The sequence below is a fragment of the Lotus japonicus genome, chromosome 4 (genome assembly GCF_012489685.1).
Source record: "Lotus japonicus ecotype B-129 chromosome 4, LjGifu_v1.2".
Classification (NCBI taxonomy): domain Eukaryota; kingdom Viridiplantae; phylum Streptophyta; class Magnoliopsida; order Fabales; family Fabaceae; genus Lotus; species Lotus japonicus.
This window is the reverse complement of record NC_080044.1, coordinates 83,618,311-83,687,030: the sequence shown is the minus strand read 5'-3', so window position 1 is coordinate 83,687,030 and position 68,720 is coordinate 83,618,311. Positions and strand designations below refer to the sequence as shown.

Below are 68,720 nucleotides of genomic sequence, written 5' to 3'. Positions count from 1 at the left end.
CAGTTCAGTTGGTGAAGCAAATAATGCTGGAAAATCTGCCAAGACTGCTTTTAATAACTCTGGAGTGTCTTCTGGTTGGGCCACTTCCTTTTCTAACATCTGGCATTGCAGAACATACCCCTCACCCTGTTGCTGAATGGCTTTGACCATTGCATTCAGTGAGGCACCTTTCCTCAACAGCTCAGGTTCACCCTTGAGTACCACTTTGCTGTTCCCCAGCTTGAACTTCAAGGTGAGCTCTTCAAAATTGGCCTTTATATCCCCTAGGCTTGCAAGCCATTCCAAACCCAGCACGACATCTACACCTCTCAACCCAAACAAGTAGAAGTCTTGTGTTACCATGAACCCTTGGATCTGCACACTAACATTCTTGCAAACCCCTCTACCTTGCACCTTATGTCCATCTCCAACTTCCACTGTATAAGAGGAAGTTTCAGTAATCTTTAGTTCCAAAGCTCTTGCCAAAGTAGCTGAAATAAAGTTGTGTGTTGCTCCACAATCTATGAGCACAACAATAGTAGTTTCCTGCAATTTTCCCCACACCTTAAGTGATTTCCTGGTAGAGAGTCCTTGTATGCTGTTGAGTGATAGTTGCTTATACTCCATAATTTCTCCTGAATCTTCTGGCTGAGCCTCTATAGTCTCCTCTTCTTCTTCCTCACCTTCCTCCTCCAGCAACATGACTCTGAGTTGCTTATTCTTACACACATGGTTTGGGCCAAATTTCTCATCACACCTAAAACATTCCCCTTTCCTTAGTTTCTCCTTCATTTCTTCCCCAGTAAGCCTTTTGAAAACCCCTCCCCTTGCTGGCTTGCTCCCTACTCTATCACTAACACTTCCACTAGAGGATTGTACTGTGTTTTGAACAACACTACCTACTCCACTCTTCTGTCCACTATCAATTGTCACAGTTTTCTGATAAGTTGAAGCTTTAAAAGGTGGTTTGTAAGAAGAATTGTACCTGCTAATGCTGCCAACCCCTGCTTTACTCACAGCCAGGTTCTTCTGTTCCACCATCAATGCTTTCTTGACCATGATTGCTAGAGTTCTAGGCTCATAGAGCTTGATTTCTGCTGCAATCTCTTCCTTGAGTCCATTGACAAAAATGTCCATGTAGTGTTCTTCTTCAACCCCTCGCAACATGCCTGCAAATCTCTCAAATTGAGCCACAAATTCCTCTACACTTCCTTCTTGCTTAAGAGCTAGCAACGCAGCAAAAGGACTTGAAGCAGATGAGAGTTGGAAACGTTCCAGCAACGCTTCCTTGAACTTGTCCCACGTAGTTACCTGATTACAAGTCTCCCACCATTGGTACCAACTCAACGCCCTTCCATCAAGAGCCACCATGATAGCTTGCGTCTTCTCTTCCTCTTTCGCTCCCTTCAATCGGAAGTATCTCTCCAACTTCTGAATCCAACTGTACGCATCTTCTTCTCCTTGGAACACCGGAATATCAAGCTTCCGCCACCGCTCCGCTTGCGGATTCTCGGTGCGCGGTGTTCTCTCCTCTTCGTGTTCTACTCTCTGGCCTCCCACGCTGCCACCATTCACCGTTCGCTCTTCCCCTGTTTGCCGGCGATCTCGCCCGCCGCTGCCTCCGTCATCGCGTTCGCCGTCGAACTTCCTGGACAGCGATTCTACAATCGCTTCCAAGGTGCGAAGTCGCTCCTCTACACGCTCTCTCTCCGCCGCACGCTCTCTGCGATCTTCCTCTCGATTTCGTCGTTCTTCGTCGCGGTTCCTGCGCTCTTCTTCCCTGTCGCGATTCATAGCCTCGATAAACCTCTCGATCGCATCAACTCGAGATTCCATTCTGCTAGCTACCATAGATCGATACCACAGCTCCTGGATGGAGCTCTGATACCAATTGATGAACACTGTAGAACTCTGAACTGAAACTAGATTGAATTTGAATGAAAATAGAGACTCAGATTCTCAATGAGAACCAGAGCTCAAGGTACAGAAATGGTGGAATGAACCCTAGTTCTTCCTCTGGTTGTTCGAGAGACCAGTCTCTCCACAATTACCTACTAACTCAATAACTTCTCGTTAACTACCCCCTTCCCTTTATTTATACTATCTCCCAGATGCTAACAGAATGCATCTCTAACAGAAATTGCCAGCTGGCCACTAACAGAAACAACTAACTTGCCAGCTGGATACTAACTAACTATAACAAACACATTAAGCTGTGGCTTTCCCCTTGTTCTTTCTCTCATACACCTTCTTGATTGGAGGCCTATACTCATCACTTATCCTTGTCTTCATTGATGAATTTTTCTTTTGTAGAAGATTGGGCAGCAAAAGCAACATGTGACTGCGTTTCTGAAGAAACAAAGGTAATTTCCCTCTGCTTTTCCTTTTGGAGCACCATGGAAAAGACCTGATTGATAGGAGGAAAAGGAGTCATGAGGAGAATTTGGCTCTTAACTTGGTTGAATGAATCATTTAAACCCATCAAGAATTGCATAACCTGTTCCTGATGAAAGTAACCCAACAGCACTCGACTTCCGCCACATTGGCAATTATGCTGAGGAAGATAATCTTGGATTTCATCCCAACTCCCAAGCCTGCAAATGTGGATCATCAGCAGCAGGTTTAATAATAGTATCATTAACGAACCCGATTTTGTTCTTCACATTGAACGCTGTCGACATGGCACGGTTCCGGGAATTGTTGTTATCTCCGGTGAGCAATTGAGAGACCAACACAAGACCTGGATTGTCTGAATGGTGCCGGTAAAAAGGATTTTCAAGACTCCATTAATGCAATGATGAAGAAACACGGGCTGAAGGAAGGGAAGAACTCAGATAATAGCCAAGTTCAGAACGTGGAAGAGAAGAAAACTTATGATACCACATTGGAGATCGAATAACAGAAATGAAGGAGAAAAACTCAAATTCTCATTGAACCAAATAAATGTACACGGTTATATACAATGATGCTCATGTTCAGCTATAACTACTGACTGAACTACTTAAAAAAAGTATTAACTAACTTCTTTCTTCTAACAAACAGCTGAAACTAACACACATAATTCAGCTTTTTTCTACATGCCTATATACAATGTGCTTATACTTCAATAATTATTGCCTTTTATATTCTACATTGTTCTAGGAGATTTCATTACTTCTTTTCTTTTAATTGTCCAGTCAACAAGTGCACTATTTACGTATAGCCCTTCCTCTGCTAGTATCATTAGGTAGCAGATTCGAAATAAGGTTCTCGTCGTGAATTCTGGTATCTTGAAGTCAGTAGGAAGAGTATTGCTGGTGCTAAATCAATTTCTTCATGAATGCTTTCTTCAACAGCGGTTAATTTGATGTTGCCAGTTGATAATGACAAGGAGTAGAAAACATGGAATTTCAAGCTCATTGTTTGTTTTGCCACAAAATTCATTGTGTATTCCTCTTCTCCCCGGGTATAATTTTTAGTCTGTTGACGACAGGATCTGGACATCAAAGGAAGAGTCTATTTGAGTGAACAAGGGATTAATGCGCAGGTTAGTTTTACCCCATGTACTGGTCAGTAATTCATTCCACCACAAGTGTATTTCCACATTAAAAGATATACAGATATATTTTCTTATTTAACCTGATTGGAAAAATGCCATGTGATGACCAAATCTTAGCTTTTATTTCACCATCAATCAGTTTGGAAATAGAATGAACATTTTCAAAAGGGAACATTTTCACTGACATGACCTACTTATTGCATGGAAAAACATGGGAGGGTTCTAAACTTCTAATCATTTTGTTTAATAAATATTTGTAGGTTTATTATGTTTGCACTGAGCTGCCCTAGGATTACTCATTATAACACTTAACATCTCCCTATTATTCTAAATGATGTATGAAGGAGTTCATAAAATAAAGGGGAGGTCAAGTGCAATTTGCCCTAAATACTTACTCAACATTTTACAATATTTATGCTAGTAGCTACTAGTCTTCTGCACACTGTTTCACAGTCCAAATATCTCCTTCTGTTGTGATATATTACTACAGTATAGCGGGCCATCAAAAGATGCTCTGGCATATGTCAACTGGTTAAAAGAGGACAACAGGTTTTCTGACATCATGGTTCAGATGTCTCCATCAGAAAAGGGTCATAGCTTTCCAACATTGAAGTTACGGTATAAGCCTTCATTAGTACAGGCAAGCCACGTTATTATGCCATAAAATCTTCTTTAAGATTTTCCTTGTCTGCATGGGCATAGCTGTATTGTTTTTTTTTTTCAAGCTACGATCCATTGGAAATTTCTATTATCTTTACCTTTCTTAGTTGAGTTTATTCTTTGTACTGGAGCTTTCCTACAAGTTTCTACGTTTTCTTTGTCTTAATGTCTTTATTTTGTTTATGACAATGGTTGTGGCTTTAAAATAACACTATCAATTTTTTACTTTCATTTGTCCTCAGTTTGATGGTGGCATATCACATCTTCCATTGCTTGATCCTTCAATGAGGGCAATACCTTTAGCACCTTCCGAATGGAGGGGTAGATTGGCAGCCATCAATAAAAATGATCTTACTTCAAAAGATTATCCTAACAGAAATTACGTTCTATTGGATGTGAGAAATGGTAAAGGTTCTACAGTTCATAAGTGCATCAACCTTTATGTTTGGTTGTATTCAATAAACATTACTTCTGCTCATAAATACATGTTAGGCTAAATAGCTTGTGTTAGCATGGGAGTTTCATACTAAATTTTATTTCGAACTCATTTTGAGATAAAGGTTACAACCATAAATCATTTCTTTATAAAGTTTTGAGCAAAGTCAAGTTTCCAAAATCAAGTTCATCCCAAATTAATTCGGATAACTCTAGTCTAAGCACTCACCTTTTTTGGAAAGAACTTTGCTGGGAAATGGCTGGACAAGGCAAGTGATTGGGAAGTTGCTAGAAAATTGTAGACAACCATTGGAAATTAGAGTAAGGTGCTATGTAATCCCACATAGTTAGTTTGTGGTAGTTAGTAGAGGTAGGATATGACAGTATACATAAATAACACCAGTGAAATAATAGATGAGAGTTTTAGGACTTTGATGGCTCGTTTGGTATGTCGTTTTAGGCATGATAGTATAAGTTCATATGATACATTATACAATTTTACATTGTTTGGTGCTAACATTGTATTGTATAGGTTTATCCATCATTCCACTCTTATACATTAAAATGATGGATTATATTATCCACCATATAGATGATAGATAAGGCATGATAAGAGTGTGAGGTATAAGTTACATGAAAATACTTAATCCACCACCACCCTCCGCCACCGCCACCACCACCTCTATTGCCACCACTAACGCCGCCTCCACCACTGCCGCCACCAATGTTGCCGCCATAGCTATCGCCACCGCCATCACCACCACCATCACGATCACCTTCCAACACCAACATCAAACCACCACCGCCACTGCCGCCATCACCACCCTACAACACTGCCACCATCACACTGCTCTCCATCAACCACCACCATCACTAAGACACTAACATCACTAATGAATGACTCCTTTGGCATGATGGTCTTAACAGAAACTTTCTTGCTCATTCCTGACATAGTTTCTGTTTTTGTGGAGATCTCCAATTCAATTTTTTCGACATCTGGTTGTGTATTTGTGGTTCCTTTTGTACTATTTTTAGAATATTTATCATTTTCATGGTTAGAAGTTCTTCTGATGAACTTAGTATCATTATTGTTATTCAGGTTATGAGTGGGATATTGGACATTTTTGTGGGGCTCAGAGACCTAATGTGGACTGCTTTAGGAGTACTTCGTTCGGATTGACTAAGGAACAGGTCGGGCCATAATTTTATGTGTCAGTGACCAAATGTGAACTAATATAGGAAAGAGGACTCATTTGATCTCGTGATAAAGCTGAACCATGCCATCAAGTTGTAATACTTATTTTCAAGTCAAAGTAATGCTATAAAATCTTGGTTTTCTTGCATTAACACTTTTATTCACAAAATACTGTTTTCATTTGTTATATTATCTTATGATAAGACTAGCATTCTAGCTGCCAATTCAGGTTTCATATAATGCATTTTGCTCATTTGGCTAAGGGGTGAACCCCTTTTGCCTAGATCTTAGGTTGGGATCTGTGAATCACTGGTTCAAAGTTTAGAAATTTATCTCTTCGTTTTGGCTATTAATGCACTCCTCTGTTATACTTCCTTCTTTAGATAACTGCTTCAGATCCTTTATCAAATGTGGATAAAGAAAAAGCAATCATATTGATGTATTGCACTGGAGGGATTCGTTGTGATGTGTATTCTACAATGCTAAGGTAAATAGTTATTTGTACTTTAAATATATATATTTGCATCCTTTTTGGCCTTTTCTTTTATTTTCAGAAAAGAAATCATACTACTTCCAGCTTGAACTTCAGCAGATGTTATTGGTTTCAACTTTCAACACATGGTCACATATGTGTTAAATTCTCAAATACACTGATAATATGATGCACTCTAAAATTCTTTTGTATATTATAAGACAATGATTCACTCTACAATTTCTGGTTTGTATGTTAGTTACTGGTAAGTAAAAAAAGCATCGTTTAATATTCTCCTCCAAACTAAAGAGAAATGAAGAAGAATTGTATTGAAAAGAGAAATGACTCTCAGTAAGAACAGATACACCCTGGATTTCAGGAGTCCTGCCCTCTCCCACAATTGACTATTAATTTCCTACCTTCCTTCACTCAGATATTCACTCTTATAGATCTAACAATTTTGAACTAACTGCTATGACCACAACTCCAAACAGAATTACATTCTGTTACAAACTAACAACTAACTCAGCTGGAGAGTGCAGGGTTTTTATCCCCTGTTACTCTCTTACATTTCCTGCTGTACACCTTAGTAATAAGAGGCTGACTCCTACTAGTCTGGAAAAGCTTCACGAATTCTGGACGCATATTCCCAACTATTCTCACATGAAGAAAGATGCTGCCACTGAATTAAAACCTCCACATCCCCAGGAGCCGTCTCAGGTATGTCTAAGACAAATTCAGGATAAACCAGCAACTCATGTTCTTCAGACAACATTGTTGGCAATGGCTGAGATTGGAAAGAATCCACAACCGCCTTCTTAAGAAGAGAAACATGACAAACTGGATGAATTCTACTGTGAGAAGGAAGGTCCAGTTTATAAGCTACTCCCCCAACCTTTTCCAGCACCTGAAATGGTCCATAAAACCGAGGACCAAGTTTCTCATTCAACCTCTTAACCAATGACTTTCTTCTATAAGGTTGCATCTTCAAAAAGACCCAATCTCCTACAGCATACTCAACATACCTTCTATATTTATTTGCATAAGATCTCATCAAATCCTGAGATTGAAGCAAATTGTGCCTCAAATCAGCTAATAACTCATCTCTGCTGCTGATGAGTTGATTGACCTCCTCAATCCTTGAAGGAATGGTAGATCCCTGAATAATTGGTGTTAAACCAAAATTCTGCCCTACAAAGACAAGAAACCCACTTCTTAAGCTTGGAACCATTGAGGCACCTCAAATAAACTTCTAAACATCTATTAACAACCTCAGTCTGCCTATCTGTTTGAGGATGGTATGCAGAACTGAACTTTAATTCTGCCTTAAAAAGTGTCTTCCAAAAATTGCTCAAAAATATTGAATCACTGTTGGAAGAGGGAAAACCATGAAATCTGACAATCTCTTGAAGAAAAACAGCAGCTACACCAGTGGCAATGAAAGGATGGCTTAAGGCAATAAAATGGGCATATTGTCTAAGCTCGTCTACTACTACGAAAACAGTATCCTTTCCCATATATTTAGACAAGCCTCCAACAAAATCCATAGGAATATCTGCCCAAACCTGTGTGGGAACAGGGAGAGGTTCCAGTAATCCAGCAGGGGACAAATTATCACACTTGTTTCTTTGACAAACATCACAAGCAACAACAATTTTTTTTAATATCAGCCTTCATTCGATCCCAATAAACCACATTAGCCATCCTTTTATAACTTCTCAACACCCCTGAATGTCCTCCCATGAGAGAAGAATGGAGTTCCTTAAGAATGATAGGAATTCTAGAGGAAGATTTAGAGAACACCAATCTGCCCTGAAAAAATAGCTTTTATTCCTTCAAAACATATCATGAATGGGAATCAGGATTTACAATCAAATCCTGAATAATTTTCGGAATGCATTTAGTTTTTCATCCCTCATCAGCTCCTCATATTCCATTCCTCAAAATCATGCATCTTTATGACTGAAATAGCACAAAAAGAACTCCTCCTGAACAATGCATTAGTTACTGAATTATCTTTCCCTGGTTTATACTGAATCTTAAAATCATAACCTGCAAGCTTAGAGATCCATTTAAACTGCTCTTCTCCCAACAACCTATGATCTGCCACGAATTTAAGACTTCTCTGATCAGTTGTAATAATAAAGGGATTTCCCAAGAAATAATGCCTCCACACTGCCTTCATAACAGCCATCAGTCTCTATCATAGACATATTGTCTCTGATTTCTGTCGGACAATGTAGTACACCAAAAAGCTAAGGGTCTGCCTTCCTGTAACAAGACAACCACCAACCAATGCCCAGATTCATTAGTTTCCAAAACTAAGGTCTTTAAAAATTCAGGAACAACTAATATACGAAGAGAAGTCCTGGCATGCTTCAACGGATCAAATGCCCCTTTTTGGAATCTGCTCCCTACTGAAAATTGTCTTTGTTCAACAGCTGAGTTAAAGGTCACAGAATCCTGCCATATCCTTGCACAAACCTCCTATAATAGCCACTAAGCCCCAAAAATCCCCTTAAACTCTTGACATCTATGGGAATAGATAGTAGCCACATAGCCTCCAGCTTCTTAGGGTCAACAGAAACACCACGTGCAGAAATAATTTGGCCCAAATACTCCAAATTTTCCTGGCCAAATGTACATTTTTTTCCATTGACCTTCAAGTCATGTTTCTATAAGAGATTCAAAACAGTCCCCAAATGTTGTTCATGCTCATCCATAGACAAGCTATACTCGAAAATACCATCAAAAAATACTAAACATACTTTCTTATTAAGGGTTTCAACACTTAATTCTTTAAGGATCGAAAAGAAGAAGGGGCATTAGCAAGCCCAAAAGGTAAAACCAAGAACTCATAGTGGCTCCCATGAGTCCTAAATGCAGTCTTCTCTATCTTATTGGTGATACTCTGACCTTAAATCCAATTTTCAAAATATCCTTACCCCCTATCTCATTCAACAATTCATCTATAACTGTGAATAATAAATTTATCAGGTATAGTGATTTTATTCAAAGCCCCATAATCCACACATAACATCCAACTCATATCTTTTTTTTCTAACCAATATGATAGGGCTTGAATATGGACTATTAAAAGGCCTAATTATCTCAGCTTCTAAAATTTCAGCTACCATTTTTTCAATATCAGATTTCTGATAGTGAGGTTACGCTTATGTTGGGTATGGAAGCTCCTTCCTTTAGGTGACATATAACTGATTAACCAGCAATTGCCCTAGAAAATCTCAGTTTTTTGCATCATGTTGTACCCTAGGAAATTGAGAGCGTGGTCTCTCCCACCTATAACTGACTTACCAGCAACTGCCCTCACTTGCATTCTCTCCCCCTATATCTTTCCTCCCCATGTCGGGGCGCTAACCAACTAACTCCAACAAAGACTGGCCCACCTGACTCTTTGAGCCCATCTTATTTTTCACAACATATTTCGCAAACATTGCACTACCTTTCAAATTCAATCATTACTTTCTAAAATTACTTAACTTCTAGATGGTAAAAACAAAATTATTGAAAAAAACAAAATATTTAACTTCTAGATGGTAAAAATATGATAACACATTAGCATTAATCATTTTATTATAAGTATTAGAAGTCCCACATTGGTTAGAGATATGATCAAACAAGTTTTTATAAAGGGTAGAGCAACCCTCAACTCTTAAGCTAGCTTTTGGGTTGAGTTAGATCTCCCTAATTCTAATAATAAGTGCATTGAAACTTTGATCCGATATGGCAGGCAGCAGGGATTTCAGAATTTGTATACCCTCAAGGGAGGTGTTTCTCACTATTTAAAGAGTGAAGGCCCTGCAGAATGGGTAGGAAATTTATTTGTATTTGACTCCCGTCTGTCTCTCCCTCCTCCTGTTTACTATGCCTGGGCCACAGCTGAAGCAGAGGCGACTCCAGTTTCTGGAGATGATAGATTCGCAAAATGTTACATATGTAATATGCAAGTCAGTGAGTTGAGACATAGGAACTGTGCAAATCTTGACTGTAATTTACTTTTTTTGTAAGTCGCCTTTCTCTGTTTCATGCCTGTTATTTTAAATAGACTTATCCTGTATTTTTGCATGGTGATTTACAGTTTGCTCTCAATTTGAAATATGATTCATTCATGCCATGCATGTTAATCATTGTCTTGCAGATGCTGCAGAGAATGTGCAAAGGATCTAAGCGGATGTTGTTGTGCAACTTGCACTACTGCTCCTCGGCTTAGACCTGTTTTAAATGGAGATCAGAGATACAAAAAATGGCACATCTATCGTGATATGGATTTGCAAGGCAAGATGAAAATTTGACCTTGACCTTATGAAGTATTAACCACTCAATCATAAATAATGGGGAAAGCTATCCTTCTGCTGAGGAATCCCTGCACTGCACTCAGTGCACTGCCATGCTCTCTCACTGCTTGATGAAGTTGATCACTGGTTGGAGGATATGTCAGTGTCACCACTTATACGATGTTAATTTATAGTACTTCTCTTCTCACATTTGAATGATGTTTTTGTTCGTGAAAAAAGTAATAGAAAAATTATGTTTTTACTGTTGTTCAACTATAACATGCCTAATTACAACATGATATGTAGGTTGAAAAATGTATGTTGAGGGAAGTTTTCACATTCATAAAATTTATAAAATATTAAAAAAGTGGGTGACTGAGTTTTTTATTGGATAATATTACAAAGAGTACTTATAATGTAGTAAATTTTTTCCTACTTAAAATTAGATCACAAAATTGCTTTCGAACCGCGGAAATCCTTGGCTATTATATTCATGAGAAACATCTACCATTTTTTGAACCGGTGAGAACATGAGTGAAAAATGTCAAAAAGTATAAAATGTCAAATATAATAGCCATCTTAAGGTTTCTATATTTAGTATTTACACGAGGTTTACAATCAATACTTTAAGAGAATTAAACATAAACTACTTTAATCACTCTTATAACCCAGCTAAATAATAAAATAAAAAAGAAGATTGAAAATATTCCCAGTGAACTAGGTTGGCTCTTTAAGATGGTACATTTCATATAATCATAATACAAAATTTAAAAGAATACTTGAGAAATAAAGAGGATCGTCGAAGCTAATCCAGTGGTGCGCATAAACGAGAAGCTTATAATTAGTTTGTATCATTGTATGTTAGTTGGAAGTTGGAACAATATAACAACATTCCACAAGGACAATAAAACCCTTAAAAATGCAACATCCTAAAAAAAGAGTTACTCTATGCACCTGTAGAAAATTTTCATACTATCAACCAATCACATTTTTTATACGAAAAATAAAATTCATTCATAAGGTAAAATGTCAAGGTTCAGTTCATTAGAATGCTAAAATGGAGCACGACCAACAAGGCCTTATTCCACCCAAACACAATCAGGGTGTGAAAACGCAAGCCTAGCAAGATAGTCTGCTACATTATTGCCAATGTGTCTAACAAACATAAGCTCCGACACTATACAGACTAAAGCCATAGCATGACAGTCACAAACAATACCCCCCACATAAGTATTGATGGGAGTGTCATTCCTCCAAAGGTTATAAACATGCAACAACCAGTCTAAAAAATAAGGTGTTTTGGACAAGAAAAGAAAACACGCTTAAGACACAAGTCACCCAAGTAAAACAAAAACTCTAAGAGAGGAGCTAATTGCATATCGAAGACACATTGTACAAGCTAACAATTTCCCCAACGCGTCACGAACAATAAGCTCGAAACTAGCACGACGCATCACGAACGATAAGCTCGAAACTAGCACGCCCAAAGCCCAAAGCTCAGCTTCACATTTGAATAACATGGTAGTGGTAGTTTTTACTTGGTTTAATTAAATTTTATCATCTTAAATGATGATGTGGAAAACTTCTCAAAACATGATTGGATGACAATGTAAACATTCTTTACACAATTAGTACATATTAACCATTTCTCAAAATAAAATCCTTCTTAATAACGCAAATCAGGTTAATTAGAAGGACTGAAGGAATTAAGAAAAACAAAAACCATCTAATCTAATGTTGCATGGCTTGGTTTATACCATGACTTCTCTCGCCATGGCTTAGTTTATATCATGACTTCTCTCGTCACGACAAATTGTGTGATGTAAAATATCACGGATCATTATATTCTCATGTACTATTATGTAAAACTTTCGTAACTATCTGTCTCTTTATATGTACTAATATGTGAGATCCTAAAATATTTATAAAGTGAAAGATAGACACAATAATCTACTTGACATTGTCATGTCATCTAATTCGCACAAGTTATTATCGTCATGCCGCATACCCACTCCAACGGGTCGCTCTCACGAAACTTTCTTGTTCCTCCATCGTAATTTTTTTACAGCAAAACACTGATTTCATTAATAAGAAAAGGATGGAAGCATATCCGAAGTAACATCAGTTTGAATACAATAAATAACCTCTTCAATCCAGATATGATCAGGAGAGACCAAAGCAAATTTAGCAAGAGAATGGGCTGTGCTACATTGCGTTACCTTCTAACAGAGAAATTATGAAAGTCTACTAATTTGCCTACAATCCTGAATAAGAAACAAATTCACCATACACCTCCAAACTAGTTCCTCCATCGTAATTTTAATTTGTACATACTGCAAGTGATAGTGATACATTATTAGATTAAAAGTCAAGAGAGCTAATCACTACATCTGAGACAGAGATGAATGAAACTATAGCATATTCAGAACATTGATTCCTTCAAAATATTCAGAGCTCTAAAGTGTATCCAAATTATGAAGCAGAATACAATACAATGGCCGCAAATGGTTGGTGATGCATGCTCAACTGCTCCATTGCACCACAACCTACTACAAACAAAATAAATTAAATTATCAATAGCTGAAAACCTAACAGTAAACACATGATAAAACCATCAATCAACAGCATATTAAGCTACACAAAACTCACAAGGGCAACTATGAATAGGAGTAAGTCTGATAATGGATGGTGTTATCAATGGGTGCGGCGGGTAACAAACAAATAAACTTTGAGGAAAGGCACGCCACAGATTGTTTTGTGATGAAGAAAGCGAAACCCCAAAATAAATGAAACAAAAGAAGAAGTGAGTGTGAGTGTGAGTGGGTAAATAATTGAAATAGAACAAGACTCGCTCACAATTCATTTGCAGTAACGATCAGCCTTCTTCTTGACGCGATCATCGAGGGCCTCCTCAACGGACTTGGAGTTGGTTTTGGTTTTGGTTTTGGGTTCGTAACCGAACTTCTTGGCTTCAACCGGGAAGAGTTGTTCGTATTTCATTCGCTTCGCCGCATCAATCGTGTACGCCTCTTCCTCTTCCCCTTCTGCTGCTGCTGCTGCTGCTGATTCGGATCCATCACCCTGTTTATCTATGACTATCAGGGTTTCGTCTTCGTCGTTAGGGTTCTTGTCCTTCTTCTTCTTCCCTTTCTTTCTCTTCTTAGGATTATCGGTGCGAGTGGCCAGGGTTCCTCCTTTGAATGCTAATCTTCCTCCTTTCACCCGCTCGTATGGATCCGACATCCTTGATTTGATTCCCAAACACAATCTCCCCACGCCGCTCCGCTAACCCTCTTTAAAGAAAAGCGATTAATGTCTTTTCCGATTTATCTGGATTTTTTTTTTTTTGAGATTTTGAGAAAAATATAAGCTGTTTTTTCTTTGTTTGCACCAAAAATAATTATTTTTAAGGTTTAATTGTATTTTTTAAACTCACACGAATGCATACACGGTTACCTCCTATTTTATTTACCAAAAAAAAAATTAGGCTTAAAGGGTCAAATAACCCCTAAAATTACAAAGGGAATCAGTTTCATGACCTAAATTTTTTTACATCAAATTAGGTCCCTGTAATTTTTTTTTTAATCCAATTAAGGACAAATGGTGTCAGACGGTGATGTGGCTTCAATTTTAGGCTACTCAGCTTTTCCACGTGGCATTTTTATTTTTTTTTAATTGAAAAATTTCAAAACTTAATTTTTTAATTCCAAGTCATAAATTAACCTAAATTAAAAATAAAAACTTAATAACATCTTAATACAAAATCTAAACTAATCACTAATACTCTCTAATCTTATCTATTCAGCCCCAAATCTTAATCTAATCATCTTCATTCCTTATCCTCTCTCCTTCATTTTTTGTTTGTTTGTTCTGCATGCGTTCTGCATCTCTTCATCATCTCTTATTCTTCATCATCCATCATCCATCTTTAGATTGAACCAAAACCCCATGAACTCAGATTACCCTGATCCAGAACCTCCTATTATTCTCAGGTTTTGGGGTTTTACTTGACTGGTCTGATGGAGGTTTGGGGGTGAGAGATTGGTTGAGATTTATGGGTTGGATGATGGGGGTTGCGGTAGTGGAGGTGGGTGTGGTGTTTTGGGTGGGTCTGCGGTGGGTGAGGGTTCTTGGTTCTGGGTTTCGGTAGGTGAGGGTTTCAGGGTTTTGGTTGGGTTGCGATGGGTGGGGTTGGATGTGGGTTGCAGCGGTGGGGGTGGGGGTTGTGAGCGGTGGGTGTTTTGGGTTTTGAGCATTTTGTAGAAGTCAAAAGCTTGTCTTTTTTAATTGAATGCATACACAGGCTTTGAATCAAGCTTCATGTCAAGAATGTTGAGTCTGTTATTGACTGCATCCATCTTCGTAGAAGAATCAGTCAAAAGCTTGTCTTTTTTACCTCTACCAGAGAATATTACCCCAAACAATGCCTTCTGGAGATCCTCTATCACCTTCAAGGAGGCTTCTTCAGTTTCCATCCCTTGAGATTCATAGTGGGATATCAATTCCCTCGGCGACGAAAGTCTTTTCTTTATGCTTGGGTTTGCTTTAATTCCTAGCTTAGAGGGTAAATTTGAGGCTGGAAGTTGATCCATATCCACAATTTTTCTTTTTCTGCTTCAGTTACTCATCAACATTCAACGGTGAATTCCAAGTTTGGGGGATGCTACTCGTTGCAATTACAGATGGACATCGAAAGTATTTACCCCCAATTTGGTTTCTTCTGCTTTTGTGCTTTTGTGTCTATGCACTTAATAGTTATTGGCAAGACTTATTTGGTTGTCTGGCTTTAGTTTGAGCACTGCTGGGTTCTTGCTTTTCCATTGTTTAGCTTTTGCTTCGTCTAGTTTGTATTTAAAAAAAATTAAGTTTATATTTAGATTAGGATTTTATTAAGTTTTTTATTTTTTTATTTATGCTTTAATATATGAGTTGGAAATAAAAAATAAATTTTTTGATTTAAAAAAATTTTAAAAAAGCCACGTGGAATTGCTTAGTAGGATAAAATTGATGTCTGGCAGCCTTTATCCTTAATTGAATTAAAAAAAAAGGACCCAATTTGATGTAAAATTTTTTCAAGGATTGTAACTGATTCCTTTTACAATTTCAAGGTTCATTCAACCCTTGAAGCCAAAAAAAAATATCTCAGTTTCTGTCCTCCACATTTAATGTCGTTTGCACTTAAAAAATCTAACTTGGTTCAGGTACGTGACTTGCACATGGTTACCTCCTATTTTTTACCTAATTTGAGAGAGAAGATCTGACTTGGTTCAGGTATGTGACTTGCACATGCCTCTTAGTTGTGATGAAAATGTTAGGCAATTGTTGATAGATGTCAAGCGGCATAGTCAAGTGGATGTCTTTATTGAGAACAAACTGGAGACACGTGTTGAAGTTCTGGAATATGATGCTGAGAAAGGAGCTGAGTTTGATGCATCTGTAGAATTATTTCAGAGAGATGAGGTTACTGGTAAGAGTGATGAGGGACATGGGAATAAGGTTCACAGTAACACCTAAACCTCGTAACTTGACCAATTCTCACTAAAGATAGATAAAAAAAAAATTCCCAAACAAATCCTATTTTGTTACGTAAGCAACCAATAATACCATGACCAACATCATGAAAATGGTCAAACACAAACCCTAAATCTATCTACTTCATAGCTTCAATTTTCCTTAACAACCCAACAATCACCTTCTTTTCTGTTGCATTAACCTCATCATCATACCATTTAAAGAACTTGTAGCCTCACTTACCACTCCCTTGAAAAAAATGATCAAATAACAATCTCTCTTAATTCGCAAATTAAGCAACAAACGATATTCACAATAGCTAGCTCAAAGAGACCACATCTATAAGTCCATGATGTAACAGGTCGAGTTTCAACTCTCCAAAGTCTCACATTTTCTATCATCTCCTTCTCCTTTCATAAAAGAGAAGTACTTGACGAAACTGCGCTTCCTCCAACCATATCCTTTGACCCTTTGCTTTTTGGAAGCTTCCATCTATGTTCAGCTTCACAAACTCTGACATAGGAGGTTTCCAATGGACGCTCAGAAATTGGCCATCATCTATCCTCGCAAAAAACGAACCAGATAATCATGGTCATGGTAGAGCTTATGCCACGCTACCTGAATCGGCCAAGGCTGGGGATCAAGCACAATGCTATTCTGCCACTTCCACATGCCCCAAACAATATGTATAGAAGTGCATTAAAGTTTTTACTCTTTTTAATTATAAAAGTGCATGTGTTTTGGATATAACTGTTATTGATTTCAATTTATTAGAAGCTCACTTATAATGAGAATAAGCTCAAACTCAAGCATAAAAGATGAAGAGTCACTCACAATATATGGTGACGCCTCATATTTTGTTTATCTGACGTGGTAAAAATAAATCTACATGATAAAATAAGATATGTTGTAACAATCTCTGTGAATCTCTTAAGCCAAACATATACCCAACTGAATCAACCATAGGGGTGGAAATGGGCAAGACGGCTCGTCGAGGCCTACCAAAGTTCGAGCCTATACCGGACTTATTTGCTAAAAATGTCAAACTTAAGTTTTTTAAAAAACTTGATTAGCTAAAAAAGTTAAGCCTAGGCTAACCAAAAAATCTGTTAGGCCTGATAAGCCGACCCATTCACTTAATTTTTTTTTGGTAATTTAATAAATATATTATACTAAATAATATATACCAAAAAACCCATTAGGCTTGGTGGCAGCATCATGTTTGTGTTTGTCAATATAAATTGAAAAATGAAAATAGAAATGCAATGATATGTGTAAAAGCTTATAAGCTCGTTGACCTATTAGCTTGGGCCTATTATCCCCAATGCATATTAGCCTCTTTAAGAGGATATTGTTGGGCAAGTAGGCCAGGTCAAGCCTCCTAGAAGGCAAGTCGAGCTTTACAATTTGGCAAGCCAAGGCTTGGGCCGCAAGCTCCGAATGCAGGCCAGGCCTAGGCCTCGCAAAGCCTAGCCTAACCCAGCTCATTTCCACTCCTAATGAATCATAAATAAATTGTTTTAATATGCTTAGACAATAACGAATATATATATATATATATATATATATATATATATATAATTATTTGGTGAAATATAAATAAAGTTATTGAAGTTATCAAATATATATGATTTCTGTTTTTCAAAAGAGATTTTTTTTGGTGAATTATGTGGTTTGAAGATTTTTTTTAGGTATGGTATCTCGTGTAGTATATTAAATTATAATTTTGTTAATTTTTTGAAAAAGGCTGAGGATTTATTGTTGCAATTTTTTAAAATTTAAGTTCAATGAACCAATATCATATTGTTCTTAATTTTGTTTATGTTATTCAATGCACGATTTGAAAACTAGAGTTTTAAGTTTAATTTGCAACTCTTGGAGATCATTCAAGTTCATTTCTTGTCAGAATCATCCTTGTCAGAATCATCTTTCTTCATACCTCACCGATGTTGAACAGTGGGTAGACTTCTCCCAACAAATGTTTCTCCATACGCACCACCCAGGAATCGAACCCTGAACTAGATACTTAAGGAGCTCAACTATCTACCAGTTGTGCTACACCTTGTTGGTAATGATATGTTTAAATAACAATAAAAATAACAAGATTTATTAAAAATTTAATTTCAGGTTATCTTAGATTTTTAATTGGTTATATTCATTATGTGTCTCCGACACTTACATTCAATAAGAAAAAAGTTTGCAGGAAGCTGGAGGTTGATAGTTTTATTAAACACACCTAGCAGTAGCAGTAGCATTAGGAGGGTAGAACAATGGTGTCATGACAATGAAGTTTCGTAAAAGGATTCGTGCATCAAGTATCCTAATTCGTGTTCACATGCACTCTTTGTTATTAGAGTTTTGGTTAATTGGTTATTATTCCTTTTCTTTATATTTAACAAGCTTTGGTCCAGCATATCCATAATGAATGGAATGGTATTGGTATATAAACTTATGGAAGAAGCCCCATGTTGAGATCTCACCTCAGGAATTGCTTGAAATAGAATAAAAGTGAGATGCTTACACCCGCATACACGCACTAAGTGAGTGACTGAGAGCTATAACTTTCACGTCAATCTTCCTCAGTGTCAAATATTCACATATATATATATATATATATATATCAATTTATTGCTTGATGACAGATGACAGACCTTACCCCTCACCCAACTTTGATAGTACTCTCTCAACCATTGAACGAAGGAACACAACATTTCTCCTCTCTGGTATTGTATGCGCAACAAATAGGCGTACACTACGCAATTTTGAAGCTTACATTGTTAGCAGAAAATGGCCAAGAGATCAGATTTTGCACAGAAGCTGCTCGATGATCTTCGCCTAAGGAAAGAGCGAATGACTCCATCTCAGAGGTCTAACCAATCCCACCATTTACCAACAGGTAAGTTTCAGTGCTAGATTTTTGCACTTTCTATTAACATTAACTAGTTTCGTCGGCTTCTGAAAATCTATTCCCCAGAACTGTCCTTCCAACAAAAAATAGCTATTCAATTTCAATTAGACATTTTTTATGGTTTCTTCTTGGTATGCTCTTGTAATAAAAACATTCATATTTTTTCTGGGTGCTTCACTTCGCAGTTCAATTTCATCTTTTCTGGATTTCCTTGTTCCCCCTTCTTTCCCTTCTACCATGATACATGCATGCTCCCAGTTCAAGTCCTTTAATCTAGGCTCTGTACTTAATAAGCTTGTTTATTGTGTGATCTTGGAAGCGAGAGAGTGCTGGCCTCTACAAAGCCCACACATATGTTTTCTTTCTGTAATTCTGTTCTTAACCATTTAGGATTCTAGCACCACCTTGATGTAGGATTTCCAAACTGGGATTTTATCAATAGAACTATTCTTTCTACCTATTTTTCTGGTCTAGTCTATCTATTGCTTCCCACTGTTCATGTATCCTGATTTATGGTTGAAATTAGCAAGATATTGTTTGGAAATTAAATTTTATAGCATTATAATATCTGCTCACTGTATCTACCATAGTGAAAATGAAAAATGAAAAGCAGATGTTTCTGTTCTTTAATTTTTGCAAACATGTTCAAACAGATGCACACGCTTGCACCAAGCAAACATTCAGAGGATTCAGAAATACAAAAGCTAATGAAAATGTAAGTGACGTGTTGTATTGTGTGCCTAAATGAAAGCAGATAGCCATAAAATTTGTTGGTTAAATTGTTTGATACTACGCAGCTTAGTTCCAGAACTGGGGAGATGCTGAACAGGAGGAGGCACAGATCAATAAACACTGGAGAATTGTCAAATCAGATTATTCCATATGGGAAAGGTCAGAGCTCAGGCCATATGTCCCAAGCCCTGGCTTTTGCCTTTGAGAATGGAGGGAAACTAAGAAGGGGGGATTTTTCTTATAGGGATGCAATTATGGGTTTCCTTCATCAAATCAAAAGGGGATCAGTGGAACTCGGCTTGTCAGAAAGAGGAATCAATTTAGATAGGCAAGTAGCTTCAACAAGACACACTCCTAATCTCTCTCTTATGCAGATACATGAAATATCCAAAGGTGCACAAAAAATAAACCACATATTGAGAGCCTGCTCTGATGGTCTTAACATGGATACATATTCATTACAATTTGCAAAGGAACTATTACAAGGAGCCATTGATTTGGAAGAGTCTCTCAGGATGCTAGTAGACATGCAGAAAAGTTCAGCCCCACAAGGGCAGAACAAAAGTCGGCTCATACTATTAGAGGAGGAAAATGATGATGATGACAATAGAAGGATGGAAAATTCTGAGCAAATGCAACTGGCCCGACCGACTTTCTCCTTCGACAAGCCCTCAAGGCATGCCCAAAACCACCACCAAGTTCACAAGGCTGTTTCCATGCAGAGGCTTATTACTCTCACCAGCACCAAGGAAGTCAGAAACTCAAATAGAGACAACAAAAATGTGAAAATACAGGTTTCTCAGATGCGATCAACTAGCTCTAGCTCTGAAATTTCAAAACAGAAAAGCCAGATGGTTTCCAATCCAGAGAGCGGAAGGATCCCTAATGTAATAGCCAAATTAATGGGGCTGGACAACCTTCCTGAGAAAGTGGAAATGGAATCAAAACACATGCATCAGAAGGATTCAGGTAATACACAAAAAGTAGAAGGATATCATGGAATGACATCCAAGCATACTGCAGAAAGTAGCACCAAGAAGACTGAACTGAAGAAAGAACAAATAGAAAATTTGATACCTCTGGCTAAGAAAAATCAAAAAGTTGTAGAAACCGTCAAAATACCCGCAAATCAGTATGAGGAACTGATGTTTGGTTCTCTCCTCCAAAAGGCCAGCTTTGAGGGGGTTGTTCAGAATGGAAAACCACTATGGAGGAACCTGGATGGAATAAAAGCATTTAAAAGATTTGACAAGACCACCACCAAAATAGACAAGCATAATAAAAGTTCTGCTCAAAAGAACCTTATTAGAGAAAGTCAAAATGATGCTAAGATGACAGGAAGAAAACAGGATCAGCCAAATCACAGCAACAGAGAACAAAAAGGCACAGTCAAGGGAAGAACCAATGATCCAATTCTAAATAGTATGCTGGCCCAGCTGGATCAAGTGCACAAAACATCAGAAGTTAAAGATTTGATTCGAGTTGAAAAAGAAATCAGTGGAAGCTTCATTCCACCAGAAAAAAGAAACACAAGCAAGGACATATTGAACAATGAAAAGAAGCCTCAGAACCATCTTGGAGTTCCAAAGTCACACCTACTCTCCAAAAATGGGAGTCAGTATGAAAAACATCATAGAGAACAGCAGCTCCAGCAGAGGGAAGAATACATGTTGATGATGAGACCACAAGGAGGGAGTGAAATGACATCCAAGAGTTCATCAAAACCCCCTCAACAATTGATCAATCTTCATAAGAAGCATCCATCCATAAACCAAGCCACACTGTACAAGAAAAACTCTGGAGAAAATGTTGCTGCTATGAAATCAAAAGGCTTTTTATGTAGTCACAATGATGATCACGATCTAGTCAGAGATGAAGAATCCAACAACACAAATGAGAAACTAAAAGAAATTATCAATAATAGGAAGTTGGGCCAAACTTTCTCTCCAAGAGAACGAGAATTTGTACGAGCTAAGGGAAAGCATGGCGTCAAAACACTGAAGGATGAAAAACATGTTCATAAACTGGCTAGCAAGAAAATAAAGAATACCAGAAAGTTAAAAGTCGACATGCCTGGAAAGTTTGATCAAATATTGACTGGAAGAAATGGAGCAAAGCTCATCACTGAACAGGGAAAAGAACAGATTCCCAGTTTGCAAGAAGCAAGAGATAGAGAAGCTGATAAATTCAATGTCCTGAACAGAGCAGAGAAAGAAAGTGTGAGCATGTCCAGACAAGCAGATGCACATATCATTTGCTCCAATGAACTAGAAACTGTGGCGGTGGCTGAACCATTGAATGTGAGGTTGCAACCACATAAAGAAGCTGAGCTTCTTCCTACATTATATTGCTGTGGTGGTGGAGAACTTAAAAGCCCACAAGAATCAGTAGCTTTACTTCCCAATGATTTGGTAAGTTCATTTTTGCTAGGATCTAAAACAGTCTCATAGTGAACAAAATATAAATTAAGCAGAATGATTTATTTAACACCAAAGATCTTCGCAAGCTAACATAATTCTTTTTAAATCTGTAGCACTACCAAGATGTGAAATCAGTAGCGATCAATTTGCAAGATCAAGCTGTTCTGTTGGAAGCAGGTGAAGGATTCAAGACCGGTGAAATTGCACCGCATATAACAAATGGTGAGTATAATTATGACTTAGGAGTTAGGATTCAAGTTTTATTTCCCAAAATTAAAATAACATCTCATGTTATGTTGTAGGATCACGCGCTTACCACTACGCCAAAACCAATTGGTGTTAGTGAGGGCGCAACGTTATTTCTTATAGCGTAGCAGACAGCGCCCCGTTTCGAATGCTACCTGCAGGCAGGATGCTGGCCCACCTGGACCCAACAATCCCCCCCAGCACCTGCCAGCCAAACTAGCTGCACAGCATGCCTTCCGTGGGATTCGAACACGGGACCTGGCTCTGATACCACTTGTAGGATCACGCGCTTACCACTACGCCAAAACCAATTGGTGTTAGTGAGGGCGCAACGTTATTTCTTATAGCGTAGCAGACAGCGCCCCGTTTCGAATGCTACCTGCAGGCAGGATGCTGGCCCACCTGGACCCAACAGTTATGCTACGTAGTGCTAGCATATTAAGAAATGACAATGACTGGCCCCTCATCTATCATTTTCCCTCTTCCTTCATATAGTCACAATCTTTCGTGCACCATCCACCAAAATCTTTTTTTACTTTATTTTTCTGATTCAGCTTAGTAGAAGCATGGCTAAAAACAAAGCAACATCCACCATCAAGCCTTCTGGGGATGGGGATGCAATGATAAGCCACACAGTTATATCCACTTGGGTAAAGAGCATGATGAATTGATATACCTCAACCTTATAACGGAGACATTTTTGTTAAAAAAAGTAAAAATAACACAAACAACCGAATGAAATTCACAGAAGGGACAACAGCACTTTTAGACCTTATGTCTAATCTTCTATACTGTTCTTTTCTTTTGGTCACAACCCATGACGTTTATCCAAATTGTAGATGTGAGTTAGCTGGTTTCACCCAAGTTTAATAAATTAAACATGGAAGGAATCAATTTTAGTATTAGATTTTGCTTACATTTGTTTAATATCACAGGAATTCAGGAAGGCAGAATTGGTACTAAGCACTCACAATTACAAGATCATAGCATTTCTGAAATAAGCATCCAACAACCACTAACAGAAAGTGAGAAGTGCCTCAAGTTGATTTTGGTCATGAGTCAATCATTCGTCAGCACTGCAGAAGCACTTTTCAGACTCAACTTCCCGGATAACATTCTTCAAGGTGGTGATCTGGAGATTCAAGATGAAGGAAGCAAACTGATATTAGATTGTGGATATGAAGTAATGAAAAGAAAGGGGATACGGCAGGAACTCAAAGTTCATATTTGTTCAAAGATATCAATCAGTACCGTGAAAATAAGATCACTCGATGACTTGGTTAGGCAGCTGAGTGAAGACATGGAGAAGCTTAAATTTTACGGTAGAAAAAGAAGTTCTCAAGTTGATGTGTTTGAGGACTACCTGCCTAAAATGCTTGAACATGATGTATATGACAAAGATCCAGACATAGACTGCATGTGGGATTTAGGTTGGAATAACGAGACATATGCATTTATGGAAAAATATGATGTTATAAGAGAAACAGAAAAGCATATCCTTAGTGCGCTTCTGGATGAGATCACCGGTTGCATGTTGAAGGAGGTCTGAATATGACAACAATCACACACTGAAAGTAAGAAAGAGAGCTGGGGATCAAGTTTTTCTGCGTTGGTTTTGTGCTTGTTATTTTTAAGGATAAGGATTTGATTGGTGTAAGTTTGAAACTCAAAAGGCAAGTTGGACTATTTCTGTGGCCATATTCCTTCATGAGGGGCATCCTGAATTTTCATATCAATTAGCATTGTCCACAACTAGGGGTGGGAATAGGCCAGGCCGTTCGTAGGGGCCTATGGCCTAGCCTACCACAGGCCCAGGCCAGGCCAGACCAAATTGGTAAATAGCCAAGGCTTAGGCTTTTTGAAAAGCCTATTTAGTTAAAAAGGCCAGGCTCAGGCCATTCAACAAGTCTTGTAAGCCTTACAGGCTAGCCTATTTAAGTAAATATGATTAGTATTTTTTGGTAAATTGTAAATATGATAAGTATAAATATATTTTACCCTTGATGATGTCTATATATTAAAAATTTATAATAATATCTTGATATTATATACTTATTGAGATTTTAGTATATTTAAGCAAATTGACTTATATAACGATTCAAAGTTATAAGTCTTTTTAAAAATAAATATATGACGTATTTAAATATCTTAATATGGCGTGTGATTTTAAATTGGCTCTTCAACTCTAAGAAACCAACATAATCTCGTTTAGTTTCATCACGACCTATTAGCTGATAATATTATAAGTCTGATTGTTGAAAATATTATTTTAGTATAATTTAACCCGTTAGCTTATAAGTTTGATAACTTCTTTACAGATAAATTTATTAACAAACGTAAAACTCTTGTTGTGAAACGGGTCTTTAAACAGGCTACCAGGCCAAGCCAGGCTTTCGGAAGGCCCAGGCCAGGCTCGAAAAAAAGCCTTTGATAGGCCATAGGCCAGGCTCAGGCCTTAAGATTTTTAAACAGGCTAAGCCTATTTAAGCAAAGCCTACCTAGGCCTAGCCTATTCCCACCCCTATCCACAACCATCTTATTTTTCCACTCATTTTTGTCTTTTTATCTAGGCTTAAATAAGTTTTTGGTCCCTAACCTTTACCATATGTTTGGTTTTGGTCCCTCGCCGGAGTAAATGTGGGTTTTAGTCCCTAACCTTTGTTAAAAGGTTTGGTTTTAGTCCCTCCGGAGCTTTGAGTCAACGTCGGAGCTCCGGTAGCCCATGTGGCATGGCCACGTGGGATTAATGAGCTGACGTGGATTTTTTTCTTTTAAATTAAAAAAACATAATTAATTTTTTAAAAAGAAATTGTAATCCTAATTTAAAATTCTTAAAAAAAAAACCTAATTTATATAACTTTAATCCCTAATCAAATCTTTAATTTTAATCCTAAATTTTTTAACTCAAATCTGCTCTATGCCGTGCAATCCATAACAGTTCCTATTTTTCTTCCTATCCATCATCAATATCTCCTTCTCCATTATCAATTTGTTTTTTTAGCACCTAAAATTTGAAATTCCGGTAATTCCTTAGAACACATAACTTAAGGTATTTTTTGAACTCCATAACTTAAGGTAAATAAAAAGAAAATATTAATAAAACAGAAAATGAATTGGTTATGAACTGGGTAGCAACTTGGCTGCAAGGAAAAAAAAGTTGCGAAAATAATTGTTGGATTGGAGATATGATCATCTCAACAAAGGAATTTTACTACTACAAGCCACAATTTCAGCACCATCTTCAATCCTTTTGGACTATGTTTTTGATATTGGTTGAAATTAGGGTTCCCAAATGGTGTGGGTACTCCATCTACCCAGTTAGATCCGCCGTCCTCTTTCTTTGCCATCGTTCCACCGCCGTGGCGTGATGGAAGAATCAGATTCGTCGTTCTCTCTCTCTCTCTCTACCAATTTTGGGGCTTTATTGGCGGTGGTGGGTGGGATCTGCATGGTCAGAGAGAAGAGGGGGTGGGTTGAAATAGAGGCTTGGAAAGATTGTGGGAGAAAAGCTGCAAGATCTGTCCACCATCGGGTTTCTCTCGTTATTTTCTACCTTTTTCTATGAACTTGTTCTTCTACTGCAATAGATTGGAAAATGATTTTCTGAATCCAGAGGGTAATAGCCATGGGAGAACAAGGTCTGGCGGTGGTTTTGTGGCCATGACTGGGAGCTTGTGGTGGTGGCTCTGTTTCGGTGAGATGAGGAGGTGGTTGTCGGTGGTTGTCGGTGGCCGTCGGGGTTGAGTTCGTAGTCGCCGGGAGAGGATGATGAATCGGAGGAAAGCTGAGGCTTTGGGGATTAGATCCATTGGATTGGAGGTTGCAGGCCCTGCTGGAGAATGCTGAGATGAAGACTCAAGATTGTCTTGAATTTCCAATTTTTAATGTTTTTATTTATAATATATGCAATTATTTAGGGAGGTTTTTTTTTTGGTACATCGGAAAGATTTATTTATGGGGGTTAATTAGGGACAATAAATATTGAGGTTTAATTATGTTTTTTAATATTTGAAATGAAAAAAAATCCACATAAGCTCAATAGTCCTACGTGGTCATGCCACATGGGCCACCGGAGCTCCGGCGTTGACCCATAGCTCCGGAGGGACCAAAACCAAACCTTTTAACAAAGGTTAGGATTAAAACCCACATTTACTCCGGCGAGGGACCAAAACCAAACATATGGTAAAGGTTAGGGACCAAAAACTTATTTAAGCCTTTTATCTATCTCTACTTCTTCGGTTCCTATCACATAATTTATCATTTCTCATTATTTAGCCACTACCACCACCACCACCACGATCATCACCACCAACCACTGCCACGACCACCACCTTCCTGCCCTCCACCTTTTACCACCTCCACTCTCCACCACCACGTTCATTGACATTCATCGTCACCATCGTTGTCATCTCACGTAACATCAACCTCCGCCTCCTCAAGCACCACCACCTCTCGCCATCAAGTAATATTAACAGAAAATGTCTTAGAACGGTAATAATTATTGTGAATTTACATAGTTGGTAAAAAAAAATTAAAACTAAATTTTTGAAACTAAAAGCTAATTTTGATTTTTAGAATATAAAACGAAAAACCAATCCGCATAGGACCTAATTAAGTTGAGGTATGTATGAGGTGTCAACAAAACATGTTTTTTTCTTCATTTTTTGCATACAATGGTGAGGAAGTGGGTCACTTTGGTATGACCTTATTATAGTTTATTTGACTACCTTAAAAGCTCTTTAAAGGTGTTTGGTAAATGAGCTTATTTCAGTAGTTTTAAACTTTTTTAATAAGCTACCTCAGATAACTTATAGTTTAAAGTTTAAAGCTTATTGGATTTTTTAATTTTATTTATTCTTATCATTTTAATAAAATTTTATCATTACCCTTTTTATATTTATAAAACACTTAACTCTAATTATTTTTATTTTGAAATAATTACTATTCAATTGTTAATGTGATTTTTTTTTTAATTTAGACAAATATAAGCTTACTTTATTAAATGAAAATATAAAATTATTTTTTTATTATATTTAGATTAATAAAAATAAAAACGAAAATAAATTAAAAATTAATATTATATTTTTAAGATGATAAATAATCTGAACTAAATTAAAATATTTAAAGTAGTAATTATTTTAAAATCATATATGTATTAATCTGTAAATAAATTAATGTTAAATGTAAAAAAGAATTATACAAATGTGTCCTTTTATATCATTTTATAATTTCAATTTGTTCAACAGCTGGTTTTACCAAACATATCAATGATGTAATTTTTTTTTAGTTTTCAACTTTCAACTAACTTATTAGTTTTCAACTAACTTTTTAGCTTTCAGTTAGCTTATTAGGTAGAAATGACAAACGCAGATATAATTATTTTTGTTCCTGGTATCAAATCAAATATGAACAAAAGAATGAAACTGTAATGTTAATTTAATGGCTACCCGGACGGAAGCTTTCAACTCAATCTCAACCCGCATCCGCAATCTATTCATGGCATCGTCAAGCTTCGACTTCCTCAGCGTGAAGCCCTACACTCCTCCTTCCTGGGCATCCCACCTCCACCCTTTACCTTCTCATATCTTCTCTCTTGCCCATGTTTGTATCTTTATCTTACTCAATCAACTATCTATTCCTTTCAATATAGTTAATTGATGAAATCAATTACCTCTCATCTCGTTGTTGCTGTTGTTCTCTGTCATATCGTATCAGCTTCCCACTCCAATTCACAGATGGAACCTTCCCAACTTGCCAGCGAATACGGAGGTGTGGCTCAAGGTGAATGAATTCACTCCTTCCTTCCTCTTTATTTGGACTGGGTTCCAGTTTCTCAATCGATTCATTCATTGCTTTGCTGACGGAGACGAAGATTTTGCAGCGTGACGACCTCTCTGGAATGCAATTGAGTGGGAACAAAGTCAGGAAATTGGAGTTCTTGATGGCCGATGCGATTGCGCAAGGTGCTGACTCTGTCATTACAATCGGAGGCATCCAAAGCAACCATTGTCGTGCCACTGCCGTTGCTGCTAAGTATTTAAATCTTGACCCTTTTCTTATTCTCCGCACTTCTAAGGTAATCTAATTCTCATCTCATTACATTCTCAAACATCATTTTTTTTTTCTTTTCAATTTTTCCTTTTTATGCTTTTCTTAGCTCCTTGTTGACCAAGATCCCGGACTCATTGGTAATCTCCTGGTTGAGCGTTTCGTTGGAGCTCACCTTCAACTTATATCCAAGGAAGAATATGCGCAAATTGGAAGTGTCGTGGGTCTCCCTTTACTCTTTTACTTTCTCTTATTTGCTTCATACTTCCAATTCATTCCTGTTTCTCATCAGATTATTTCACAGATTCCCTTTCTCAATTGTATTTCTATGTGACTGGTACATATTTTGGAAGTAAAGTCTTTCCTGTTTACTGGCAACTCTTTTCTGAATCAGCTAAGATGCTATATTTTAATTCTGCATATTGCTCCATGATATTTATATTATTGTGTATTCAACTTTTCCATAGACACTTACCAATATCCTAAAAGAAAAGTTGATAAAGGAAGGGAGGAAGCCATACGTTATTCCTGTCGGTGGATCAAACTCTGTTGGAACATGGTGAGTGAGACTATCATATTAAGGTCATTTCTTTTTATAACATTCTTAAGGTATTGATGATATTATCTACTGTTAGAAATGTAATATAACCATTCGTATCTCTCCATTGAAGTGACCCAACAGTTTAGACTTTTTGGATAGTTGGTTGTTTAGAATTTGATCACTCTTGCCCTCATTTTCTTGGTAAAATTTCAACACGTTAGGCTGGACTTTTACTTTTCATGCTTCCAGTCCAAAAGGCTGTTTGCACGAGGAGTGTGTTAGAGATGTAATATAAAACTAGTGCCTTTATTTAACCGAATAAACTTTTATGCTATCTAGTTCATGACATCTGTAAAGAGTATTTATTATCTTTGGTTGGGTATTCTCATAAAATAGCGGTAAGAATAACCATTGAGTTAGAGGTGATGATTAAATAAAACCCTTCTCATAATATCTACTCCAGAATTTGAACTCCTAACGTTGTAGGTGAAGTTTCACTTGGTGGAACAGTTCACCCCTTAAAGGCCAGCTGTGTACAGTTCTCTCCCTTGATATACTTTGTCAATAATAGGACAAACACAACTAATGCTACATGTTTGGTTTTTGCAAATGTAATCTAAAATTTAATCATGTTTACTGCGTTTTTTATTCAACTTAGAACAAAACCAGTTATTCATGAGTTAATGTCTGGGTAGACAATGATATCAGCCTTCAAAAATAAAAATCTGTGAGTGAAGATGTTTTTTCATGAATGTATTATTGTTTATCAGCTATTTAATTTTTTTCTGCTGGTAATTGCTAAAAGAGATCTGAAAGTTCTAATTTTTGTTTGTCTAAACATCTCAACATCCAACTTCGGTTGTTTTAATATTTCTTACTAAAAAGTATTCGTTATCAAGTTGGTGAGAACCTTAGTGATTAAAGTTTTGAACTGCTTAGTTTCCCATGTCTTGATTTTAGATGCTATAATATTTATTTATTTTATATTCTTATTATGATTAAATTATTCTATTCAGGGGTTATATAGAGTCAGTTCGGGAAATTGAACAGCAGATTCAAAGTGGTACAAGCAATGTCAAGTTTGATGATATTGTTGTGGCTTGTGGCAGGTTTTAATCTACTTGACTTATAATATTTTTGCCCTTGATTGGATTCTCTTTATATCTTTGCCCTTAACGATCATATTTTCCCCTTGGTTGGATTCTTTTTATATTAGAGGTGCTAATTTTTATACCTTCATGGCATCTTAGAATATGTAAGTAACAATTTCCCTTCTAAAGTGTGTTTAACATGGTAAATCAGGATTTAGTGATGAAAATTTACATTCAATGCTTGAGTTCTTATTTGTAAGATGTATTATATTTTAATTGAAACACCACGATATTTTCATCTATTTAACTTGCTACATCTATTAATTTCCAGTGGAGGTACAATTGCTGGTCTATCACTGGGATCATCATTGAGTACCTTGAAAGCAAGGGTATGTCTTCCACGCAGAAGACTGACATAGTTCATGTTTTTGCATATTATTTATATCATTTATTGCTTCCTGCAGGTACATGCATTCTCTGTTTGTGATGACCCAGATTACTTCCACGACTTTGTCCAAGGCTTGCTTGATGGACTCAAAGCTGGTGTTAACTCAAGAGATATTGTACACATACAAAATGTGAGTGCCTTAGTAAAATGGGGGGTAGAACAGGCATCCCCCATGTCGTAAAGATTTATCAGGTTGCTTTTGAAATTATACACATACTATTTCTTCTTCATGCTCTATTAAATTTTGGAGTTTTCCTTATCTAGAGGGGAAAGGAGTACTTGCTTGTAACTACTGTGCAAATCAATTGTCTAACTGGCAAACCTAATGTGCTTGTGTGACAAGTCATGACAAGAATGTGTCTATGAATACATATATGTTTGTGATCTGGAAATCTTACTTCTTCAGTTGGGTTAACATTGATTTTTGATTGATGGTTTCTGTCTTCAGGCGAAGGGTCTTGGGTATGCAATGAACACTTCCGAGGAGCTTAAGTTTGTAAAAGAAGTTGCTGAAGCTACTGGTGTTGTTCTTGACCCAGTATACAGGTATTTATTTGTTCCCCACACTGTTTACTGTGAGAGTGCTCTCTTTGGATCTATTAAGAACAAAATTACTTCTTTATCTTCCTTTTTTCACTCACAGAAGACCATTCTTTGAACATCACATGAATCTCTTGTTCACAAACTCTAGTTTTCTTTGTCTTATTTTAGTAGGATTATCTCTACTAATTAATTACTAGTCTATAGCTGTAAAAATAATTACTCCTTGGTAAGTGGATCCAAAAGCCCATGTCTATCTTGTGAACTTTGTGTAATCAAATTTTCTACTTTTCATTTAATACTTCTTTTCAAGCACGATGCACGTAGTTATATGTTTTATGTTGAATATTGCTGATTTTACATGACTTTGATATTCGGTTGTTAATACTTAATACCCTCTCAGCGGCAAGGCTGCATATGCTATGCTGAATGATATGAATGAAAATCCAAAGAAATGGGAAGGGAGAAAGATCCTCTTCATACATACAGGTGGTCTCTTAGGATTGTATGACAAGGTCGATCAGCTGGCATCTTTTGTTGGGAATTGGCAGAAAATGGATGTTAATGAATCTATTCCTAGGCAGGATGGTACTGGAAAGATGTTCTAGAGAAGGAAAACGAGAAAACACTGTTATTGCTTGCATCTATGTTTTGTAGTATCTTACTCTAAATAAGTTGTATTTTATAGCAATGGACTCACGGGATCCTGAAGTTACTATATGATAATAAAGATATCCGAAAAATAAAGTGATGATATGACAAATGACCTCGGTCTTGCGTTTTCTTTAAAGGTTGATGAGTAAACTGAAGTTCTAATTCGAGAGAAGAAAAAACAAAGAATAGCATTATACACTACAAAGTTAAATTTGACTTGAAGTGATTTCCTCACTTGAAGATAAAATAAATTATCACACTTGTGACTTGTCGATTGCAAAATTAATGTTTAAGAGTTAAATAACACCATAATTTGTTATGCTATATATCTTATGGTCTTAGTGGTGAAAATTTCATTTACTTGTTATGCAAGCATATGATCATGATTTGCACAATTGACTTCTCAATCAAATGTGGGGATTTACTTTATTTGTGAACTCTTCATTTCAAATCCAACCAAAAGTCACCATATTTTTCTTCTTTTGCTTCTTATTTTTCGTTTAGAGTCTTAATACATCCTAACTTTCACTTTCTTTTCCATATTATTTTCCTAGTATAATAGTTTTTCAAAACAATTCTCATTTTCAGTTTTTAAAACTAAAAAATCAAAACAGTTAAAAAATGTTTTTAGTTTCTGTTTTTAGTTGTTTTCAGATATCAGTTATTCAAATGCTAGAAAACATGTTATTGAAACTGTTTTCTTCTTCTAAAAACTATTTTTTAAAATTGTTTCTGAAAACTGTTATAAAAACGGAAAACTAAAACTGCAATTAAACAGAGGATAAGTGGATTGGATTTGAGGCATGAAGAAACTATCCTCACACGCCACGCTGAATCTTTCGGGTAAGGGTAATTACGTAAAACGAATTTCAAGGCCCCTATAAGCAAACGCCAAAAGCTCCTTATCCTATCTTCTTCTCTTCCTTTTGTTCTTCCCCCTCACTCCAATCCAATCCAACACTCACTCTTCACTTTAACTACAGTCTCTCTCTCCCTCTCCCTCTCCCTCTCCCTCTCCCTCTAATCTCCAAACCATAAATCTACCTCACAAAATGGCAACCACCACCCTGTCAACCCTCACCCTCCGTTCTTATCCTACACCCTCCCCTTATCCCACGCACTCCCGCACCAAACCCTCCCTCCTCTACTTGCCCCTCACCCGCCGCGCCACCCGCTTCCGCCCCATCGTTGCCGCCGTCGCCGCGCCGGAAATAATCGAGAAGCTTGGGGACGAAATCGCGAACCTCACGCTAGAGGAGGCAAAGAGCCTCGTCGACCACCTGCAGGACAGACTCGGGGTCTCCGCAGCCGCCTTCGCACCCGCCGTGGTTGCCGTCCCCGGCGGAGCGGCAACCGGTGACGCGGGCCCTGCAGCTGTTGAGGAGAAGACAGAGTTCGACGTGGTGATCGAGGAGGTGCCTTCCAACGCCAGGATCGCGGTGATCAAGGCCGTGAGGGCGATGACGAGCCTGGCGCTGAAGGAGGCTAAGGAGTTGATCGAAGGGTTGCCGAAGAAATTCAAGGAAGCAGTTTCCAAGGAAGAGGCTGAGGATGCTAAGAAGCAGCTAGAAGAAGCGGGTGCCAAGATTAACATCGTTTAGCATTGTGGTTTGCTTTGTTTACTCTGTTCCTTTTTAGTTGAGTATAGTAGCATAACCTGATATGCTGTTATTATTTTGTAATGGTTCCATTTGAATTGAAATTGTAATGAGATTAAAGGATTTTTATTTTGCCTTTTTTAAATGCATTTGAGGTGTTTGTAGAAATGGGGATGATGGGTTTTTATTCTAAGATTGAATTGTTGATTTTCATTAGTTTAATATTTTTGTTATGGAACTGATCATTTCTAAGTGTTTTCATTAGACAGCACTTTTCCAATTATTTATATGGTTATGTTGAATTCAAATTAGAATGTGTTTGAATTTTATTAAGGGTAAAAGCATATCAAGCATTGAAACCATTTTTTGAATTGATGCATGCTGTAGAAAACCATTAGAATGTGAATAGATTTAAGTGCAGGTTTGCCCAAACTTACTTATTATTATGCTCGGCCTCTCTTTTATTCCCAATCAATTATCAGCTTCATTCCCAATTAACAAAAATATATTTATTGGTATGCTCATGCTTCCCGTTGAAATAACTTGTAAAATGTTATGTGATTATCTATGGATTTTGATCCTTTTTAGCGTGATATGGTCATTTTTAACATGGTTTGAGGCTCTCCACCACTCAGCAACAGTGAACAATTAGGCCAGAGTCACTATGTCGCGTTGGTGCTTATTGCCTCTTGACCAACCAGTCACCTCCATCGCACTGCTTGGCTGCACTGCCCAGTGTCCGTCCCTTCTCGCCTCCTCTCCCAAAACTAGACTAAGTTTTATTGTTCTCAATATTTCCCCTTTAATTCAGGTGTGAGATCTTAAAAAGATCTCAGAATATGTGTCTTAGTTAAGAAAGGTTTTGATTTTGGCTACTAAAATGAGCTGAATTGTTAGAGACCGCAAAAAAATTGGAGGTGAAGCTGGGAAGTGGAGCCAATATGGTCCAGTTTGGAAGAGCTTATTTGAGCTTATCTGACAACATAAGCTCTTATGCCAGTGTTTGGGAGGGCTTATGCAAACAGCTTCTGACCTGCCATAAGCTATTTTCAGCTTATTTTCATAAGCTACTCAGGATAGCTTATGAAAAACAACTTATGCTTATATACAGCTTATTTTTAATTTATTTCAATAAATTTTCAAAAATAGCTTATGAATAAACGCTTATGTCATAAGCGCTTATGACCATAAGTGCTTAATTAAGCTGTTTTTCCAAACGAGGCCATAATATTGTTGAATTGGAGCTTCTAGCTTTCCATCTGGGTTATGATCAACAATGTGGTGTTGTTGGGGAGAGTGGCCTTTGCCACTACTTCGGATCCCCATACACTCATATATTCTCAAAGCAGATAATGTGGAGAGGAGGAGGATAGAGAGTTGCATTTTAAATACTCTATAGGTCTCTGAAATTGTATGGTATATGAAAATAAGTTCCTGAATTTTTTTTCCGATTCCGGATCCCTGAAATTTGTTTTTTAATCTAAATAAGTCCCTAGCCGTGTTAGGAGCTTATGTGGCTCTATTTTTGCACAGTCATCGATTCCACGTGGCTTTTTCATTTTTCTTTTATTACACATATATTAATCAATTATAATTAAACATTTTAATCTTAAAATTAATCCCTCAAATCTAATAATCCATAATCCCTAACAAATTAATGCCACATGATATGATTAAACGAAAATCAACATTAATCTCAAATTAATAATTAAACTTAATTAAGTCTTCAACATCTTATTAACTTAATTATAATTTAACTCAAACTAGTTAATCCTAAAAAAACAAAACTCATCTTCAAGCCCTTCCCTCTCCACCAACCACCTCATCCCTCATCCTCAAGACATCTCCTCATCTTCTTTACTAGGATAGTATCCCGTTTCCGTGCAATGCACGGACGAGCGATTCTACGATTTAAACTTATTTAATTCTGTAAATTATTAAGGTGAACAAATTAATTCACATATAATCTACTCAATTATCTAAAATCAACACATTTTATTATTATCTTTGTCGGTATATAGGTGACACTAAAACGATTAATAGCTTTAATGTATATAAAACACATGTATGTGGAGTGTTTACTGTCTTATTATCATTTACAAAATCTGATTGGTTAACGTTGTAAACAAGTTTTACACGGTTGGTGCATGAAACTTTTTCTCTAATAATAATTATATAATAACTTTGTTATCGTTTTAGTTAGAAATGCATAAATGATAAATAAAAAAAAAGTTGAGAAGAGAGGCGAGAGCTGGCTAGTGGTGGAAGATTGTAGGTTTGAAGGGCGGCAGAGAGGGGAAAAATTTAACATGCACAAGTAAAAACTTGTGTAAGGTTACACATGTAGCTTTTGACGTGCAATAAGAAGTTTTTAAAATAAAAATCAAAATAGATATTTTCTTAATTAAACATTTATCTTTTAATTAATTTTAAAAATTTGTTTTATCTTAATTTGCTCCTTTTCTCTCTCCTTCACCAGAAAATATTTTTCATCAACAGAAACCCATTAACCCTCCATCTTCTCCTATAAGCACAAAACCCTAGCTGCCACCTCCTCCATCTCTCCCATGGTCTCGCCGCCACCATCACCTCCTTGGCCTTGCTGCCACACCACCTCCTTCTACCCCATGACCCCGTTTCCTTCCTTCTCAAGCGCACCACCACCTCTTCTCCTTCTTTCCTCCACAAAACAGCTCCACCGCCACGCTCCTCGCCGGTTCCAGCGCCGATCGCTCTAGATCTGAAGAGGGGAGGACCAACAACCACCAGATCGGTGGTGGGTTGGGGTTGCCGTGATTGGTTGGTGTTGTTGTGGGCTGGGGAAGACGAGTGATGGCATGGCAAGGAGGGCCGACACGGTGTGGCCCCGGCACCGCGCAACTGCCACCGCATCATCCAGCGTACGCGCGGCCTCGTCCAGCACCGCTTCGTCGCGCCACCGCCACCATCCCTTCTTTCTCTAGGTCCAGATCACCAAGTTCGCACCTTTTCCTGGTGTTGCGATTTTGGGTTTCTGCGGTTGGGTGGAGAGGTATATCGGACGGCGACGGATCTCCATCTTCGGCGCGCGGAACATCTGGATCGACCATTGCTCTTTGTCCTACTAGGCCGATGGGTTGATCAATGCGATTATGGATGATTAATATACCAGGTTCCTGTTGCTTCAAACTTCCTGTTGGTGTTGTTTGTATCAAGCTTCTCAATCTCTCTGGATCTCTCTTCCAATCTGTTTCTTCAGTTGTTACTGGGTGATGAATTTCTCAGATCTGTAATCCTTTTCTTTTGTTTTGAGCAACACATTCATGTAAAGATCTAACCCCCTTTTTTCTGGGTTCAAGCTTTGTATTTCTGTAATTTACAGTATATTGATTTTAGCAGAACAATTATGATACTGGAGATGCTTTGTATTTCTGTAATTTATATTGATTTAGCAGAACAATGATGATACTGGAGATGCAGGTTTTATGTTATATGTTCTTCCTTATGTTATATGTTCTTCCTCTGTAACATTGAGTACTGGCATATTTGGCATATTTGGCATATTTGGAAGGGGGAGAGATCTGGGTTATTTTGTTTCAGATCTGGGTTATTTTGTTTCAGAATCTATTATGTTGATGATGAAGAACAATTCAAGTTTAATAGATTAATTAACTTAATTAAAATTATCACAAGTTAATTATTGTAATTAATAAATATGTATTTTTTTTTATTTTTTAAAAACCGGCTAAACCTTCTATTGCAGGTCAAAAGTCACTTGTGCAACCTTACACAAGCTTTCATATGTGTACCGTAAATTCCTCCGTAGAGAGGGGGAAGAAGATGCAAAGTGGTACCCATCCAGAAAAAGGAAGTAGTAAATTCTAAAATACCCCTCGTGCAAAGTTTTATATACTCCTAGTGCATTGGTGGACAAAAAGAAGGTCCACCCTCCATAATTTTTTGGTTACATAGGAAAAGAAGGCACCATAATTTTAAAAGTTAAAATTACTTATTGATAAAAACTAAAAATATATTATATTAAGAATTTATAAGAAAAAATATTACAAAACACGTTTTCATAATTTTATTGTGATGCACTCGTGTTTAATCTCTAAATTTATGTAGTTAAAAAAATAACTTTATGTGAAGGATGCCCATTACACAATAATCAAAATTTGTAAGATTTGAAATTGAAAATACATTACTAAACCATATCATATATGTCTATTATTAACCAAAAAATTATAATTAATAATGTTTTTAAATAAACGAAATAGTGTTAAATGTATGTAAAAATAATATAACTTGTTATTTATATTGGAATTTATTTATGGAATACCATTACTTTTACATGATAACAAACTTACTTTTATAGTTAGGTACTAAACAGTTCTCAACTGTAGTTTTGTATCTTTAGATAGAAAATATTTCAAAAATATAAATAGTAGAACCAACTTAAATTTAGGGTCAGTGGTTAGCATTCCTAAGGTAAAATTAACTAAAATAAAATCTTGACATATATTTCCTACAACCTGTATATAGGAATTGTATGTCCAAGTCAAAATCATGACTGAGTTACAATTTAAATCACCAATACCAAATAGCACCTGAATGAAAGTTGTTCTCTATTTTATGAGTTTTTAAAAAATCAACACAATCATGATAATATCCTAATAGATGATATTGCCACTAAGCGATGGCCTGCAAAGTCCATATCAAACCAACTTTAGGCAAGTACCTGCAATTAGGCACACTTTAGTAATGAGAAACTTCCGAGTAAATCAAAGACAATTACAAAGTTAAAGACTAAACACATCACTCTAGTAGTTCTCCAAAACTGACTAAATACAAAGATTTCATATGCCAAAGCAAACAACTCGAGACATCGACCTGCAATAAGTAAATACCACAACGGTTTAGCTTCATATGAAGCTGTCAAATTCCAAAATCTTCTTACATTAGTTGAATCTTCACTCAGGAGTGTTTTGTTATTTTTCATCATACTCCCATCCTCCTTCTCAAGTCCAACTTGGCACAAGTACAACAACCAAGCTACTACTCTAGCCTCTGGGACCACAAGTCCGTAACCACTAAGTGTGAAACCTATAGGTGGGATGATGCTGGCCTCTATTAATTTTCAACATGTATTTTATTTTCTGCTGGACATAGTGCTTTGGGGGAACATTTGTGTCATAGATAATCCCAAATTATGAGGTCATTGATGATTAGAGTCACCATGTGGATAAATTGTTAATTATCCTAATGATTTCTCCAGCATACACGATAAATGCTTGGGTCATAAGGTCTGCATGCATATCATCAATCATTATCATGGAAATGGATGCTGGTGATAATGAGTTCCTTACAAAGCACATCATTTCTTTCCCTTTTCCCTAACCCAAATGCATGAGATGAAAGTGTCACCTTTGAAAACTTTGCAAACGAAGATTCCAATTCCAAAAACATGATAAAAACCACAAGAATAAATAAATAAATAAACCTTTGAAAAAATTAACAAACCTCAAGACCATTGAAGACGAAAGGCACATTCCATTTGGAAAGAGGAGTGGAACCAACAGAACTCTGAAAATAAAACATAGCATACCACCAGGATCTAATCTCTGGGTTCAAAGTGTCAAGTTAGGAGGATGATCAGGCCAACACCAATCATCAAAATCATTACCATGGGAATCTTTAACATAATGCATTTTAATCATGCACTTCAATTCTCATTTGCATGAGTTTGGTGTGAATTTGTCGCAGTAATATCCATAGTGTTAATTAATCTGTGAGGATTTAAGAAACTATGAAATAAATGCCTCTCAATTGTATACTAATATCAGGATTAAGATTTCTTGAATGAGTATTTCAGGTTCTGATTCTAGGAAGAGTTAAGTGGGGATAATAATTCTTAAAGAAGAAACACTTTGTGAGTTAAGTTTGAATCTTGGATCTACTTAACATGAGACTAAAATATGTTTCTAACATATAAAATATAAATTATCTCCAACTATATTATGTTCCAAAGAAGCCTCAGAAACATGGAAGATGGGTTCACATATTAAATAAGTGTGAAAAGAGGAAAAATAACTTGTTCAGTGAATAGTGACACCGGTTTGGTTGTGTGTAATTTGAACTGCAATTTCAACTTTGTCCACAATCTGGCCTCCTTTTCCACCTTCTCTTTGAAAAACTAATTTTCAGGTCCTAGTCTTTCAGCATCCATAGATTTTTCTGGAAGAGGCATGACTTCAAGTTGCTCATGTTCTTTGCTAGTTTGCTAATTTAGGGGCCCAAGTTTCACTTGGAAGATTTCTGCAGCAAGAGACAAAGATACATTGATAACAATGAATAAGTGAGATGCTAAATCATTGGGAAAAAAAAAACAGCAGTGACTAACTAACTGCAAGAAAAATCAACAGCAGTAACTAACTTTCTGTGAGTATTTTGAGCAAAGCCAAGTAGGCTTTAGTTTCAAAGAATAATTTCTCTCTTAGTAAGGTGAAAAGAAAACACAAATGGAAAGAAAGAAATGACATGATACCTACAATATCAGAAAAAAGCTCTCACAAGATTACCAAAAGTTTTTTTACCAAAGATTACTAAAACATACAGTTACCTGCAACTTATTTACTTGGCTTTCTAGATGTGTAATTCGGAGCAGCAGCATCTTTGATAATAATCTTCTTGGCACCACATGTATCAAACAAATTAATACCTCAGCCCCAAATTCAAATGCAAGTAAAATACCTTAGGCACATGCAAGCAAAATACCTCATCCATCTTTGAGGTTTGTTCAAGGAACAAAACTTTTCTGAAGGTTCTTTTCCTCTAATTCTTCACTCAGCATCAGAATATGACAACTTGAAAGTATCCTCTCCATCATCATTATTCTTAGCCAATTCATTAGAATCATCTGCATAATCATTATAAACAGATAAAAAATCTAGAGAGAGAGAGAGAAGGCTCAATTCATGCATACACTCATATTTCACAAGAAAAAGAAGTACAGACAAAAAAGAGTTAAAAAAATACCTCAGCTCTAGAATCTGTGTCTGCAAGGCTCTGCTTGATGTCTCTTGTTATTGAAAAGAAAACCTCCACCACATTCAAGTTTGTTTTTGCACTCTGCATTTGTTTTTTAATTAATATGAATATAAAAGAAATCACATATAAATTAATGAAACTTATTGTCAAGCATATTGCTACTCACAGTCTGAAAGAACTTGACACCATACTCATCTGCAAGAGCTTGGCCTTTGGAAGTAGGTAGAGCCTAAAAAAGGAACCCGTTTAGTTTGTATAAATGAAGAATAGTAAGTTAGTAACACAACGATAGCAGAAACCATGCAGAGAGATTGCTTAATCTCAAATCAGTAAACAAATGTGGCATGAGCATGGACTCAATCATGCAACATTGACTCAATCAAGTATCAACTAATCTAAAAGATTGCAGGGGAGAGCGATTATAAGATAGTAGGAGAAATAGCAGCAACAGGAATGAATAAGCAAGCACACATATACAACAAACAATGAGAGTATTTATAGACAATTGGAAGGGAAACCCAGTCACAATTGAAATTGTTCTCAACAAATAAATAGGCTGGCACAGACTGGATACCAACCTTCTTGTACTAAACTGACGAAGAAATAGGAACTCTTTCCGACTTCGTTCAGCTTCTGACAACAAATTAAACAATTTCCTGAATAATCTATTATCTTCCTTCTGATTTTCACCTAACACATAAAGGATTGAAGAAACATGGATCATGGTGACGAAATTTGATACAAAATTGTGCTCAACAGTAAAACCTAACATTTCGTATTCCTGCTTCCTTCTGCAACCAAACCTAAACCTAACCACGGGAACAGAGGACGTACCTGAAAGAATGACGATCCTCACGCTACAGAGACAGGGCCTGCAGGGATGACGATTACCCACGAAATCAAACCATGGATACACTCCTCTCCTTCATCGCATACTCCATCAACGCGTTCTGTGACGTCAGCGAGTAGAATACATGAGAAAAAAGTCTCACAGATGAAGGGCCAGGATTAAAGAGTTAAAATGGAGAGATAGTCAAATAGACGACCCAGATTGGAAGTTCTCTTATGAATAGGGATTTCTTGTCTCTCTTTTAAGGTGTAGTAGAAGTAGATAGATAGATGTGCATCTGGATAACCATCCCTTTCTCTCTTCCCTGCAAACTTTATGGCTGCAGCAATGGTAGCTTCAAATAGAAAAACCCCCAATTTCATATTTCAATTTCAAATAGAAAAACTCATATTTCTGCCTCTTCTCCTTCTGGGTATGAACCTGCTTGGTACACTAAATCAAAGCAAAACCGAATCCAAATCTGGTTCTTGTGGGCAAAATCGAATCAGCGAAGAACACTCTTTCTGCAACTATCAACCCTCTTTCTTTAGGGTTTCTCTTCATATCCATGGAATGTGGACTGCTGGAGGATGTGGGTTGTTGTTGGAATTGTGGGTTGTTGTTGGAGGAGGATGATGTTGGATCTGGGTGTGGTGGATCCATGATTAAGAGTCGATCATGGACGCTCAATCGTTGTCGCATGAGTTCGTCGTCGTCGTTCTGGGTTCGTTGTCCCTTTCGCCTGAGTTCGTCATCTTCATCGTTATGGTCGATCCCTTTCTCTCTCCCTCGATCTGACGACGACTATGCTTGGAGAAGGTTCTGGCTCCAGAACGGCGGTCTCGTGGCGGAGCGATGGAGGTTCTATCCACCGTCCCCGCCGTCGCCTTTTCTCCGTTCAACCTTCGCCTCTGTCACCAGCGAAGCTTCTTCTTCCTCCTGAATTCCTAACCTCTGCTTCTTCTTCTTCTTTTTTTTCTAATTTAATTGTTAGGGATTAGGGATTATTTGGTTTAGGGATTAATTTTAATAAGAAAATGTTTAATTAGTAATTGATTAATTCATGTGTAATAAAAGAAAAATAAAAAAGCCACGTGGAATAGCTGATTGTGCAAAAATTGAGCCACATAAGCACACAACACGGGTAGGGACTTATTTAAATTAAAAAATAAATTTCAGGTATCCGGAATCGGAATTTTTTTTTTCAAGGACTTATTTTCATACGTCATACAATTTCAGGGACCTCCAGAGTATTTAAGCCTTTCTTTTAAATGTAAGGTATTTGGTTTGGGCCCACATAAGAATTACTCTTTCAAAAGAGGTAGAGTTGCATGTAACTTATTAGGGGTGGCGATTCTCTCAAGTGGGGAAAAATTTGAGGAAATAATGTGAGTAGATCTCAACCCTCTATTTATTTTAAAACATATCAAAGGCTGAAACTAAGAGAAGATTAAATAGTGTATGTTATGTGTGATGTACTCAATCATTTCTTTTCGGAAATACTCTGTAGGTTCCTGAAATTGTACCCCGTATCAAAATAAGTCCCTGAAATTTTTTTTCCGATTCCGGGTCCCTAGAAAAATTTGTTTGATCAAAATAAGTCCCTACGCCGGAGAAGACAGTGGTTGCCTCCTCATTGTTTCCACAAACCATGAAATAACATGTTTAAAACACTCCTAGACCTTCATATATCTGATCTGGGCGAAGAAATCGCAAGAAACAAAGCTAAAACGAAGAAACCGAGAAGCTCCATAAATTCCGGCGAGAAGAAATCAACTTGCGACTGGCCTTTTCTCTTCAACTGTGACGACCCAGCCCACGAGACCACCACCACTGAGTTCCTGAGGACGAGACGAAGCCGGCCCAACACCCTGGTCGTAGCGCCGCCATGACCGCCGTCGTCAACCACCGTCTTCTCCGGCGTAGGGACTTATTCTGATTAAAAAAACAATTCCAGGGATCCGGAATCGGAAAAAAAAATTTCAGGGACTTATTTTGATACGGGGTACAATTTCAGGGACCCCTAGAGTATTTAATTCTCATACCATGAGATTAACACATCCAAATTCATTTTCGTATAGTATGATAAACGTAAATCATTTAATCACTGTAGAAAAATTAAATCATCCAAACCTAAAATACTCAATAAACTTATCAAGAGAATAATGTGTGTTGCGTGTTGTTGCTCGGTTTCTCTTCACGTTTTCTCTTGTTAAATAGAAGAAAGCAAGGAATGATGCTTGAGGAGATAAGTTATAGAAAGAAAATTCTTCTTTTTCCTTGCTATATTTTTCAATTAGACCTGCATGTTGTATATTAGGATACTTAGTGGTATATTGGCTAGTTAATTGTATATTTCCTTGCTCCATCTCCATGTCTGCAATGTTTTAGCGTGCTTTCGTAAATTTTGGGTGGTTTAATTTTTCTACAATTATTTAATGATTTACGTTTATCATAGTATACGAAAATGAATTAGGCTGTGTTAACTTTAAGGTATGAGGATTGGGTAGAGAAAGGAAATGATTGGGTACATCACACATAAAAGACACTATCTAATATTCTCTTAATTTTAACCTTTGATCTGTTTTAAAAGAAATTGAAGGTTGAGATCTACTCACATTATTTCCTCAAGGTTTTCCCCACTTAAGAGGATCATCACCCAACTCATTAGACAACACTTCCAATTATTTAGTGTCTATTTGAGTATGCGTTGGTGGTATCAAGATGCGCTTTTTTTTACCACTCTCCGTCGTAGGTTCTAATAATACGCGCGTCCTAGGTTCTAAAACGAGTAACATTATGCAAATGTAATTTTTTGTTTTTTTGTTTGTTTTTGAAATGATGCAAATGTAAAATTGATTTCATCTTTCAATTATAAACTACAATATTTGATTTTACTAAATAATTACGCTCACTTTAAAAGATAAAGTAAATCACCATAATTATTATTGATTAAAAAATTAATAGTTCATAGTTAGATAACGCTATAAATACTATGTTCCTCGTTTTATGGATGAAAATAGGGCAAACCGTTCGTACGAGTTTATAGCCTAACCTTATATTAGACTCATGTGAGACTAGAAATTAATAAATACACAAGGCAAATTCTTTTGTAAGAGCTTATTTAGTTAAAAAAATCAAGCTTAAACTGCTCATAAAACATTGTAAGTCTAATTGGCCTAATATGTATGTTTATTTTATTGGTTTACATTATATTTTTATTATAATATCTTGAAATTATATAATTATTGACTTATTTTTAGGTTTAAACATATTAGACTATATAATGATTTAACCATATAAGTCTCTTTAGAAATAGTCATAGCCTAATGTCTAGTATCTACTCACATTTAATTGAGATATTTGGCTTTCCAAGACATTTTTTACCACCAAACAAAGTTGTTGGATTGAGAAAAAACACATTGGCATTCAATCTAATAGATAAACATAACACACTTATGAATTAATTACTTTACTATGAAGTAAAATTTTAAATAAGTTTTAAAACCTCTGGAAGCATATAAGGTCCGATCCTCAGTTTTCCGTCAATTGTTAACAAAAATCACTGACTTGGGTTAATATTTTATTAATATTTTTGCCACTTAAGCATTACTTTTTAAAAAAATAATATTTGCTACATCACCTTCTTCAACCTTCATACCTCCCATTCTTCAAACATAAATCCAGGGCGGATTCTACCATACCCCCAATGTATGATACACGACTGACGAGTTATAACGTGTACCAATGGGGGATCGACACCTGGTACCGTATTTAAATATTTGTTTCAATTTTTAACATTTTCCAAAAATATAAGAAAAAGACATATTTATTATTCATTATTATTATATCCAAGATGAGTTAAGGTTAGTGAACCCATGTGGGTCCCCCTGTGGTTAACACATTTCGAGGCTTTGAATTTCTGAGAGGGAAATTGAAGTGGGTTGTCACCTTTGGAGGGAGCAGAACAAAGAGTGCACGGCGGTGAAGGCGATTATGGCAGTGAAGGCGACAACGGCGGCGAAGGCTCCACTGTAAGCAGCGAAGGCTTGTTGGTTAGCTCCTGAAGCTATTTGAAGTGTTTGTTTGTGAGTTTCTTTCGGAATTCGACATTTAGGGTTCTAAGCTCTTGTTTTGTGTTACTGTAAGTCCTTCTCCTCTTTATTTAGTATTTGTGTGTGTTTCTTTCGATTTATGGGTTTTTCAAGTTTAGGCCTTTCTCAAATGGTGAATTTAGGTTGTGTTTGTTGTGTTGATTTAGTATAGCTTCGATTTTTTGGATATGAAAATGTACCATTCTGAAGTTGGTTAGGTAATGGAAAGTAATGTACAATCTGGTGAAAATGGAGAGGAAGAAGCCCATGTCAGTTTAAGTAACAATGGGCATGAATTATCTGAGGAAAATGGTGGTTCTACTGGAGTGGAGGATGAGTACGATGATGGTGCTGTGTATGAGAAGAGCATATTAGATTTGACAGAAGATGATATAATGGGTATGGAATTTGATTCTGAAGAGGATGCGATTAAGTTCTATGAAAGATATGGTCAGTGTTATGGTTTTGGTGTAAGGAAAGACAATATCTATCGTTCTGCTAACGGTTACATTGTTACTCGTCAACTGGTATGCAGCAAAGAGGGGGTGAGGCATAGAAAATACTTGCAGCAGAGGGACCGGGTTAGAGTTTCAAAGGGAATTACCAGGGTGTCATGTCCAGCTCGCTTCCGTGTTCGCTTTGAAAGCAACTCAGGTAAGTGGAAAGTTGCTTACTTTGTCAGGAATCACAACCATGTTCTGGCACCTGTGGATAAAGTCCACTTGATTTCTTCCTTTCGGCACCTCAATGATTCTGACAAGGCTCAGATCAATAGCCTTAAGCTACATGGGGTGAAGACTTGCAACATAATGGGCTTGATGCTGGGGCAGAAAGGTAGTCATGAGGCATTGGGTTTTACGAAGAAGGATCTGTTCAATCACATTGATAAGGAGAAGCGGATAAGGGTAGGAAACGGAGATGCAGTTGCTGCTTTGTCATATTTTCAGGCTAAGGCTGAGGGTGATCCAATGTTTTTCTCCAAGTATACTAAAACTGAAGATGAAAATCTCAAAGACTTATTTTGGAGTGATGGAGTGAGCAGAGTGGATTACCATGCTTTTGGCGATGTAATTGCCTTTGACAGCACCTATAAGAGGAACAAGTATAATAAGCCTCTTGTGATTTTCTGTGGCTACAATCATCATGGGCAGACAACAGTTTTTGCTTGTGCTTTGGTTACGGATGAGTCGATCGAGACTTATAAGTGGGTTTTGGAGACATTTGCTGAGTGTATGTTTCAGAAGCACCCGAAAGGTGTTGTTACAGATGGTGATTTAGCAATGAAAGAAGCAATAAGTTGTGTCTTTCCTAATGCCCGTCACAGGTTGTGTGGTTGGCATATTCAACAAAAAGCGCTACAGAAACTTAAGAATTCAGACTTTTTGGATGATTTTAAAGTTCTGATTTATGGCAACTTCAATCCGGATAGATTTGACCATGTTTGGGCTAAGGTTATGGAGAAGTATGGATTTGGTGATGATGAGTGGTTGACAAGAATGTATGGGATGAAAGAAATGTGGGCAACTGCATTTATGAGGGACAAATTCTTTGCAGGCATAAGAACCACGTCAATGTGTGAAGGGATCAGTTCATTCATCAAGAGCTATGTTTAATGTAAAAACAGTTTGATTGATTTCATTCATAATTTTGAGAGGGCTGTGAAGGAGTACCGACACAATGAGTTAGTTGCTGATTTTAACACAATGTATACAGAACCTTTGCACACTACTTCCCTTGGTTATATTGAGCGAGGTTTCTCCCAGAAATTGACAAGGAGCATGTTCAATGAAGTTAAAACTCAGATTCAATATGTGGGTGGCTTAAATATTATCCAAAGGACTGAGGTCAATGATGTGGTGATGGTGAAGATGAACAAGGCTTTGTATGAAAGGCGTGAGTATGTGGTGTTATATGACAAGAATTCTTCAAAGTTTGTGTGTGATTGTGGTCACTTTGAGTATTATGGAATTCCTTGTTCTCACATGATATGTGCAATAAGAAATGAGAGACTGGCTGAAGTTCCTGATAGTCTTATTTGTAAACGGTGGTCAAGGACGGCTAAGGTGGACTACATGAATCAGATTAATGACACTGTTACTGGCAATGATTCAAAGAAATTGGCGATGTTAAGGAGGGGTGTGCTTTCTGCTGCTTGCAACATACTAAGTGAAATAGCTTGTGAGAATGTGAATGATTTCTCTCAAGTCTTGCAGGACATATATAAGTTGGCTGACAGTGTTCAAAAGCGTAGGGTGGGAAACAAAACCATCCGCACTGGACCATTCTTGATTGGTGATCCCGCTGTGGTGATCACAAAGGGGCGCAAGAAGAAAGGTGGGAAGAAGACAAGGTTATGCTCAAGATGCAGAATGCCTGGTCATACAATTCGCACATGCCCGGAAATGCGTGAAGGTCAAGGAGTTGGTTCCCACGACACTGCTATGAGTGATTCATCTGTGGAGCTTGATGATGTTAGCATACATTTGGAGTTCTTAAACTATAATATTTTATTCTACTTGTTTCAGTTTAGTAGTGATTTAAAATTAATTTGTGTGTGTAGGTTGATGAGGTATTGCCATATAATGTAACTATGCCTGGAGTCTCCTCACTTGAAGATGCTGGAAAAGGCAAAGGCAAGGTATTATCCTTGTGGGCCATCTTTGTGTCATTCATTTTTGATCAGTACATGTCCATGAGCATTTTAGATTTAACTTTGTTTTACAGGATCAGAGTGTTAATGAAGCTTGTTCTCAAGATTTGAATTATCCTTTTATGACTCCTTTGACCCAGGAGTATTTTCATCCTGGAATGAACATCATGGATGGGTTCACTTTTCCATCATACCCTGGGATTCGCATATGTGAACCTGGATCTTCTACACAAGTCCCAACTGTAAGTGTGAATGTGTTCTTGAAAGGGATTAAATTTTGTCTGCCAAGATTATGTTTTCAGATTTTGTAACTAAACTATTGTTGTGACACAGTTTGTGGGTTGCTTAAATGAAGTTGAGCGGAAGGCCAAGGCTGCACGCATTTATGTTAGCGATAGCAGTGGAGAAGATTGATGTTGTTGGGGATGATGATGCGGAGGAGTAGATGGTGAAGACACTTTGATAGACTGTAGTTTAGGTTGTGGTAGTTTTTGGATTGATTAATGGAAATGTTGATACCTAATAGCATACACTTTAATTAATTTGCACTGTGTTCTGTTGGTCCCAGCCATATTTGTTGTTATTCAATGCATTAACTTAGGTGCCTTTAACTACGCTATTAACTGGAATAAAAATTGATATGAAAAAAAAATACACACAATGACTCAATGGGATTCGAACCCGGGTCATGGGACTTAAAAGACATTACATTTACCATCAAGGCAAGCCACATTTGTTGCTATTCAATGCATTTATAAATTATACTTATTAACTGCGCTATTAACTGGAATAAAAAATGATTTGAAAAAAAAATATACACAATGACCCAATGGGATTCGAACCCGGGTCATGGGACTTAAAAGACATTGCATTTACCACTAGGGCCAGCCACATTTGTCGTTATTCAATGCATTTAACTTATACTTATTAACTACGCTATTAAATGGAATAAAAATTGATTTGAAAAAAAAATACACACAATGACTCAATGGGATTCGAACCCGGGTCATGGGACTTAAAAGACATTGCATTTACCACCAGGGCCAGCCACATTTGTTGCTATTCAATGCATTTAAATAATACTTATTAACTTAGCAATTAACTGGAATAAAAATTGATTTGAAAAAAAAATACACACAATGACCCAATGGGATTCGAACCCATGTCATGGGACTTAAAAGACATTGCATTTACCACTAGGGCCAGCCACATTTATCGTTATTCAATGCATTTAAATTAATACTTATTAACTTAGCAATTAACTGGAATAAGAATCGAGTGTGCATCCGTGAGCTCTTATACTTAGGTCAAGAGCGGCGTGCATCCCTAATCTCACTCTCTTAGGGCTACCTTCCACCAAGGCTAACCTTTAGTGACTGATTAGGGTTCCCGATGGCGTAGGTGGACCGAATCGAGTGTGCATCCGTGAGCTCTTATACTTAGGTCAAGAGCGGCGTGCATCCCTAATCTCACTCTCTTAGGGCTACCTTCCACCAAGGCTAACCTTTAGTGACTGATTAGGGTTCCCGATGGCGTAGGTGGACCGAATCGAGTGTGCATCAGTGAGCTCTTATACTTAGGTCAAGAGCGGCGTGCATCCCTAATCTCACTATCTTAGGGCTACCTTCCACCAAGGCTAACCTTTAGTGACTGATTAGGGTTCCCGATGGCGTAGGTGGACCGAATCGAGTGTGCATCCGTGAGCTCTTATACTTAGGTCAAGAGCGGCGTGCATCCCTAATCTCACTCTCTTAGGGCTACCTTCCACCAAGGCTAACCTTTAGTGACTGATTAGGGTTCCCGATGGCGTAGGTGGACCGAATCGAGTGTGCATCCGTGAGCTCTTATACTTAGGTCAAGGGCGGCGTGCATCCCTAATCTCACTCTCTTAGAGCTACCTTCCACCAAGGCTAACCTTTAGTGACTGATTAGGGTTCCCGATGGCGTAGGTGGACCGAATCGAGTGTGCATCCGTGAGCTCTTATACTTAGGTCAAGGGCGGCGTGCATCCCTAATCTCACTATCTTAGGGCTACCTTCCACCAAGGCTAACCTTTAGTGACTGATTAGGGTTCCCGATGGCGTAGGTGGACCGAATCGAGTGTGCCTCCGTGAGCTCTTATACTTAGGTCAAGGGCGGCCTGCATCCCTAATCTCACTCTCTTAGGGCTACCTTCCACCAAGGCTAACCTTTAGTGACTGATTAGGGTTCCCGATGGCGTAGGTGGACCGAATCGAGTGTGCATCCGTGAGCTCTTATAATTAGGTCAAGAGCAGCGTGCATCCCTAATCTCACTCTCTTAGGGCTACCTTCCACCAAGGCTAACCTTTAGTGACTGATTAGGGTTCCCGATGGCGTAGGTGGACCGAATCGAGTGTGCATCCGTGAGCTCTTATACTTAGGTCAAGGGCGGCGTGCATCCCTAATCTCACTCTCTTAGGGCTACCTTCCACCAAGGCTAACCTTTAGTGACTGATTAAGGTTCCCGATGGCGTAGGTGGACCGAATCGAGTGTGCATCCGTGAGCTCTTATACTTAGGTCAAGGGCGGCGTGCATCCCTAATCTCACTCTCTTAGGGCTACCTTCCACCAAGGCTAACCTTTAGTGACTGATTAGGGTTCCCGATGGCGTAGGTGGACCGAATCGAGTGTGCATCTGTGAGCTCTTATACTTAGGTCAAGGGCGGCGTGCATCCCTAATCTCACTCTCTTAGAGCTACCTTCCACCAAGGCTAACCTTTAGTGACTGATTAGGGTTCCCGATGGCGTAGGTGGACCGAATCGAGTGTGCATCCGTGAGCTCTTATACTTAGGTCAAGAGCGGCGTGCATCCCTAATCTCACTATCTTAGGGCTACCTTCCACCAAGGCTAACCTTTAGTGACTGATTTGGGTTCCCGATGGCGTAGGTGGACCGAATTGAGTGTGCATCCGTGAGCTCTTATACTTAGGTCAAGGGCGGCCTGCATCCCTAATCTCACTCTCTTAGGGCTACCTTCCACCAAGGCTAACCTTTAGTGACTGATTAGGGTTCCCGATGGCGTAGGTGGACCGAATCGAGTGTGCATCCGTGAGCTCTTATAATTAGGTCAAGAGCAGCGTGCATCCCTAATCTCACTCTCTTAGGGCTACCTTCCACCAAGGCTAACCTTTAGTGACTGATTAGGGTTCCCGATGGCGTAGGTGGACCGAATCGAGTGTGCATCCGTGAGCTCTTATACTTAGGTCAAGGGCGGCGTGCATCCCTAATCTCACTCTCTTAGGGCTACCTTTCACCAAGGCTAACCTTTAGTGACTGATTAGGGTTCCCGATGGCGTAGGTGGACCGAATCGAGTGTGCATCCGTGAGCTCTTATACTTAGGTCAAGGGCGGTGTGCATCCCTATTCTCACTCTCTTAGAGCTACCTTCCACCAAGGCTAACCATTTTGCTTGCAAAAGCTATTGCAACAATCACAAGCACAATACAAACCAAAACAAACACCCAAGTGCCCCTAATAACCTGCTCATAAGCTTCCTCCCTCCTCCTTGCATCAGCTAGCAAAACTTTAAAAGTGGCTTCCTCAATCTGAGCAGCAGTGGTCTCCATGTTACTTCGTGAATTACTCACAGTAGAATGGTTCATTTGAGGTACTTCATCCACAGCTTGAGTAGGACCTTCAGCCCAATCAAAATAATTGCACCCCTACACATTGAACTTAAACTAAGATCAAGAATTAGGAATAACACAGTATATTTCACACCAATTAGTTTAGGTTTAGTTTATTTACCCCAGTAGGGCATTGATAAAAAGTGCGCCCATAGTTGAACTTAGTCCATGACGTCTTAAGGGTCGGATAAACACCACACTTGCAACGCCTTCCATCATTAACAAAATTTCCAGATCTAGGGGAAGTAAAGGATTGGGAGGCCATTTCTTTAACTACAAAACAAATATTAAGCATAAGCATAAGCAGTAAAATATAAAACTTATTTTAAGCAAAGCTTATTCAACCAGCGCTAAACATAAGCAGTGCAATAGAAAACATCATTTGTCCTCAACATGAAATCATGGCCACAAAACTACTAATCTAATTGCCATTGGCACCATTGCCATTATGGAGCTCAATCCTAACATGCAGAATGTTATTGGACCCATTAACAGTTCTGAAAAACAGCCGGTCGTGTTCGGCTAAAGAGTTGTCAGTGACAAACTTGTAAAACCCATCGCCAAGATGGCAATCGGTAATTCTTCCATTCCTCTTCCTCCAATAGAGCTTGCAAATGTACCACTCTTCATCCCCTTCATTCTTCAATAAAACACATTGCCAGTTCTCTCTAAGGTGGACACGGACATATGACCGTGGCAATGCCTGAAAAAAATAAAGTAAAAAGTTGCATTAGAGAGACATATACATATACTACAAGCATCTATCTAAAAAAATACAAACATCGATGCTTACCACAGTCTGACCACCACTAGCAAGAGAACTAGTCACATTCTTCTCAAAGGTCTGAATTCCATTTTGAGGTTGGCCAGGTGCAGCAACTTCTTACGCAGCCACAACCTCTTCAGCAGCCACAACCTCCTCCTCATGAACAAGCTCTTCCTCAGCCATAACCTCCTCCTCATGAACAAGCTCTTCCTCAGCCACAACCACAACCTCTTCATCATTGTCAGAACTCAAGTATATAACCTCTGGGGTTGGGGGTTTTGGAGAAGGGGAATGGGTTGGTGTTTTGTTCTTCACTTTTTCACTATAATTTGGATACGGGAAATGCTTTTTATTTTCATCATAAATTTCAACTTTGAACCTATTCCCCCCTTCATGTATGAAAACCATATCATGATCTTTTTGAAGACCATAAAATGAAACCAATATAGGAATAGCCTCAAAAAGAATCCCTCCAGACGGCCCCACCAAAACTTTCAACTTCAAACAGTTTCCCATAGGATCAGTCAGCTGCACCTCATTCTTAATTTCGTTTTTCTTACTTTCATAAAAAACCTTTGGCAATCTCATGTTAAAATCTCCCAGAATTATAGGGATTGAAAACATTGGGGCATTTCTACGAGAGGAACAACCACAGGGATCCATTGCTTCACAATAAAAAAATTTAGGTATATTAAATCACCTAAAAAATTATGAATCAAAAAATTATCCACAAGCATATGTCATACACATTACCATTGAGCCACATATGTCATAACTGTAAACAACATCTACAACAAAGAAAAACCTCAACCAAAAAACAACAGAGAAAACTCAAAGAGATTACCAACCACAAACCCTATCCCAGATCAAAAAAATTTTTAGGGTATGCCAACATTAACACCAGATCAAACCCCATATCAACAAAGATTGGATTAACCCAATAATCGAAAAACAAAACCTCAAACACTAAACTCATGGCCAAACACCGCAACAATATCAACATGCAACACAAAATCCCTAAAATCCCTAACATCAACACTCAGAACACAGAAAATAACTAACCTTGTGACAGTCGTCAGATAATGAAAGAGAAGCGACAAAAGGATCGTGCTTTACCACCCTTCACGAACAAGACACGAACACGCACCAAAGCATGTAAACAAAACAAAAAACCAAACGATTAAAACGACAAGTAAATGGAAACCGACATCAGAGACAAAACGGAAAACTTAAACTGAAACTGAAAAACGTAACGACAAAGGAGGAAGAGAGGGAAAGAGTGAGACAAAACACTAAGCGGTACCTTGAAGTTCAGAGGAGAAAGGACCGGCGGAGTTGCACTGAGCTTGGTCTTTGTTTGGGAATAGTAAAGCTTCTCCGGGAAGATAAAGCTGATGCAAGGGAAGATAACTTTGAAAATTTTGGAAAGGGGAAAAGTGGAGTAGTCATTCAACTCTGACTACCTGCCACCTTGGGTTAACTTCGGTTAACTAAGGTTAACTTAATTTCTTTTTCCCTTTTTCGGTTATTAAAAAATGAAATAACTGAAAATAAATTCCTTGCCACCTGCACCTTTCTAATTGGTCCACGTCATACCCTAACTTATTTCTGTATCATACCTGAGTAAACGTTGAGGTATCCTAGTATGCACCTAAATCCAGAACCTCTTCGCCCTTTCCTTCTTCCACTCAGATTCATCTTCTTCCCAACCACATTCAAAATAATCTTCCCAACCAAATTCAAAACAAATTACTCATATTCCAATCATCTTCTTCACCCTCTGCTCAGTCATCCTCTCCTCTCTCCTCCTCTCAACCTCAACACCCTCCTCCCTCAAAACAACAATGCGTCACAATGTATATCTAGGTTTGAAGGTGTAGATATGATAAATGTGAGGGTCAGAGTTGATGGAGGGTTTCATAGTGGATTTGGGAAGAAGAAGAAGAAGACGGGCCACCCACAACCACCAGACCACAAGCTCATATGCGCAGACCACCACTTCTTCTTTCACGACGATCAAAATCCAAAGATTCAGAAAGAGAGACGCAGAGACAACGAGGAACATAAACAGGTGAGAAAGAAGGAGCATAAACAGAGGGACAAAAATCAGGAACATAAAGAGTATGGGATATTCAGTGTGTTAAGAGAGAGGGACAAGTTGTTGTTTAGGTGAGAGAGAGATTTAGGTGACAAGGAGGGAAGAAGATGAAAAGGGAGAAGATGAAGATTCAAAGATTAATTTGAGATTTGATAATTTTCTATTTTAGGGTTATATTTAATTTTTTTTATGTTGTTTAATTAACCTTAAATGAATTAATTGTGTTTATTAATTATTATTTTTCTATTGAATGAAGTGGCAGCCTTGTGGAAAATTGTCAGATCCATGTCAACAATAAGCTCCACATAGGCTAACTCTGTCGGCAACTAGACGGCAAGATTCAAATTGCACAAATTGATCTCTGGTGGACCAAAATAGCATTTTTAAAAAATGGGGACCAAAGTCACACAGATGCCTCACATCAGGGATCAAAAGTGTAATTAAGCCAAAAAAAAACGTTGAACATCAATTATGAATTTGATAAATACTCCCTCCGTTCCTTATTATAAGACAATTTTTTAGTATTTTTCTTGTTCCTAAATATAAGACCATTTAAGACCATTTACAATATCAATGGAGCATTAATTATTTTTTTCCAAAACTATCATCATATTATTTAATATGAAAGAGACAATGAGGTTTTGAAATAATAACTTGGAGAGAGAAATTTATAAGAAATCAAATAAGGGTAGTCTAGGAAAGTGAATAAATTCTTTTACAAATTTATTGCTTGTAACTACTTTTCTTAATCTAAGAGAATTAGGTAAAATAGACTTATATATAGGAACGAAGAGAGTATTGTATAAGCACTTGATCACAATTCCAACAATTAATATCTCAATTAAAGATTGTGGTGATACTTTACCTTATAGTGACTCTTTCAAGCCAAACCCCAGCCTATAAATAAATCTTCAATGGAAGGACCTAGCTCAGCACTAAATACCAATATATAGATATTTACAAATTTTAAAAGTGCTGCTTGTCTTGTTTTGATATTTATTATATTCTCCACTTCCACGATGCCCAAATTCCAACATAGCCACCAAATCAGTGAAATGAACCTACTTAGCTATTCATCAGTAACATCAGATGGCAGCCTATACGTGCGGATGGCTCGAATCTGAAGCAAACACAAAAAGGTGGAAGTAAGAAAACTAGCTAGTAATGTTTCATAGCAATAATAATTCTGATAATATCTCAGTATATTAAGATTGATATTCAAATGGTGCACGACAACAAAATTGAAATTTCCTCCAGAAACAGGACATTTATGGACATGATTCTATGATAGGTAAAATAACCATGTGATTGTAAAAAGGAGCAAATAGTTATATGCCAATATCATCTTTTGCCCCCAAAGGCCAACAATTAAACAAGAAAAAATAGTAGATCGGAGACCACAAGTGCAGTATAAATACCAAATAAGCACAACATAAAGCAAATCATATCAAGTTGGGTGTGCGGGTAAACCAAGGATGGCAATGCTACAAGTGTAAAATGGAAGAACAGAGTATATATATTGCCTGAGCCAAAGCATAAATTGTTCGCAAGATTCTAGAATAATCTGTTCCAAGCATTTGAATGACAAGATCAGCCAAAAATGTCCCCCAAAGCCTGTTTCGCATTCAAATAAAATGATCAGAAATAGTAACTTATAGTACCTCAACAGTACCAAACTGTGAAAGCAAAGAGGAAATAGATATGCTGCTGACAAGTCTTAATGGTGAACTGTACCAGACAAGATCCAGTTAACCGAACTTACTGAATGGCATAACAGAAATCTGTCTAATGACTGTTGATACTAGCCACAAATCACAATTAAAAAATGGCTCAATTGGACAAGGTGAGAAATAAAAGCAAAGCTTAAAGATGCAAGAAAAATTGGAAAAACTTGCACTAGATTATTTTGACACTTAAAAAGGACTAAAGGAGAAGTGTCAGAAACTATTTGCCTGTATGTTTCATTCTCAGTCCCAAGCCCCACAAGAAAACTTTTAAGGTAAAATGCAGAAAATTCAGAGATTGCACAAGAACACCTGAGAATAATAAATGAAGAGCCGGACAAAGTTATTTCAGTTCCACACAAGAAACCATGACCACTTTTCAAAGCTTCCATTTTCTTTTAAACCAAGTGAAATATTCAGACTCCATGTTAAGTAGCATGACAAAATAAAGTGCACCAAATTACATAAAAGAAATGCCATATTTCACACTAGGACTTCTCTACGAGGCTCCTTTCTACGTTCAACCATGGTTCTAGTGAATTCTATGAAGCACGGACACCTTTGAGACATGGAGTGTCCCGGTGTCGGACACCGACACTCATGACACGTGTCAGACACTTCTTCGCGGTGTCCGAATAAAATAATATTTTTTTCAGCTCGGACACTCGAGTCGACACCTCTTATTGGCTGGACACACACTTATATCTTTCAAAAACTATTTCTTAAAAGTTACACCATGAAAGAAATTGCTAATTTGTCACTTGACGAAACGGAGCTAAAGGTTATACTTTTCACCAATGAGATTAGCTCATTTTTGTTTAGACAAAGTGGTTACTCTGTAAATTTCTCTTAGTATTTTTTTTTGTGAAGCTCACAGAGCTTAGGAAATTGTTTTTATGTTGTCTTTGTAAAGAATCTAACTTGTCTTGACTTTGAGAATGTGGGTTTATATATATGTGTGTGTGTGTGCATGCGCGCGCGGTGTTCTGGTGTCCTACTTTTTGGAGGTTAGCTGTGTCCGGATGTCATGTCTTATCGCAGTGTTGTGTCAGAATCGGTGCTTCATATTAACTTACCGATCGCAAAACTAACTAGACAAAGAACAATAACTTACATGTTACTAACAGAGCAAGGCGTGGGTGAGACAGTTGTCCTTACAAAAGAATTGAAATGCCCAATAGTTTTTTCTTTTTGAGGAAACACAGTTTCCTTCATGCACATTCTCGTAAAAAGAACCTTTGATGTAGATCGGTCCTTCCCCAAATCTCAACTAAAATACTACGACAGCAAATCACCAAGAAAATGCTGCACTTTGTACTATGGAAAGTGAACAGATGATTCATACGGTCAACAAAAAAATACTTAAAAATTCTTCTATATAAAATATGAATACGCACTCAAGCTGAGATTGCTATTGATATGTAAATATGTCTCCGATTATTTTCTATCAGTGAGTAAATAAAATTTGTAGGTCAAACCATTAAACAAGCTTTAGATTTGTATGGTTTGTCATTATACATGATTCAACCTAGTGATATTATTTTGTAATTCATATAAATGAAAAGCATGTTAGTGTAACAAAAATACAAAAGCTGCTATAAATTGAAGTCAGAAAACAAGGTGAGGAGTAGGACATACACAGGTCCAAGTAATGTAATCATGCTTCTAAAACCCAGATATCTTGATGCAGCACCAAGGAAACCCTAAAATAAATCAAACTTCAGATAAGAATCATACTATATAATCAACATAAACTGAAACACCAATTTACTTTTGAAAATACACACACACACAGACAGAAGAAAGAGACAAAGAAAATAACTAATTCTTAAGATAAGTTATGGAATTCAGGTAGTAACATTAAAAACGAATTGGTGCTCAAATTTTTTACTACAAAGTACTTTAGCTCCTCAAATGCGGTAAAAGTCTTTTATTAACTGACAATTTATGAGGTTCCACAATGAGAGAGTCGAAATTTAACCATATTTCATATTTCGCCATTTAAGTAACTGGTGCAAAACATTGGTTACAACATAACACATTTAGGCTTCAAAAAGTCAATTCTATCTATCAACCTGGAGATAATTTAGAAATTTAGTACCACAAGAATACATCCTATAAAAGAATTTCATAACAATAGAAGCATATAAATTGTCTTATCTGGCACCTGTTTTGCTGCAAGCAAGGCTGTTCTGGATTCTAGATTGATCATAGCCAACTGTCCACCCTGGAAATCACAAGGAGCAAATGTATGCTTAAGTTTATTCTTGAGAAATATTACCCATGCTACCAAAACAGCCAGCAGTACCCATGTATACCTTCTTCATTATCTCTTTCTTAACCTGGTAATTAGCAGCTTCTACCAGCACTTTCCCAGATAATTTCCTAGCTAACTGCAAGTCAGCATCCGGTCATGAAAAAGGGTAAAAAAGACTAAAATGCTTTCTCTTGGAGATACATTGAAGATAAAGAATAAATAAAGGAGACATAATTCTCTTACCAGTTGATATATCTTTGCCAATGTAAATATGCCACCTCCCTTAAAAAAACAAGATGAACAAAATGGAAAAAACTTATCACCTAACATTTATGATCAAATAAAACAGTCACTTGTAAATTGAATAATTGAAGTAAAAAAACCTTCAAAAAAATTGATCGAAGGTCTTCTACGCCAACTTTTGACTGCATTTTCCACTGACTGAGTCCATGTTGTAGACTGCCCTGACAGTCTAATGCAGTGCATACATCCGACAAGCCTGGATAGTTTCCTGATTCTTCACTACACGAATATTCAAGCTTTCGATGATGACTAGAGAACTACAAAATATTTCACTTTCTTTTCGTTTGAAAATAACAATAAAGGGTTTTACTAACACTCACGTTGAGTTGTAGTGCAAAAGGTGGAGAAAAATTTCAAGCTCAAGGTCCTGAGTTGACAATTGAGTTGAGCAAGGAATGTTCAATTTTTTCCTCAGGTGAAGTAAGACATTTCTATAAGATGGTCTCCAACCCCTGCGAAAGAATATTATATATATATATATGTGGAGTATGATGGTGAAAGTAATAATATAGGATTATAATTATAATCAAACAAAAACCTCAATGTAGAGCGGGCATCAGCGGCAAGAAAGAAAAAGCGGGACTCGAGGGCCGCTATAAATTGTTGGCGTAGTTGAAGGTCGAGTCCAATCATGGACCGATCGAGGTCCTCCGGGGTATTTGTGGTTGTGAATGTCATGGATTTCAGCAAAGGACTCAAATAGCTGATACAAAATGTATTTGTATAAAATAGTAATAGTACTAAAACTAATTACATGATGATTATGATTATGATTATACATAAATGAATAGAACAATACACCATAGAAACTCAATTCACCTGGGACCGAAAAGGATTCTTTCAATCTCATACAACTCCGACTCGGTCGCAAGTTCAAGCACCGACCGCAGCTCCGGATCACAACGAGAATTTCCGTCTGCATTTGGCCTTTTCTGACAAAAGACCTTACCATTCCAATTGCGCTTAGGCGGAACCAATTCCTTTAGCGTTTCAGAAAAAAAAAGAAAAGAATTGGGTTGAGGAATGAGGACAGGGTAAGGGAACTCTCTCTCAGCTCAGCACAACTACATTGAGTAAATTAACAAGACAGATCGTTCTAATCTCTAATCTTAATGAATGCCAATAGAATCAGAATGAAATATCAGAGATAAGAAGAAGCTTACGCTTACTGGGTAGCACTCAAACACTTTCCATCTCCAGCAGCACCCCAAACCTAACGGCACACTTGCAATCCCACACCACCTCATCTTTTCAACCAATTTCTACCTTTCTTCCATGTACACTTCTTCTTCTTCTAGGGCTCAGCTTTCACCAATCCTCACCACCCACACATAACCAATGCAAAATCCATAACCATGTCGTTTCTGCTCCAAATATATTATCGCATATTTTTTCAATATTGTTTACCCCCAATCACTAATCAAAATTATACAATTGGAGTTCTATTGAAGCCATAGATTCATGGAATAATGTTTTCAACCTGAATCCACGATTTGAAAAGAAAAAATTGAGAAATGACTGATAGGATAAATATATTTTTGTCTCTAACTTATGGGAGTTGGGTTTGGGGCCCCCCTATGGGGCTCCGCGCCCCACTTAAAGTGGGGAAATTACGGAAAAACCCCCTTTACAAGAATACGGAATATTAAATTTCGTATTCAATACGGAATATAAAGTTCCGTATTATATTACTATGTAAATGACAGGGGTTTTTCCAAAACCCATTTCAGCGCTCCAAAACATTTCAAACCCTTGCTCTCCAATCTTCGAGACCGACGATCTCCTTGCCTCAATCATCATCTGGAAAGTGTACCATCGTCTCCATCATCAAACCCATTCTCCCCATTCATTGCATTGAACCTAGAGGTAAGTAAGTTTGGATTTCAACTTGAATTCACCATTTAACTTGGAATTATGGAATCTTGCAACCCTAGGGTAGTCGATTTATGCTTAAGTAGATGTTATGTTGGCTGAAATTGTGTATAAATTGGCCTTTGGGGCGAGTTCCATTCATGCAATGTCGTTAATGGATCTCTGGTTCGATACGGAACATAATGTTCCGTATTCAATATGAAACTTAATGTTCCGTATTGGATACGAAACTTAATGTTCCGTATTGGATATGAAACTTAATGTTCCGTATTTGGTGTCTGTTTAGAGTTATAAACTTAATTTATAAAATGTTTTTATAAAACTTAATATAATTAGCTTAGTTTATTTATAAAACCTAATCTAATTAGCTTAGTTAATTTATAAAATGTTTTTAATTTAGTTATAAACATCGTGAATTATTTAGTGATTTTATTTAGAGATTTAATTGAGAAATTTAGTAATTGAGCGAGTATAATTTATTCAGTGAATTTATTTAGAAAATGTTTGCTCTGAATATATAGTGAGAATGAAGAACAGAAAGAGGTCTCGAGCTAGTGAGGATGCGGGGCCTACAGAGGATAGACACCGGCGATTACATGCTTCTAGCCGGCGCGGCGATCAAGCTGCGACCTCTCACGCGGTTGAGGCTTCAGCTCCAGCTCCAGTTGATTCTATGCAGTCGCCCATGGTAGAGGCTTCAGCTCCAGCTCCAGTTGAGCCTACTGATCGAGTTCCTACTCCGCCGTCTCCCATGGTTGAGGTACCTCGCCATGAGTCAGCAGGCGAGGAGTCATCAGGCGAGTCGTCATCCGGCGATGAGTCATCCGGCGATGAGTCATCCGACGAGGAGTCATCCGGCGAGGAGGGGTCATATGACGAGGATAGTATTCCTCCTCCTGATGTTGATGCTGATGTCGTGCCAGAGGCACAGGGTGGCGAGGAGGACCTGATCCAGAGGTTGCCGCCGTTTCCGGGGGGGCCTGTTGATCTGTCGCTTCTCACGCATTATGCTGATCACAAGGCTCCCTGGACGTGGCATGCACTCCTACGCACAGACGAGCGGTATGTGGACCGTCGACACTTGAGGGTGGCCACAGCTGGGGGGAAGGTTTGGAACCTTGCTTGTGATGGTGATTCAGACAGTCACAGGAGGGTTCGAGAGTTGATTGAGCAGACGGGTCTTCATCAGCTACCCTGGTGCAGCTACTCGGAGACAGATGCAGGCCTCATTTTGGCCCTTGTGGAGCGATGGCATGAGGAGACTAGTAGCTTCCACATGCCGTTTGGGGAGATGACCATCACCCTGGACGACGTGTCGGCTCTTCTCCATCTCCCAATGGGGTCGAGGTTCTATACGCCTGGGAGGGGGGAGAGGGACGAGTGTGCAGCGCTATGTGCTGAGTTGATGGGAGGATCTGTTGCTCGTTATCATGCTGAGTTTGATAAGAACAGGAGCCAGACTATTCGCTTTGGGGTCTTGCAGACCCTGTATGATGCTGCGTTGGAGGGTATGTCTTAATTATTACTTGATTAAATAGTATCTATTATTATTGTATTGTTATTAACTGTTAACTGAATTCATTTCATTGTAGAGCACCGATATGAGGACGCTGCACGGATTTGGCTGGTGAACCAGCTAGGCGCGACGCTCTTTGCTAGCAAGAGCGGTGGATACCACACGACCGTCTACTGGATAGGTATGTTGCAGGATCTCGGTCGAGTGTCCGAGTACGCGTGGGGCGCAATTGCGCTCGCTACGTTGTACGACCAGCTTGATCGAGCGTCCAGGAGGGGGACGGCCCAGATGGGAGGTTTCAGCTCACTCTTGCTAGGATGGGCCTACGAGTACCTTTCTGATCGCGTCATTATCCGGAGGGCGGATCCGGAGTACTCACAGGACCAGCCTAGGGCGCGGCGGTGGGTTATGTCCCGGGTCGGGCATGCAGGCCTCGATGAGAGGCGAGTCATGCTCGATGAGCTGACGGTGGATGACATTATATGGACCCCATTTGAGGACCATCGGGCTCATCGACCACGGGATCAGAGGGCCATGTATTCTGGCTACATCCGGACGCCATTTGGCCGTGTTGTTTGACTCATATGGAATTCTTTCATAACCTGCAAGTTCACAAAAGTGTCACTTTCAATAACAAATAGAATTAATTGACAAGAGAGTGGTTGACCGGTGACCTGCAAGTTCACAACCGCAAGGTAGTCCATGAGTCTCTCTCAACAAGCAATCGCATCCGCCGTAGGACTTCATTCTTATATGTTCATCGTCGATGAGCTGCAGGCATTTGTTTGACACAAATCCTCTAATATTTGTGTAAAATGGGAACATGAAAATGTGATCAATTCTGTGAATACTGCGCTCAAACGATGCTAATATTTCAGTATGTCGATTACATGTCAAACTATGCGACGCATCCCAAGAAGTGGCTAGGTCACCCTTGCAATCCCGCAACATCTTCTTCAAACTGGCATGTGCACCCTCAGCCCTGCAAACAACAAACAGATATCTTATTAACTCTCCAATGTAAACAATCTATCAAATGAAAAACATATAACAAGGCATAAATTAAGCTCATATAATTTTTGTACCTGTTACTTGTTGTTGTTCCAAAGTGCATCACATGATTTGTCCATGCCTTGGCAAATTTTTCCTTGTGGACCAACCATGTTGTAGAACAATAGGAGGTAAAGTTGCTGTATTTGTCCTTGCACATATTAAACAATTGCATCCATTGAACTTCAAATTCTTCAACTGTTGCAGCATCCACCACCTCTCCCCACTTCCCCATAACCAATTCAGCAAAATCATCTGTACCAACATAGAGTTTGCACTTTGCCAAAACACACTTGTTGATGTGCCACAAGCATAATAAATGGCTGGTGTTGGGAAGGCTTTGCTTAGCAGCACTCAATAAGGCAAGATCCCTGTCAGTAACAATCACCTTAGGCAACATGGCTTGATCAGCTAATAGAGACTTCATACACTCCAGTGCCCAAACGTAGTCATCTGTGCCCTCATTAACAATGTAGCAAAAGGCTATGGAGTATGTCTTATCTGTGGAAGTCAGTCCAACAATCTCAAGCAATGGAATTTTATATTTGTTTGTCTTGTATGTGCAATCCATAATCACTACATATGGAAATGTGTTGAACAATTTGATAGCATTTGGATGAGCCCAAAATACATCCCTAATGACTTCCGATCCAGGCTCATGTCTTTCAAAGTGGACGTACTTGTCACCGTCCAACTTCTTCAACAAGTGTTGCATTTCTGTCAATGACCCGCGGAGGGATTTTCTTAACCTCTTGCAAGCACCATAAATCTGAGATATGGTAGTCAAGTTTAAAGGATTGTTTTCCTTCAAAGTCAACAGCATCTTTCTCGGTGGAACCCAACTCTTTGACATTTTTTCCACTTGCTCCTTCTCTTCGGAATTTAGACGACCAACAAAATTGTGGCCAAGTAGTGACCTAGCTGGTTCATGGTTGTGTGTACCTTCCATCACCTTTAGCCGCCAATCTCTATCTATGCCATTTTTCATAGGTCGTCCTTTTAGTCTAAAAGGACATTCTGTCTTTTGTGTTCTCGTTCCTTCAACAAGGTCAGGGTCTCTGTAGGGAACATACTTACCATGCTTCTCGCACCCCAACATGACATAAGCTTTTCTGCTTCCATTCCCACCGCTATCTGACTTTGTGATCAACACAACATATCCATTTTCAATCGCAATTCCATGAACCCAATTGATAAGATCATCACGGGTAGGGAAAATCTGTTCAATGATGCATACCCAACACACAAACAAGGCATAAACAAGGGTGATCAAGACATAATAAGAATTGATATATTACACTTTCAAAACAATGCAAAAATCTGTTCAAAGAATACCTGATCAGTTGTAAATAAATGCGAGACATCTATACTTATACACGGGGGTACAAATGCTGGTGGTGGCACCTCTTCAGGTTGACCATTGTTCAATCCAACTTCAATCAATTGGGATTCATGAAATAAAAATGATTCTGTCATCCCTGGAAGAGAATACGGAACTTTATTATCCATATTGAATACGGAACTTTATAATTCGTATTTAATACGGAAATTTATAATTCGTATTGAATACGGTATATGAATTTCCGTATAGACTCCGAAACTTTATATTCCGTATTTTAACACATCTCAGAATTCAGAAAATCATCATTCTAACTACTTAATCTACTTAATCTAACTACTTAATCTAACAACTTCAACTACTTAAACTAACAACATACAACAAACAACTAACAACACTTACCTCAAATGCTATCTTTTTGCATCCAATGGTGGAGAGCTTGCCAATGAAGGAGTTGGTGGTGGTGGTAGGAAGAATGGAAGTGAGGATGAAAGTGAGGTAGGAGAGGGTGAGAGAGAGGGTGGTCTGGAGGCATTGAGGGGGTTAAGGGGGCTGGTGAGGGGTTGGTGACGGAGGAGTAATGGTGGAGGGGTTGGTGGAGGGAGGAGTAATGGTGGAAAAGGTGATGACTGTCAGAGTTATAATACGGAATTTTAACTTAAGTTCCGTAGGGCATTTATGGGTTAAAAAAAAAGAGGTGGGGCGCGGAGCCCCATAGGGGGGGCCCCAAACCCAACTCCCCTAACTTATACATGCAAATTTAAATCTATATATATATATATTAAAGTAGTAACTTTCCAAGATGTCATTATAAAAAACCTCACTCCCAAATATTTTATAATATTTTATTCCCCTAATTTTGAACCACAGCTTGCCACGTGTCCCTGAGCCATTATTTTTGAATATTTTATTCAATCACTCTTTTCTCTTCTCTCTCCCATTAACTTTCTTTTTTTTTCTCTCCCCCACTATCTCTTTTCGTTAATAAATACGCCCCAGCACTCCTTCAACTCACCTCCCAAATGCACCAATCAGGTGAGTTTCTCCTTTCTCCCACTTTCCTTCTCTCATCTTCTCATTTCTTTATTTCTCCTTTGTTTTCTCTCTCTCCCATCAACATCGCAGAAGAAATCAGAATAGTGAAATATTAGATTTTAAATTTTAGATTTGGGTTTATGATAAGATTTTTAGTTTCAACTTCTAAATCTAAATCTAAATTTAAATAGTATATAAAAGAGAACCTAAAAGATGAAAACTTTTGACACTTGGTATCCATTGAGAGGATTTTCAGCTTTTTTGCAAGATTAAAAAAAATCAAAAAGAAAATGTTATTACCACTTTTGGAAACTTGGAAATGACATCCTTGCTAATTGTATTTTTATTGAAGGGTAACCATGTAATAGCACATATAATTTTATTTATTTTCGAATTATTTTAAATCTTTAATATGACTAACATTAATTATAGTTTCAAATTTACTTTCCACTACCCAACTACCAAAATCTGAACCAATCATCTTTTCTCTTAAAAAAAAATTAAATCATTATTATCTTCCTTTTATAAACCACCTCCTCCATTCACCAATTAAAATTAAACTAAATTACTCTTTTCAAAATCATTATTTAAAATTCAATTAATCTCTCTTTATATTAAGTACCCCAAAAAAAAATCTCTCTTTATATCTCTCTTTTCAAAATCTCATTTAAAACCCAATATTATATCAAAGTCCACGCTGCATTATACATTTTGTGCCTCACCTTTCAATTCTTGGAGACCATTGTTTTTTTTGAACGTGGAGACCATTGTTGAACATGTTGATTTATTTTTTAAAAAAATATTGGAAGTTTTCAACGGGCAAAGCATTGGAAATAGGAGATTAATTAAGGCTCTAGACTATCAAAGCATGCTTTATCTATTCTTCATGGAAAATATATTGGGAGCACACAAGTCTTTAACAAATCCAATTGCCCAAATAATTCTACGTGCATCAGGTATTTAAGTTTGAATATGTGTTTCTCTACTATATACTCCCTCCGGTCCTTTTTATAAGAAAAACTTGGCCAAATCACACAAACCAAGGAAACATATATTTTTTATAAAATAAACTATTATGCTTAATTTCAATGATGTTTTTTCCTTTTTACAAGAACAATCACATTAATTACCATAAATGTTGACCATGCCTATTGGGTGCTTGCAATTTCCCTCCAAATTTTTGCATTGGGAATATGTCTCTTTGCATTGGAATTGATTATTTGACTTAATTTTATAAAAGTGTTTCTTATAAAAAGGACCAAAAAAAAATTGTCAAAGTGTTTCTTATAAAAAGGACCGGAGGGAGTAAATGTGAAATCTAAAGGCAATCTTCACCATTCCTATCCACCTTTTAATCATGAATTTGTTTGCACTGCTACACATTTTCCCCTTTTGTGTGCATTAATTTTCTTTTCCAATCTCTCTTGCTCCTTTACATGCTTGGTTCCTGAAGAGAACCAGTTGATTCTCCCCCCTTCATGGAAATTAAGGTTCATCAATATTTAATTTTTTCCTTGACATTCTTTATTTTTCTGGGCAGGAACTGAAGAAGATTGGATCAGCCATGTGATTTTCAGAACCCTACTTCTCTCATGTGTGAGTTCTTAACTTTTGGTTATTTTCTGCGCCTTTTGGTCGTTTGTGACCGCTTATTGATGATTGTATTTTTGCTATGGTTGTTGAAACTGTGAAAGATATTATGATGATGGGTCTTAGATGGAGTGAGGTAACAGTTCCCTCCATTGTTAGTTGCTGCGAACAGGTTTTTTTCATGTTAATTTCGATTTGTATTTCTTTATAATTTTTGGCACCATCTTTTTCACAATTTTTTGTTGTTCTGAATTTATTACTTCTCTCTGCATCAGATTTTTCTCTTGGCTTTAAAGAAAATTGGCTATGGTTACTTAATAGAATGGGTATATCTTTACAGGTATATACTCTTCCCTGTCTTTACCACTAAAAGTTACCTTAAGCATATGCATTTTTTTAACATGAACTTTATTTACATGTTTTAGATGCTGAATTTTCCTATAGGATGAACTGACATGATTAAGTGTGATTTGTTGTCTACTTGCATATGTTTTGTCTCATAAGCCTAACCTCATTGCTTTTGATTATTTTTACACTCGCATGCTCTAATTAATACCCCTTGGCGCTCTAATTACACTACAAGAAAAAGGGCTTTTTGCGGCGGTTACTTTGCGGCGGTTTCAGAAAACCACCGCAAAAAATTGTCTTGCGGCGGTTTACACGGCGGTTCATGCAACTGACGTGGATACATTTACTTCGCGGCGGTTGTAAGGCGTATAGCGGCGGTTCTTAGGTTTTTTTTTATCAAAAAATGTTTTCATTGTCCCTAAAAAATTCTGAAATTTTTTTTTGACTTTCCCTCACCTATTTTCCTCTCTCAATCCCTAATTTCTTCCTCCAACCTCACTTTCTCTCTGTCACGTTCTTGGTTTCCCCTAATCTGTACGTTCACGCTTGCGGACTCTGGCGACTGACGAAGCTCTTCCAGGTTTGTTCTCTTCTCATCTCCTCTCTCGCAACTGGTCTCTCTCTCCCCTGGTCTGGTCTCGCGATTTCACTTTCCCTCTTTCACAATCCCTAATTTTGATTTCTTCTCCCCTCATAATTGAAATTGTTGTGTCTGGAAGCAGGAGTGGTGGACTGAATCAGGAGCAGTGGCAGTTCGGTAGTGAATCAGGATTGGTGAACGGTAGAGCTTTGTGTTTTACAATTTCTAGGTTCGTTTCCCTCATCTCCTTGTCTCTTCCCCTTAACCCTTGAAAAATGTGTGTTCTTTCTCTGAGAGATGCTGTTTCTTGAACATGTATTTGCACCTTTCATTTAAATGACCTATGTCATGCAGTATGAATATGGTTTTGTGCAATTTGTGTATGGTATTTGATTTGATTCTTTCTAAAGTCGAAAAGTAGAGAATCCCTATTTTCTTTATCTTTTCCCATTTAACCTGCAATATGAACTATTCTGCTAATTTGTGCTTGAGTTGAGTTAATCTAAACCAGGAAATTTTACATATTTATTAAATTGTCCTTGATACTCTTTGAAACCCTTGCTCAACTCTATCACTAGCTTACACCTTTCCTTTTCACCTCACTATTTCAGATAGATTCTCTTTTTTTTGTTCCCCTTTTTTTGTAAATATTGAGGAACAATGTCTACATGGTCTAAACCCCATA

The 68,720-nt window shown here is 37.7% G+C and overlaps 10 protein-coding genes and 1 long non-coding RNA gene across 29 annotated transcripts in view; 6 read left to right on the top strand and 5 right to left on the bottom strand.

Moving 5' to 3' along the window:
* The window catches only part of LOC130714443 (rhodanese-like domain-containing protein 8, chloroplastic), a 15,180-nt gene extending 4,333 nt beyond the window's left edge, over window positions 1-10,847 (top strand). Inside the window, exons 1-9 of one of the 4 annotated variants that reach the window (XM_057564340.1) lie at window positions 1,870-1,960; window positions 2,293-2,342; window positions 3,452-3,505; window positions 4,008-4,157; window positions 4,420-4,582; window positions 5,712-5,803; window positions 6,191-6,294; window positions 10,031-10,303; window positions 10,439-10,847. In XM_057564340.1, the coding sequence (XP_057420323.1) occupies window positions 1,942-1,960; window positions 2,293-2,342; window positions 3,452-3,505; window positions 4,008-4,157; window positions 4,420-4,582; window positions 5,712-5,803; window positions 6,191-6,294; window positions 10,031-10,303; window positions 10,439-10,592 (1,059 nt within the window). In that variant the 5' untranslated portion in view covers window positions 1,870-1,941 and the 3' untranslated portion in view covers window positions 10,593-10,847. Of the gene's footprint in view, window positions 1-1,869; window positions 1,961-2,292; window positions 2,925-3,451; window positions 3,506-4,007; window positions 4,158-4,419; window positions 4,583-5,711; window positions 5,804-6,190; window positions 6,295-10,030; window positions 10,304-10,438 lie in introns of those variants that run through there. The other 3 variants (XM_057564339.1, XM_057564338.1, XM_057564337.1) reach the window with 3 other exon arrangements.
* Window positions 10,848-12,789: 1,942 nt separating this feature from the next.
* Window positions 12,790-13,908, bottom strand: LOC130711667 (uncharacterized). 4 transcript variants are annotated; one of them, XR_009010736.1, is made up of 3 exons: window positions 13,431-13,908; window positions 13,224-13,300; window positions 12,790-13,123 (listed from the first exon to the last, which is right to left on the bottom strand). XR_009010736.1 is itself a non-coding variant. In XM_057561376.1 (2 exons), exon 1 carries the CDS (start codon window positions 13,815-13,817, stop codon window positions 13,434-13,436), a length of 384 nt encoding a protein of 127 aa, XP_057417359.1. In that variant the 5' UTR covers window positions 13,818-13,906; the 3' UTR covers window positions 12,790-13,120; window positions 13,431-13,433. The 4 variants fall into 4 exon arrangements, 2 of the variants coding, with proteins under 2 accessions (XP_057417359.1, XP_057417358.1); XR_009010737.1 differs by having other exon boundaries at window positions 12,790-13,120; XM_057561376.1 differs by lacking the exon at window positions 13,224-13,300 and having other exon boundaries at window positions 12,790-13,120; window positions 13,431-13,906.
* Window positions 13,909-14,857: 949 nt separating this feature from the next.
* Window positions 14,858-15,166, bottom strand: LOC130713480 (uncharacterized). The gene has a single exon (XM_057563244.1). It carries the CDS (start codon window positions 15,164-15,166, stop codon window positions 14,858-14,860), a length of 309 nt encoding a protein of 102 aa, XP_057419227.1.
* A 3,573-nt stretch (window positions 15,167-18,739) lies between these two features.
* Window positions 18,740-24,398, top strand: LOC130711662 (uncharacterized). Of its 2 annotated transcripts, none has more exons than XM_057561370.1 (5): window positions 18,740-18,981; window positions 19,647-19,708; window positions 19,791-22,136; window positions 22,259-22,367; window positions 23,327-24,398. In XM_057561370.1, the coding sequence occupies exons 1-5, from the start codon at window positions 18,873-18,875 to the stop codon at window positions 23,938-23,940; spliced, it is 3,240 nt and encodes a 1,079-aa protein (XP_057417353.1). In that variant the 5' UTR covers window positions 18,740-18,872; the 3' UTR covers window positions 23,941-24,398. The 2 variants fall into 2 exon arrangements, with proteins under 2 accessions (XP_057417353.1, XP_057417354.1); XM_057561371.1 differs by lacking the exon at window positions 23,327-24,398 and adding an exon at window positions 22,448-22,575.
* Window positions 24,399-27,792: 3,394 nt separating this feature from the next.
* LOC130711666 (bifunctional D-cysteine desulfhydrase/1-aminocyclopropane-1-carboxylate deaminase, mitochondrial) lies at window positions 27,793-31,822 on the top strand. 2 transcript variants are annotated; one of them, XM_057561373.1, is made up of 10 exons: window positions 27,793-27,992; window positions 28,107-28,172; window positions 28,273-28,467; window positions 28,549-28,659; window positions 28,907-28,998; window positions 29,997-30,089; window positions 30,403-30,460; window positions 30,536-30,649; window positions 30,968-31,065; window positions 31,463-31,822. In XM_057561373.1, the coding sequence occupies exons 1-10, from the start codon at window positions 27,831-27,833 to the stop codon at window positions 31,665-31,667; spliced, it is 1,194 nt and encodes a 397-aa protein (XP_057417356.1). In that variant the 5' UTR covers window positions 27,793-27,830; the 3' UTR covers window positions 31,668-31,822. The 2 variants fall into 2 exon arrangements, with proteins under 2 accessions (XP_057417356.1, XP_057417355.1); XM_057561372.1 differs by having other exon boundaries at window positions 28,264-28,467.
* An 814-nt stretch (window positions 31,823-32,636) lies between these two features.
* Window positions 32,637-33,549, top strand: LOC130715373 (50S ribosomal protein L12, chloroplastic-like). Its single transcript, XM_057565466.1, has one exon. The coding sequence runs from the start codon at window positions 32,766-32,768 to the stop codon at window positions 33,312-33,314; it is 549 nt and encodes a 182-aa protein (XP_057421449.1). The 5' UTR covers window positions 32,637-32,765; the 3' UTR covers window positions 33,315-33,549.
* Window positions 33,550-37,789: 4,240 nt separating this feature from the next.
* LOC130711117 (uncharacterized) lies at window positions 37,790-42,159 on the bottom strand. 9 transcript variants are annotated; one of them, XR_009010584.1, is made up of 9 exons: window positions 41,172-42,158; window positions 40,916-41,027; window positions 40,504-40,566; window positions 40,326-40,418; window positions 40,065-40,206; window positions 39,910-39,973; window positions 39,382-39,605; window positions 38,811-38,911; window positions 37,790-38,028 (listed from the first exon to the last, which is right to left on the bottom strand). It is a non-coding gene; the product is annotated as an uncharacterized LOC130711117 (long non-coding RNA). The 9 variants fall into 9 exon arrangements; XR_009010579.1 differs by having other exon boundaries at window positions 38,811-39,605; window positions 41,172-42,159; XR_009010583.1 differs by having other exon boundaries at window positions 37,790-39,605; window positions 40,916-41,016; window positions 41,172-41,287; window positions 41,384-42,159.
* Window positions 42,160-45,655: 3,496 nt separating this feature from the next.
* On the top strand, window positions 45,656-46,873 carry LOC130713479 (protein FAR1-RELATED SEQUENCE 5-like). Its single transcript, XM_057563243.1, has one exon. The coding sequence runs from the start codon at window positions 45,656-45,658 to the stop codon at window positions 46,871-46,873; it is 1,218 nt and encodes a 405-aa protein (XP_057419226.1).
* Window positions 46,874-46,963: 90 nt separating this feature from the next.
* Window positions 46,964-48,021, top strand: LOC130713478 (uncharacterized). Its single transcript, XM_057563242.1, has 2 exons — window positions 46,964-47,731; window positions 47,821-48,021. Exons 1-2 carry the CDS (start codon window positions 46,964-46,966, stop codon window positions 48,019-48,021), a joined length of 969 nt encoding a protein of 322 aa, XP_057419225.1.
* Window positions 48,022-55,180: 7,159 nt separating this feature from the next.
* Window positions 55,181-60,237, bottom strand: LOC130711638 (uncharacterized). 3 transcript variants are annotated; one of them, XM_057561337.1, is made up of 11 exons: window positions 59,869-60,237; window positions 59,525-59,685; window positions 59,244-59,408; window positions 59,026-59,157; window positions 58,786-58,924; window positions 58,646-58,684; window positions 58,464-58,538; window positions 58,313-58,372; window positions 57,784-57,848; window positions 55,945-56,035; window positions 55,181-55,541 (listed from the first exon to the last, which is right to left on the bottom strand). In XM_057561337.1, exons 1-11 carry the CDS (start codon window positions 59,950-59,952, stop codon window positions 55,491-55,493), a joined length of 1,062 nt encoding a protein of 353 aa, XP_057417320.1. In that variant the 5' UTR covers window positions 59,953-60,237; the 3' UTR covers window positions 55,181-55,490. The 3 variants fall into 3 exon arrangements, with proteins under 3 accessions (XP_057417320.1, XP_057417321.1, XP_057417322.1); XM_057561338.1 differs by having other exon boundaries at window positions 59,875-60,213; XM_057561339.1 differs by having other exon boundaries at window positions 59,525-59,769; window positions 59,869-60,212.
* A 2,476-nt stretch (window positions 60,238-62,713) lies between these two features.
* On the bottom strand, window positions 62,714-64,667 carry LOC130713521 (protein FAR-RED IMPAIRED RESPONSE 1-like). The gene is made up of 3 exons (XM_057563286.1): window positions 64,479-64,667; window positions 63,179-64,362; window positions 62,714-63,075 (listed from the first exon to the last, which is right to left on the bottom strand). The coding sequence occupies exons 1-3, from the start codon at window positions 64,650-64,652 to the stop codon at window positions 62,721-62,723; spliced, it is 1,713 nt and encodes a 570-aa protein (XP_057419269.1). The 5' UTR covers window positions 64,653-64,667; the 3' UTR covers window positions 62,714-62,720.
* Between the last annotated feature and the right edge of the window lie 4,053 nt (window positions 64,668-68,720).

Coding starts and splice junctions, on each gene's coding strand:
- LOC130711667 (XM_057561376.1), bottom strand. CDS start 13,817: ATGTCGGATCCATACGAGCGGGTGAAAGGAGGAAGATTAGCATTCAAA.
- LOC130713480 (XM_057563244.1), bottom strand. CDS start 15,166: ATGGATCAACTTCCAGCCTCAAATTTACCCTCTAAGCTAGGAATTAAA.
- LOC130711662 (XM_057561370.1), top strand. CDS start 18,873: ATGGCCAAGAGATCAGATTTTGCACAGAAGCTGCTCGATGATCTTCGC. Junction 19,709..19,790: donor ATACAAAAGCTAATGAAAAT/GTAAGTGACGTG, acceptor GATACTACGCAG/CTTAGTTCCAGAACTGGGGA. Junction 22,368..23,326: donor TGCACCGCATATAACAAATG/GTGAGTATAATT, acceptor TTAATATCACAG/GAATTCAGGAAGGCAGAATT.
- LOC130711666 (XM_057561372.1), top strand. CDS start 27,831: ATGGCTACCCGGACGGAAGCTTTCAACTCAATCTCAACCCGCATCCGC. Junction 27,993..28,106: donor ATATCTTCTCTCTTGCCCAT/GTTTGTATCTTT, acceptor ATATCGTATCAG/CTTCCCACTCCAATTCACAG. Junction 30,090..30,402: donor ATTGTTGTGGCTTGTGGCAG/GTTTTAATCTAC, acceptor ATTAATTTCCAG/TGGAGGTACAATTGCTGGTC.
- LOC130715373 (XM_057565466.1), top strand. CDS start 32,766: ATGGCAACCACCACCCTGTCAACCCTCACCCTCCGTTCTTATCCTACA.
- LOC130713479 (XM_057563243.1), top strand. CDS start 45,656: ATGGGTATGGAATTTGATTCTGAAGAGGATGCGATTAAGTTCTATGAA.
- LOC130713478 (XM_057563242.1), top strand. CDS start 46,964: ATGTATACAGAACCTTTGCACACTACTTCCCTTGGTTATATTGAGCGA. Junction 47,732..47,820: donor CATCTGTGGAGCTTGATGAT/GTTAGCATACAT, acceptor TTGTGTGTGTAG/GTTGATGAGGTATTGCCATA.
- LOC130711638 (XM_057561337.1), bottom strand. CDS start 59,952: ATGAGGTGGTGTGGGATTGCAAGTGTGCCGTTAGGTTTGGGGTGCTGC. Junction 56,036..57,783: donor ATTACATTACTTGGACCTGT/GTATGTCCTACT, acceptor AATGCGAAACAG/GCTTTGGGGGACATTTTTGG. Junction 55,542..55,944: donor CAATTTATGCTTTGGCTCAG/GCAATATATATA, acceptor TGTTTGCTTCAG/ATTCGAGCCATCCGCACGTA.
- LOC130713521 (XM_057563286.1), bottom strand. CDS start 64,652: ATGGATAATAAAGTTCCGTATTCTCTTCCAGGGATGACAGAATCATTT. Junction 64,363..64,478: donor ATTTATTTACAACTGATCAG/GTATTCTTTGAA, acceptor ATCATTGAACAG/ATTTTCCCTACCCGTGATGA. Junction 63,076..63,178: donor GGAACAACAACAAGTAACAG/GTACAAAAATTA, acceptor TGTTGTTTGCAG/GGCTGAGGGTGCACATGCCA.